The sequence below is a fragment of the Aulonocara sp. 'chitande type north' Nkhata Bay genome, linkage group LG14, assembly GCF_057382095.1.
Source record: "Aulonocara sp. 'chitande type north' Nkhata Bay isolate Kocher_YH1m ecotype deep benthic linkage group LG14, A_spYH_male_GT1.1, whole genome shotgun sequence".
NCBI classification, from domain to species: Eukaryota; Metazoa; Chordata; class Actinopteri; order Cichliformes; family Cichlidae; genus Aulonocara; species Aulonocara sp. 'chitande type north' Nkhata Bay.
In genome coordinates this window covers 35,927,973-35,983,295 of record NC_141357.1, presented here as the reverse complement: position 1 = coordinate 35,983,295, position 55,323 = coordinate 35,927,973, and the positions used below count along the sequence as shown (strand labels likewise).

The following is a 55,323-nucleotide window of genomic DNA, read 5'->3' as shown; positions in this document are numbered from 1 at the left end:
TGACCTGCAAGTCAAAAGAAGAGCAGCTGAGAACATTCCCAGCTTGTGGTAAGAAGCTTTTAGTTTAGAAGTTAAATGCAAACAAGGGCGAAAAGCTAAAACAGCTTGTTACAGAAAACAGCCAGGATAAAATAAAGACTGCTGTGAATCGTGTATCGTGCAAAGTTACTGTGGCAAGATCCAAAAAAAGAAGCAGTCCCATTACTTCCATCAAATTCCTGCTCTGACGAGTAAAATACTTGAGTGAGCTGTAAATTTAATTACAACAAGCATCTTGGCCGCACCATATAAGATGCATCAGGAGTATATCAAATTGTGAGTCATGCAAAACCACTCTGTTCTGTTAAAGGTGTAACAGGAGTGCTTGTAAAGGACTTTACTGTCATTTCTATTCAAAGTCAGCTGTTTAAAGTGATGATTCAGGTTTTTTACTCACAATAAAAGAGCACCTGAACACATCACAGGACCCCTACAGCTTTAGGAGAAACAAGTCAGTGCGAATAAATCAGATGACAAACCGTCCACAGTGAGACAGTATTTTAGAAAATACCTCAGTTCTGCTCTCAGCCTTTTTAAATTATTTTATGAGGTGAACTGTTGAGTGAGTTGGTTCACAGCAAACTAACTCAAACCAAAAAGAGTGAATCTATGAGTACAGTTTAAATAAAGCAGCTAAAGTAGAGCCCACGTGTTTCATATTTACCTGATGTGGTTCCTTCCTAATGTGGTCGTGTTATCCCTTTAAGTCTGATCTCGTGGCTCTGATGCTCGTGCTGCTGCTACAGTTTCCTCCAGCAAAGTGTAAAGTGCAGTTTCTCACATGACTCTGTGGATGTCTTCTGCTGTGATGGTGTTAAAGATTAATAACGTCACACTGACAGTGGCTTTGTTTTCACCTGCCTTCTGTACGACCTGCACTTCTCACACAACTTCAGAATAACAGTAAATGGACTGTGAGGTCAGGGAGTACCCTAACCCCTTTAACGCCATAGTGTTCTCTTTCTCTCGAATTTATGTTCCAAAGTAAGATAGTCCATTATGAGTTGGGCTTAAAGGTATATAGATATAGAATAAAGATGCAGTTTTAAATTGTAAACATTTTACATCTGGTAAGGTGTTGAACAGAGCTGCTTTAAACTGTTTTACTTGCTATAAACAAACACAGAAAACAGGTAATTATCTACCTGTGTTATTTCTCCCTGTGCAGACAGGTATCTGCCTGTGGTTGATTACACTGATACAGTACATGTACGCACCACCTCCTCGGATATACAGAGTCTTGATTCTTTGTACCACTGACCTCTATTTTATAAACACAAATGGACGGCTCCCCAGAAAGTACTAAAAGTAAGCTGGGAGTACACCTAAACTCATAACAGTTCATTCTGGCCTTAGCAAAAGTGTCTTCAATCACAGATTAATTGCTGGTTATTCACATTTGAGTGTGGGATACTGGACCATGCTAAATAAGATGTGCTAATCTGAACGAGCTGGGCTGAGGGTACCTATGAAACATGAAATAGGCCAAGCAAAGCCTAAAACTGTATAGAAGTAAATCTGAAGAAAGTAATGGCAGCACAGAAGAGACTGTGATTTGAAACCTCTTTTAAAATAAAGGGTTTACTGAAGATGAATAGCACAAGCTGTGGAAACAAAGAAAAGCAACACCTGGATATGAGTTTGTAATGAATCCAGTGCCTCAGTGTGTGTGAAGCTGCAAGAACAATGCAACAACTTCAGGCAACACGCATCAACTTTCTCTTTTGTAAAATCACTGAGGTGACAGTACTCACAGGTGTTGTGGAAGAATGTAGCGATACATCTGAAACACAAAAGAGAGGTTTAAAAATGAAGGTGGAGCAGCGAATCCACCAGTTGGAGGAGTTTGTGGCAAAAAGAACGGAGAACCAGCAGCCTTGGAGAGAACACCAGGTGATGCCTGACTACACAGCTCAGGTGATCTGTCACACACACCTACACCAAGTCTATGGAAACTTCTCTTGAATTAAAAGATAAAAAGAATGTGGTAAAGGACTCACTAATGGTTTTTATGAGGAAGAAAGTTATGCATGGTCTTTGTAGGTCATATTACTTGCTAGTTCTTGCTTTATTTTATTTTATCTGTTTCTGTTGTGCTACCTTTTTCTGAAATAATTTGCTTAACCTTGTAGGGGTTTGTCTTTGTGGTCTCTATTCTTTTCATGAAGGCATTTTAATGACACGGGATTTATTGATTAAATAAAACTTCAATTAATATTGCTAAAATGTTCATGTTTATTATCAGCAATAGTAGTAGTAGCAGTAGAAGTAGTAAGTATGATGCATGTGTTTATGGTTCTCTCATGTCAATTACTGGAACAGACACCAGAGGTCAGCGTTGTTTAACAAAAAGCTCAGAAGGAACGCGTCTATGAATAACTTACAACTTAAAACACAGTAAGACGTTTTTCTTGTTTAAAATTTTAATTGTAAATAATTCCGTGATGAAAATCATCTGATCTTAATTAATTTATCACCTGCTGTTACTGAATTTGTTTTAATTTGATTTAATTTCACAGTTTTTAATGGTTATTTCTGTGTTTTGTTTACAGCGTTAAGATTTTTTGTGTAAAGTTAACAGGTTTTTTTTATTTGTTTGGTTAGTTTATTAGAATTAGGGGGGGTATTCCTTATAATTTTTGTGTAAATTTGACAGTTTTTTTTTTTATATATTTGTACTTTTTTCTTAAAAATAAACATTTTTTCCAAAGTAAAGTTGACAAATTCTTTTTTTTTCTCTGTATTTTTTGTAAAATTGCTAGCTTTTTAAAAACAGTCTTTTTTTTTCTTGTAACTTTGCTTGTAAAGTTTAATTTGTAAGTTTTTATCTCATAAATGTGCCACCCCTCCTCAATCTCTACTTCGATTTAGCGCTTTAATCCAAAAATGAAAAAAGGAGAGAGGAGTGGTTTGTCTGAGCGGTACGTGAACGCATCTCCTCCCTCGGTGAAGGCGGGCTGGTCGGTGTGACAGCAGCAGCGCAGAAGCTCCTCCTGCCTGTTTCTGTGTGGTTTTTATTTTTAGGGTCGCAAAGTAACCAAAAGAAACGTCCTCACATCACCGAGCTGACAGCAGGGAGAACACGCCAAAACCACCCGTGAAAAGAGCGAGAGACGCGGAGTGAAGCAGCCAGGGAGCCCGAACCAAAACACAACCATTTCCAGGTGAATATAATTAGTTACAGCTAACTCGGTGCTGAAATGCAGTTACGTCTGCAGTCGTAAATCACTCTGGAACTCTTATTAAATAGTTTTTGGGTTGTTGTTTTTTCATGCAAATATATTTTATTAAATTTGCCGCTTTTTTCCTTAGCAAACGGGACGCAGAACTGTTGGAGTCTGCGTTAAAATAAGAAAACGCTGGAAAAAGATGAATATTGTGCTACAGAGCTGCCCTACAGCAAAGGGCTCTCTGTATTTGTTCACGCTTTCGATTTCCTCGCCTTCACTAAGATCACAAGATTTAGGAATAATAAAAAAAACTTCGAGCAAAACTTCATCTTTTAAGCTAGCTAGCTTTCACATACACATCCGGCGCGCCCTTCAAAATAAAGGCAACGATTAAAAATTGTTGCAAGATTTTGAATGGGTTTAGTAGTGTAGCTCGTGGTATAAAACTCGACTATAAACAAAAGATAAAATAGAATAGAAGTGTTTGCGTTGTGTAGTTTCAAGAATAACGAAAGAAACGTTTAGGGATATTGTAAGTCATTTTGATGGTTAACGTTTGAGTTTCCGGTTTGATTTTAATCTCTCTCCGGGTGTCTTTACAAAGCTGTAAACATCGAAAGTCTTCATTAATGTCATCTCATCTGAGGCAGAGTGAGGCAGGTGGACTGTGGTGCAGATTATTGTGAAAATTCTTCACCCCACACGCATTTTTGTGATGTCACATGATATCACACATCATGCGATGTTTCAACATCTGCTTTGGGCTGTTTGTGTCACACATCCGTTGTGTGTTCGTGCCCGCATAAAACCACACCCATGTCTGGCTGGTATTGGTCTTATTGCTCCATGGTTAAAGCTCTCTGTCTGTAGATACCAGGGGTTAATCCAGTCACGTCACAGCACAGTAGCTTTACAGCTGCTGGAAGGAGGAAGACGAGCAACCTGCAGCTGTTATTAGCAGACTGATGTAAACAGATGTGTTCGAGTCTTTAAGGTGTTTGTCCTGAAACGGCTGCAGACGCTACACCTAATGAAATATGTTGTCTTTCCTTCACCTCTTGCATAAACCTGTCAACAAATTGACTTCTTAAGTCTGAGTTTAATAAATTGCATTGGTTAGCAGATTCCATTGGGTGACAAATTAAAGGAAAAACCCCAAACCTCTAAACCAACTTTTTAATTTTTGGCTCTCCACTATAAAAGTCCTGAAAATGAGGGTTGATTTGTTAATAACTCACCTGTTTGAATTTCAATATATATATAGTTAGGAGCGTGGCTGTTCTGACTGACAGGTGTCCGATCAGTGTCTGTTAGACCTCACCTGAGTGACTCAAAGGCTCCTGTCGACTGTGTGAGTGTGTTTGAGAGGGTGTAATTGGTGACTTAGGGAGCATTTGTAAAGCTTTCCTTGCCTCCTGCAGTTATCTGATAAATATTGGGTTTTGTTATGAGGTACGGCCCACATTTTTATTCTTGGGCTCTTTTACAGTAGCTTTGCACTATTCGTAGTTCAAATGAATGCTTGTATGTGTTGCACTCAGTTTTTTTGCAGCCCTTCACTTCATCCTCTGTGTGAAACAAATAGTTTGACTCTTTCACCTGTTTATTACCACCTTTTTGTAAACAGGGTAGGTGATAAAGCCCAAGCCCTCTTTTAAATAGACGCCCTTATAGCAGTCTGAATAAAACAATAAAGGCACAAAGATGAAAGAGATGTAAAACAATAGAAAATAAATCCATTCAGATAAAAATAAATCCAAACAGGGCAAGTTGTTTTTTTTTTTTTTTTTTTTTTTTTTAAGATTTATTTTTAGCAATTTATCTTGAGGGGGAGTGACACTTGGGAAGTACTCTGGACCGAACTCCAGCTTTTGGTATATGGTGTCAGCTCAACCAGGTGAGCAATAGTGGCACCTCTGGGCTTGAATGTCTGTGTGGGATTGGGGGGCCTGCACAAAGATTAATCTGTGCACAGAGCCACAGTGATCTAATAAAACTCAGCCCGAAGTTGCACCGACTGGCCCAAAGTGGACGACCCCTCAAGCGTTATGAGCTCCATCTGCTGATTCATAAAGTCTTGCTATACTGGTTTTATTGGCGTGATCTAGGGCTGCCACAAACGATTATTTTGATAGTCACTAGTCACCGATTATTTTTGCGATTAGTCGACTAATCAGATCATCATCCATTGGACGTACAGCGTACAGCTTATTGCACCAGCAGCATCTGCTCTTATATAACTATCATTAGCTTACAGCTTTAAGTGTTTAAGGTCTGTGCTAACTAAAAATAAAGACAAGATGATAGTTTATTAAATTTTAATGAAATTTGCAGATTGTTTCGGTGAAGTTTAATAAACTCCTTGCTATCTAAAATATAACAGGACACCGGAGTATATTCTCCAGCATCTCACACTTCTGATAATCAGCTGTCTGCTTGACGTTTATTCAGCTGTGTAAAAACTATAACTTTAATCTCAGCCAAACCGATTTACTCAGGAACAAATAAAATACTAAAAAAAAAGCCAAACAATAACATTTTGAAGTTATCTAAGTGACTTATATACGTTTAACCTGAGTAGTGAAAGATGGCGGTGGGTTTGAAAACGATTTGCCGGGAGTCCGGTGTTCTCACGGCTCTAGTGACCTTGCCCCCGGCTCGCTATCGAGCTAGTGGGTAACAGACGTCTCCGAAAACGTCGGAGCGCTTTTGAAAATATGCGGTGTCCTGATAAACTGAGCAGATATTTGAGGTTTACACAGCTACATTCTCGCCTGAAAATATGTTAAACGTTTAAGAATAATAAGAGTAATATTAACACTAACTAGCTGCCGCCATTGTTGGAAACTGATGTCCTCTTTTGACATCAACGTTATTTTAGAGGATTTATAAGCCAGCTTTCTTCTGATTGGATGCCACTTACAAAGGGTAAGTGTGAACAGCTGGTGGGTGGGGCTTCTGTAGGGGGGGAAAACGGTCTGAAACCGAGACTCTAAACTTTTGTTGCTCCTTTATGGCAGAAATCATAATAGGTTATTTCAATCAGCACTGAGATTAGTTATTTATCTTACACATGAAAAATTGTTCTTTTAATTAAGAGGATTTCCATTAATTCAAATTCTGCTGGGTTGAGATTTTTATGGAGGGACCAGGAAGAGGATGTGATGAAATGAGAGCATTACTACAATACCAACTGCAGCACGATAATTATTTATCTTTATTATCCTGTTTAATATAAATATTCAATGAAAGCCAAGGTTGTAAATCAAATTCACATTTAATTGCACAGCTGTACTGGTGTGTACTCTGCACTTCAGTGTGAATGTCTGCCACCGTAACAGGATATAAACGTACATCACCTCTGCTTTATATCATCACACCTTACATTTTAATGTCCTTAGAAACAACGTGCTGTCTCTTTAACACATTTACATTCATAAAATCTGAATAAACTTGATGAAGTCACGTAGGAAAACCACCTCAAAACAGGAACTTATATATAACTACATTCATTTTGAGGAACAATGACAGACCCCCAGAAACAAAAGTAGTATTGAAACATTTTTTACTTTCATCTTCAAGTCAAATAACTGCAAATCAACTGTTCATGCAAATCAGTGGAGACGCCATCTTATTGGTGATCAATCTGTTATTGGTGCCACTAATTTGCCACGACTTATTAAAAATGGCTGTAAATATGAGACACAGAAAATCGCAGCGTCCCCCTCCTCCCATCAGGCAGTGAGTCATTGCTCAGTAACGCTGCTGAAGAAGGTCACAGTGGTTTCTTCTAAACAGACGCTCGCTCAGATCCACTCAGGGTCTGCGTGCTTCCCTTCAGAAATGTTTACTGGCTGTTCTTTTTCACTCTGTCGTACATTTGATGTTTATTCTTACGTTCGCTCAACCTTCAGATGTCTTACGAGCCGTTTTCTGTAGAAGCGCTTCTGAAATTTAAAAGCTCTGCAGATAAAACCCAAGTAATAAAGGTTCATTTCAGCTGCATTTAAAAAGCAATAAATAAGTTCATGTTAGAGGATCTAAAAATGTAAAGTTATTATTTGCATGATGTAAGTTCAGTATTTTTATATTTCTCAAACTTTATTCTTTTTGTCTTACTGGTCGTTTTACTGTTTTTTGTTTTTTGTCACGCGTCATGCGAACTTGGCTTAACTGTATGTTCATGTTTGTCCACATGAATATAAAGGTCTTCAGTTTAAATCTTGAAATATTTAAAGTGTTTTGAGTTTTATCAAAGTCATTTTACATCCATAAGTGTGTCACGTTTAGTTTGTAGTTAGTAAATGTTGGCAGGAGGACTCTGTGTGCTGATGACGGGAGGAAACGGGGACGTTTAACAAAAGCTCCTGAGACACGGGAATGAACTCCGGTGAAATAATAGTTTGTAACAAACAAAAACGAGGGAGAGTAAGATAAAACGCCGGCCCTGACAGAGGCGCTAAGGCACAACAGAGTTTAGACTACATTTAGAAAAAAAAATTAGATTGCTTTTGTAGAATAAAGTCAAAAATAACGTTGAACATGTATTCTTAGGGGAAAAAATCTAAATGTGAAGATTTCTGTTGTTTTTTTCTCAAAGTAGAATTACGACTTTAATCCCGAGATTTCGACTTTAGTGTCAAAATGGTCGATAATATATTTTTTTCTTAATCTGGCCCTAATACTCCATCGAGTGGGAAAAGCACAAAGGAGGAGCCAAGTTTCAAATAAAACAGGAAGTAAACTAAAACGGAGGCCGTGCACTTGTTCAGTGTTTTCTGCATCATTTGGGAAATCCGTTCTGTGGCTGTGTTTATTGAACCAGACCACCAAGCAGGAATCTAATTTGTTGGGGGAAACACACGCGCTCATTATTCTGCTCTGTTCAGCATCATCTCCGTGTTTATTGGCCTTATTTGACAGTGATATCATTACAAATGGGCCTGATGATTCCAGTGAAGAGTCTGCATGGGAGCTCAGTCTGAGCAGAGGTAGATTCATGTCAGTCCAGTAATTTTCATACATGCATGACATGCGCATGTCAGTTTTCATAACTGTGGTATTGTTTTGAAGGCTGATTGTCCTGCCTGTACGTGTTGTTTAGCGTCTGAGTCTTTTAATGCGACTCAGTTCTAATGACTTTATTTGTTGTTTTCAGTTTTATTGATTTTCTTATTGTATTCTTTTAGCTGTACAGCACAGTTGTTTCTGAGTGTCCTTATAAATAAGGTGACTGTCACAGTTTGATGCTTATCCCATGCCCCGGCTCGATGAGCTCCTGGGTTTCGGCACCACTGTGACACAAAAAGGACCCGAAGCACACAGCTGTGACCCTATGGAAATGGGGAAGGCATGACCAGGTGTTGAAGAGCACCTGTTTTGATCAGCCTGTCCTGACACCACACCCTGAACCCACTGATCCACCCCTCCCCTGCAACTGAGCCACAAACCACGCCCTGCCACAGTGACTTATTTTACCTGGTAGTCACTTTTTAAAAACAAAAAAAATCTGCCTTTAATGTATCCTGAATATCTGAACATCGCAGTACTAAGTGGCATCTGCAGCTCTCCTGCAATGAATACAGTGTTTAATTGAGGAATGCTTTCAGCTGAAGTCCTGTGGTCAGTCCTTCTCTGTAGATCAGTGTGAGAAAACATGCTCTAACCTCAGTGAGTCACTCTGAATCTGGATGCAATCCCGTTCCTGGAAAACAAAATAAAAATATTCCTTTAGTGCTCAGCAGGCCTCTGGTTTCTCCACCTGGGAAACAAATCACAGCCCTTCCTCTTTTTGTCTCACTTTTTATTTATCTGACAGGAAGCTGAAGCTGCTGTTAGGACGTTTTTGGTCAGATCAGGCTTTAATGTCACTACACTTTCACACAGGCATGAAACTTTGATCGTGTATTTACTTTGCTGCCGATCCGTAGTCAAACATGACCGCCCGAGTTTCTGTTTGCTATCCTGTCACATGACTGGTGATGATCTGACTATCTTGTGTGTGTGTGTGTGTGTGTTGTGCATGTTTAAGGAGTTTTAAAGAAGTACTCCCTTGTTATTAATCCTCATCCACAGCTCTGTGTGCAGTGTGAGGCCTTGAACAGGATCAGGAGACACTGAGGCTTCTTAGAAATCTCTGACTGTTTTAATGGGAAATATAGAAGATTAATCAGTCGTTATGGCTTTTTATCATTAATAAGAGGTTTTTTGTTTTATTAAGAATACAGCCCTTCCTGCACACTCACACACCCTCCTAAAACATGACTCGTGATGCTAATCATGCTGCTGTTGGTTTAGGGTTGTATAGTGGCTAAATAGTTGGTTTTGCCTCAGATGGTAAATATATTGTCCATGTAATTAGATTATGGTGAAGTCTCTTCCTTTAGACTGACCTCTAAATTCAGACAGACTCATTTGATGTGTTGTGGTTGAAATGAAATTCAACATAGTCAGATATGTTTTTGATACTATCTGAATTCACTTACTGTAACATCAACAATCTGTCTGTGCAGTAAGTGAAGGCGGTTATTGATTGGATGTGTCAAGCTGCGATTCCCCATTCCACGGTCATATGGTGTGAACAGTCATTTCACATAAAACTGTAATATTAGAACAATATAAAGAGGTTCAGTACGCTACACAGACTGTGTGTGTGTGTGTGTGTGAGGAATAAGGTCAGTAAGACCAAAGCCTGCAAGGGAAGGGAGCAAACCTGTGAGTCAATACGACATGGCATAATTACAAGTGAATGCAATGGTGATACTGTTTTCCAGTCTTTTCATGTTTTGCATATGCTGATAAATTTCCCAACACTTCATAGGAGGCTAACTAATTAAACCCCTTATCCTTCCTCACAGCACAGCCCTCTGATAGTGAGGAGTCAGTAATTATATATCGTGTAAATGCTGTTTGTGCTTCATTGTAAAGCATTTTGTTTCTGTGCAGGAGGATGGCGGTGCCGTACGAGGGTCAGTCTTTCTCTGCTCTGAGGAGGCAGTGCCAGCATAAAGGAACTCTGTTTGAAGACCCTCTGTTCCCCACCTCCGACCAGTCTCTGTTCTACCAGCGAAATCAAATTGGGCGAGTCACCTGGAAAAGGCCAAATGTGAGTGAAAATAATGTTTTACCGAGAGGGGAAGTAGTAGTGCTGCACAATTATTCTGATACGTATTGTATACATGTGGAAAATAATAATAATGATGACAGATGATATTTTGCAAAGTGAAATCAGTCAGGTTATATAGTATTTTAAAAAATATATTTTCTTTGATGGTTTGTATCACGTAACAGGCCAGAAAACAAACACGGTTGTGAGGTCTGTTTCAGTGTCTTTAAATATCAGCTACAGCTGCTCATATAACCCCGAGATGAGGTATAAAAGAGAATAAGCCCTCACAGAGTCGTTATAAAAGGGGAAACTATCCATAGAGGCCAGCCCTGCTTTTAGTCACACACTTTAAACATGTTTATTTCTGCTGAAAAGGTGGTCATTTTAACATGGGAGCTATGGGGACTGAGTTTCTTATAAAGGCAGCCTCAAGTGGCCACTAGAGGAACTGCAGTTCTCAGTGTTTGCTGCTTGTTTCCATCTTTTACAGCTCAGTGGGATCAGCTGCATAATCATCCGCGCTGGCGATCTTTTGTAGAGCTCTTATTTTATGCCTGTGTGAAAGAAGAACACAGTAAACTCAAAGAAGGTGGAGAGTTAGTGATACATCAGAGACGAAGGGTCAGCTGTTTATTCACGGTGGAGACGGACAGAGGCAGTAGGCTGGGAATGGCGGCGGTGATCATGAGACAAGGCTCCATATAAAGAGAGGAGAGGTTAAAGCGGCTGAATGGGAGAGGAATTCATGGAATTTCAAGCCAACAGCAAGGAGTTGTGTGCGTGTGTGTGTGTTCATGTTGTAAGCAGTTTCTGGTAGTTACTGATCAAAAGGAACTTGAATTTACTTTTGTATTGTGACCGGTGTGAAGTGCTTTACAACTGGTCGTCTTCACACTCACCCTGAGCAAAAAGCACCTTCTGTGAAGCTTTTGACTGAACTGTTCCTGTTAAATATAACAGTTAAATACAACTGTGACTAGGGCTGGGCCATATTATACCGTTCACGGTAATACCGGTACAATGATGGATTGGATTTACATGTATATAGCGCTTTTCAAGGCATCCAAAGCGCTTTACAATACCACTATTCATTCACTCTCACATTCATACACTGGTGGAGGCAAGCTACAGTTGTAGCCACAGCTGCCCTGGGGCAGACTGCCAGAAGCGAGGCTGCCATATCGCGCCATCGGCCCCTCTGGCCAACACCAGTAGGCAAGTAGGGTAAAGTGTCTTGCCCAGGGACACAACGACCAGGAGAGAGCCCAGGGATCGAACTGGCGACCTTCCAGTTACAGATGCGATTCCCAACCCCCTGAGCCACGGTCGCCCGACAATGTTAGGCAACGATAAGAAAATGAAATATTGAGATAGAATATGGGTAAAACGTGCATGCGCAGTGCCTTTGTTTTCAAAGGGGAAAAGCAGATTGTTGAGTGAAACGGATGAACCAGAATTGGTTTTTAAAAATGGTGCAACTTCACTGGTTTGGTGTTTGTCCGTCAGATACAAAACAAAACACATTTTTTTTGTAGAACATGCAAGCAGGCCGTCGTTATTACCGTATTTGTCGGACTAAGGTGCTCGTAAATCTGGGAGTAATCTGGGTCCTAAACTCTGTCTGCTTCAGGTCCCAAAGTCAAACGAACACACAGCTTCACTGAGAGTTAAAAACTGTCTACATTCTTTCATCTTTAATAAAACGATCAGCGTTGCTGCTTTACCAGGTGTAACTATGAAGTTTAACATCCAGGCATTCGTGAAAACAGAATTTATTACATTTAACGGAGTTAGAAGTTAACAGGAAGTTAGCTCGCTAGTTTTGCTAGTTACCTAAACATGATGTAGCATGTTCTGACTGAGAGATTTCTGAAAAAATTCATACATGCAGCTCTGCTGTCACTTCCAACATAAATGAAGACAGAAAACTAAACAGCAGTGACGTTTGTAGGGTTACTGAAGTTGGGCTAGCTGGTATATAATGATGTGCTACGTCAGACCTTCCCAAAGTGTGGGGCCTGCCCCCTAGGGGGGGCGCAGAGCCATTGCAGGGGGGGGCGCGGCATGAAAAGGGGAAAAAACAAAACGACGCTTGGACGCTGCTAGCACGGGGCGCCCACACAAACGCAAAGCAGGAGATGAAGCATCGCTGAATATGTTTCCAAACCAACTTCATTTTAAGCCAAAGACTAGAAAATATGGTGAAGCATGTCTTCCCTTTGGCTTCACCTGCACAGGTGCCGAGGTAGGTCTCCCTGCAGGATTGGTTTTCCCTGCATCGAGAGCACGCGCTGGGCTCTCCAAATCACGGACAAACAGCATCCCACATACTTGATTTTTAGTTCACAAACACTTGTTGTAATGACTAACTACTCCTGACATTTTGGAGATGTTAGCTCTTTATACAGTAAAGTTACAGCGGGATACGAATAATATCAGGCTGATCCTGCCACGATTTGTTCCCTCGGTTCAAATCACGGACAAACAGTATCCCAGCTGTTTATGTTTTTAAACCTATTTTGCAGAGGGATTGAAAAATGCATTGATAGCAATGTTGAATATTATTACACAGGAAAAAAACAACTACACGTAAAATAATCACACCGTGACGCCTCTGCCTTTCTAAATAGAGGGACAGTAACTGCGTGTGTGTATGTAAGCGTGTAAAACCGGAAGATAGTCAGATTGGCAGATAGAGACAAAATACTGTTATTCTGTAATTCATCTCCTGTAAACGATAACGTGGCGCACAGCGTGACGTGGAAAAAGGCACATACCTTTAACGTTACGTGACGAACTCTGTATTCCTCATCCACAGGCAGTTATTTGCAAACCTCCAACAACTTCTCTGCGTGACTGAAGTCAGTCCAGGTCACACTGCGACTGTTTGCAGGAAGGTTGAGTCCGATCAGGCAACCTGTGGAATCACCTTACGATCAGAAGTGACCGAGAGTGTTCAAAACGCTCAAGCTCTCCAGAATGTGAAAAAAATCAGTACAGCTTTCCTGTTTTTACTCGTGTGACTGAGACATTAGCTTGCTCTGATTTAGGAGGTAGCTTTATCAAGCTAAGTGTGCCAAGTGTCTGATGATTTTCTCTAGAGCCAATTTAATACAAGTTTACTCGGCTACCGTTATCTCAGGGTGGTTGTCTGTACCTCATCATTGGACCACGGTGGTGATTTGTGCGCAGCCATTTTACTCGTTGCAGGTTTCTGCTAATGAAGAAAAGGCGTAACCGTTAGCTTCATACAGTTTTTACTTGTGAGAATTTATATTTCCTTATTTATGGTCATCTCACACATATGTGACTGAGCACAGAAGCTCCACCCACCCATTGTTAAAACCTTCTGTTTTCAAGAAGCAGCAAATCAGAAGACAGTTGGCTTAAAGGGAAGGAGTTAAAACAGCTTGTTTCAGATTAAATGAACTGAGGGGCTTCACCAAGACAGAGTATGAGATAATGAGGATCATTTAAAAGTGAACAACGTTTTTTTATAGACCTATTATTACTTTTGTAATGTGGTGGATAAATGTCAAATGTTGCCTTAATTCCATGTTGGATTTGTTTAGGATCCTTAAACTGCAAAAGTGCCTCTTGTCAGAGGCTTTGAGTCAGCCCCACTGCACCTTAGGAAAGCTTTATGCAGTGGAACAGCAGCTGTTTAAGTTCAGATGCTGGCTGAACATCGTGCTCGTAATGGAATTGTTGCTTAACAGATTTCCAGCCTCGCTCTGCTGCTGTGTACAGAATCCGTGCTCGGCTTTTCACGTTAATAATGCTGAGTCAAAAGATTCATTTCTTTCTTGTCTTGTGATTTTTTTTTTTTTCCTTGACCTGCATAAAATCTAAATGCACTGCTCTTTAAGTGCTTCTCATTGAGTCTTATTTGATTAAATGTGTAATTTTCTGTCTTCCTCTAGGCTTGTAGTGTATATACACTATGAAAGAGTGATTTCTGTGTATTGCGTATGCTTTTACTGTTAATTATTCATGCTAAATTATTAAACAGAGCACTTAAAGCATTTGATCAATATTATTGATTTGTTCAGGGAGTGGAGAGATAAGGGAAATATTTCTTTGGTTACACCCTAAACTTAACCCTGACTTCTCTGTGGTGTCTCGTGAAACTTTAGCACTCAATATCAATGCTTCAGCTCCAGCACTCAAAAGACAGCTGTATATTTAAACCAGTGATCATATCAAGAGCTTATTATTTCAAGCTCTATAAGGCAGCAACCTCGAGGGTTAAAAAAAGTGAAGTGCCCCAGCCTGCAGTTCCTCTAACGTCCACTTGAGGCTGTGTTCAACAGAACGGGTCAGTCCCATATTAAAATGTCTCACTTCAGAGCAGAAATAAACAAGTTCACGACCTGGTACAAAAACTAGCTTTGGTTTCTGTGGATAGTTTTCAGCTTCAGCTCTGGGAGGGCTGAGCTGTCTGTCAAATCATCTGCTGTGGCTGCTTTGATAAAGGTGCTGATGCTAAGCAGGTATAACAAAGTGGATCTGTCGACTGAGTTTGTGCTGTTGGTGAAATTATTATTTTTGCTTCCTGTGTAAAAAGTTTGTGCATCAGTTTTAAATGATAATGAGTATTTATTTATTTATTTTTTGTTTGTTATTTATCACTAATCAACAGCTTTCTGTGTCTGTGCTTATGGGCTACGGATGCCACTCGTTAACCAAGCTAGCTAGTGCTTACGGCTCAGGTGTGGTCACATGGTGGTGACTAAATGTCGAGTTTGTGCCAAGTCATTTCCTGTTTACTGTTTTTGTCAGTCTGTTTGTTTCGGTCAGTTTGACTTGTTTCTTTTTGTAGTGTTATGTTCTCGCTGTTGTGTCCCCCTCCCTGTTAGCTAACACCTGTTGACACCACCTCATCGTCATGTTTCCAGGCTTTGGTAAATGGATTGGTTCTTGTATAGTACTTTTCTACTTCTACCCAAGAATACTTTGGCATGCAGACTGGAACAGCCAGCGATCGAACCACCAAGCGTCCAAAGCTGTCTTTACATCCTTTAGATACAGTCTGTGGCTTTTACTGACCTTTCTACACTGGAGTTTACAGCACTATAATTTGCCAGCATTTTCTTTTTTCATAAACATTTCTGATGTGGATCTCTCATACTGCTTTTATTCATTGTGAGTATGTTAATGTCTTTAAAATGCCACTGAGAGGCTTATTGACTGATACTTGCTTCACTTTCCAAATTTCTGTTTAACAATTTAGCTTTGAACTAAAGAAATGTTAATAATGAGGTAATAAGTTAAATAAAAGAAATCATTAGTTTAAAATCAGAATAGTTCGCTTGTCCAGCATCCTGCATGTTACATGGTTGTAAGCTTTTTTTTTTTTACCTCTAATTCTCCTGAATGCATGAAGTAAATGCACAAATACACAAGTTAAGATGGAGAAGCAGCGTTTGGTGGCTAGAGGTGAAACACGAATCAAAAATGGCTCCTGCACTGCTAACTTCTATAAACAGATGATACAGACGTAGGCAAGTGACCTGAAGGTTTCTGCTCACATTTCTAGTCCATGTTTGAACTCCACGTGGAGTCGAAAAGAAGTGCTGCAGCACTCAGGATTTAACAAGCAGTTTTAATTGAAAGCGTGTGGAAGTAAATTATTGTTCATGTAGGCGATGAGGTGTGTGGAATGATAAGGATGGCGAGGAGGTGGTTCATGGCGTGTTAATATTATGTTGACATGCAGATAATGATGGTCGCGGTCGTTGGGTAAGGCAGTTACATATCAAAGGTTATTTAGTGATTCAAAGTTCATCTTTGAATCGTAAATTAGAAATGTTTCCATCTGCGTCAGTGATCGAATCGGGAGATACAGACGAGGAACACCGCCCAGATAATTTTGTACACGCCAGTATGTGTTGATGTTTCGGGCAAATCGGTATGATGTCATAGATTTACAGCTTAATGGAAAAATGCTAAAGCACGGCTCGTGCTGCAGTGGAAGAGCAGCAGAGTTCGTATAAAGATGAAGCTGTGGTGCATTAAAGCGTCAAAGTGAGGACTTTGATCCCTGAGACATTTTGTGTCCTGCAGTGATGCAAAAGTGAAGAAGGAACTATTTTTTCACTCTTTGAATTTCTCACAGTGCTCTTACTTTTAGAGTAAAGTTCATATTTGAAATTAACCATTTAACAGTGTTAACTGTGTATTAAAAGCACTTTTAGATTCATCATTAAAGAAAACTTCTCCCATTTTTCTTTTTCTTTTATCTCTTTTTTTTTTTTTTTTTTTTTTTTAATTTCTGTGAGGGTTCTCAGTCATCCAGGTCATCGTAGTCTAAGGAGCTTGCAAAGAAAAGCGTCTGGACTTCTTTAAGTTGCTTGAAGATGTTTCACCTCTCATCTGAGAAGCTTCTTCAGTTCTAAGGTCAAATGGCGGAGAGTCCCAACCTCACATTACAAGAAAAGAAGGCCGTCGCTTCCCTGAGCAAAGACCACAACATCACTATTTTACCAGCTGATAAGGGAAGATGCACCGTGGTCCTAAACACTACAGATTACCACACAAAGATCACTACTCTCCTCAGTGACAACAATACCTATGAAACCTGAAAGTGAGACCCCACAAGCAGCTACAAAAAGAAAGTTATAGCTTGCCTTCAAGACCTTGAGAAGGACAAAATCACTGACCGGCTTACATATCACCGCCTTTACCCAGGGGATGCCATACCCTACATTTACGGACTTCCTAAAATCCACAAAGAAGCTGTCCCACTCAGACCCATGAGCAGCATAAACTCAGCCACTTGCAACATTGCTAAACACCTTGCTACCATCCTTGCACCTCTCGTGGGGAACACCCCACACCACATCAAGAACTCCACCGACTTCACCGACAAGGTCCAGAAACTTACCCTGGATCCAGATGAAACCATGGTGTCCTTTGACGTAGTCTCTCTCTTCACTTGCATACCCACCACGGAGGCCGTGGAGACTGTCAGAAAACGACTACAAGAAGACAGCTCCTTGGAAGACAGGACCAACTTCACACCCGATCAGACCTGCACACTGTTAGACCTCTGCCTCACCACTACATATTCCAAATACAACGAGGGTTTCTACAGACAAAAACATGGCTGTGCCATGGGCTCCCCCGTGTCACCTATTGTAGCCAACCTTTACATGGAGGAAGTGGAAAGGAAGGCTCTTGGCTCTTTCAAAGGAAGAGTACCCAGCCACTGGTACAGATATGTAGACGACACCTGGGTCAAAATCAAGACACAAGAAGTGGAATCCTTCACTGCGCACATTAACGCTGTGGATAAGAACATCAAGTTCACCAGGGAAGACACAAAGGACGACTGTTTGCCTTTCCTGGACTGCGCTGTGCACATTGAAGAGAACGGCAACCTCTACATCGAAGTTTACCGGAAGCCCACACACACGGACCAGTACCTCCTCTTTGACTCCCATCACCCTCTGGAACACAAACTTGGGGTAATTAGGACCCTACACCACCGGGCAGAACATGTTCCCTCTAAGCCTGAAGGAAAAAAGAAGGAACACACACATGTAAAGGAAGCACTCAAAACGTGCGGCTATCCTAAATGGGCGTTCTTAAAGTCAGCAAAGAGGCACAGAAAAGAAGACCAGACACCAGCGAGGGAGGATAAGAAGGACAGACGCAACAACATTGTCATCCCCTATGTAGCCGGTGTATCAGAGAAACTCAGGAGAGTTTTCTCCAAGCATGACATCCTGGTTCCCCATCCCATTTCAGACCCAGCAACACGCTCAGACAAAAACTGGTTCACCCGAAAGACAAAACTCCAAAACACAAACTTAACAATGTGGTGTTTGCTGTACAGTGCAGCGAGGAATGCCCAGACCTCTACATCGGAGAGACCAAACAGCCACTTCACAAGCGCATGGCACAACACAGAAGAGCCACCTCCACAGGACAAGACTCAGCAGTCCATCTGCATCTTAAGGATAAAGGACACTCTTTCGAGGATGCCAATGTTCACATTTTGGACAGAGAGGACAGATGGTTTGAAAGAGGAGTGAAAGAAGCATCTATGTCCACTGTGAGCGACCATCTTTGAACAGAGGCGGTGGTTTACGACACCAACTCTCTGCCATCTATAATCCAGTTTTGAGATCCCTCCCCAGACGCCTTAACGCCCACTCACATCCTGGGCCAGCTGACCTCAGGAATTCGCATGATAAGGTGGGGCCAGGTTTCACAATGAACACACCCGAAACTCTGGCTGATTGGGACCCACACCCAGTTTCACACCTTGGCTCAGGCGATTAGAGGATCATCAGGGGGTCCTTTTGTCCCTCTGTGGGGGGAAACTCCCACTAGGTTTATTAAGAGGTGAAACGTCTTCAAGCAACTTAAAGAAGTCCAGACGCTTTTCTTTGCAAGCTCCTTTGACTCTTTTTTTTATTTTTTATTTTTTTTTATTGATATTATCTCTTTTGAGTTTGTATGGATGCTGCAGGTTAAATCCTCTTACGGGTACAAATAAAGGAACCTGATATCACACCGTGCCCTTTTATGAGAGTGTGGAGCGTTTTCAGCATCGCTATCTTGGTGTTTTGAAACCAGGCGCGACAGGGGAAGGCTAGCTCTGGCAGTGAATCCGAGGGACGTGCTCATTGGCTAACAAGCTATCAATCATAACTCTTGGTTTATAAACTCTGACTCTAATAATAATCATAATTAACTAAATGACCATCATGCTTTATTTAGTATGATCTCAAACTCCTCAGGATCGTGTTTACTGACGTCACAGAGAGAGAGGCAGCTGAGGCTCATTTCAACATCGACTTCAGCGCCACCAAAGTCTGTTGGGGACCAGAAGAGTCTCCCCCTGGTGGCCATTAAAAAGAATGCTGTTTTTTAAGGCACTTCTGCACTGGCTTCACTTTTCAGACCTGGAGGGCGACATTCATCTTTTATACTGTCTGTTTCCGGGAGAGGTTCTTACCTCTCTGTGACTGGATCTCTACCCAGCACCTGCAGAAGGTGGAGAGTTGCATTCAACTATGCTGAGGCTGCAAAGCAGACCAAGGACCACCATCTGTAGTCAAACTGCAGTCAGCCCACAGGATGGAGAGCTGACTGGAAATGGAACTGAATATTAGACCTGTTATCTCTTGTCCCAGAGAGCAAACACATATACATCCTCCATCTTTCTCCTCTTCCATCATCTCAAATACAGTCTTAGGGAAACACTGGATCTTTACTGTCTGTGCATGTATAGTAGCTATATGCACTAAAAGTGGCCTTTAATTTGGAGAATGCACACAGTAAAGCTTTCTTCCTGCCGTGGGCTGGCTCTGCTCAGATCTGCAGTACACAAACATACTGTTTTTAATCCATTCTACACCAGATATAAGACCCTGAGAGGCTAACTTTGTGGAGCCATGTGTACATTTGTCTCTACATACAGTTAGTGGTCTTCCTGGGCGTGTGCTCTGGTTTATCCCACCTCTATCATTTGGCTGCCGTCCCGTTAGTCTGCCTCTGTGGTTTGTTTGGCTTTGAACCCTCAGAAGAGACTTGTAGTTAATCGGGGAGTGATTTTACTCTGTATTTACATTATGATGTTTGACCGAGTGCTCCGGGTAACGCCCCGCTTTACGTTCATCCACACCTGGCAGCTGTCCTGACCACATCCGCCTGCTGTTTTCCAGAGACACGCTGCAATAAAATAGACAGTATAAAAAGATTCAAACCTGGATTAAATTATAATACGGTTAGAAGTGGATTAATTGTGCCTGTAAATAAGAAGATGAGGATAAGTATTAACTTTACAGGGGCCGTGATGGTTCCTGTACAGCTGCCTGTGGGTCCGATTTTATGAGTAATCAGTTACAGAGTTTTGAGTGTATGTAATGCCTCTAAGGAAGAAAATTAGTTTATCAACAATGATTTGTCTCATCTTTGCTGTTCCAGGAGTTGACCAGCGACCCCCATCTGTTTGTGGACGGCATCAGCGCTCATGACCTGCACCAAGGTCAGCTGGGAAACTGCTGGTTCGTAGCCGCCTGCTCCAGTCTGGCCTCCAGAGAAGCTCTATGGCAGAAGGTGAGAGAAGGAAGAACAAAAGCTGCACTCATTCCAGAGATTTTTATAGACGTGGTGGGAAAGGCTTTATAGGAGAGAGAAGGCATTGGTCCCACACTCCTGTGGCATCCAACTCCCAGGATACAATGCAGCCGTGGCTGTTGTGAGGCACTCGGGGGCTTTTCTAGAGGGCTCTTAAATAAAGGCCTAAACTGTTGCAACAACAAATAATAATAATCCAGAAGTCTGACATTTATTAATCCAAAGGGGAAATTTCATTTGTTAAAGGTGCTCAAGTGTGAGTGTGAAATATAGAAAAATATAAACTGCAGTATGTGCGAAACTAAACAGTGAGTGAGGATGATCCAGGTGTTACAGGTAGGAATGATTTGGTGCATCGTCGAGCACTGTGAAGACAGCATGCTCCTGTCTGACGCCATCCTCAGTCATAAAATGATGTTTCAGCTCTTATTTCCAGTCAGGTTGATTTTAATGAAGTTTTTACAGCAAAACTCACAAAAAAGCAGCTGCAGAATATTAATATTTATTTTAAACACGTTAGATACGAGGCCTGACATGGGATAAAAACATGCAGTTTTAAGTGTCCTGTATCATTAATGCACTTCTACAATTTGTAGCATATCAGAGTATTTTAAAATAGATTGAAAATTCAGAATTGTAAAGGAAAAAATGTGCTTGGTGATTTAAGTAAATGCTATATATATAAAAAAAAATAAAGTAAAAGTAAATAATTAAACATTCATTATTGTAATGTCTAATAAAAATAGAGGGAAAAGGGAGAAAATGAAAATAACTGAATTAAATTTATCTCGATAGTTTATAACTTAGATTGTTTTTTTTCATGTTATCTGAGCTGAACTGAGAGAAGGAGGCTCTAGTGTGTGTGTGTGTGTGTGTGTGTGTGTGTGTGTGTGTGTGTGTACATGTGTGGAGAAGCTTGTAAGATTATTGTGAGTGGGTGTGTTGCCTTTAGTTGTGTTTAAGCAGCACTTTGTGTAATCTGAGTGATTTTTCTTATCGATTAGCTGCTAATGGAAGTTCTCTGAAACTGAAACCTCCACACCAGCCATGAACTGAGTCTTGAAGAGGAAAGAGCTTACAAGACTAGGGCTGTTCCTGCTGACTAACATGCTCATCATTTAAACTGGAGAAAATCATCTGGCTTAACGCAGGTCCATAAGTGAGACAACGTGAAACGGTCTAAGATGAGCAATTAAGTGCTGTCCGTATAAATGTTTATGAAATAAGGGACGAGGGAAGCGATGTTTCATGACTTAATCGATTAAAGATTACATCTCCAGATGAAACTGTGCTCGTGAGATATCTTCAGTTCATAGTTTTATATCCTCGACCACACAAATATCCTCTGCTGTTGTGTTATCACCGGTTTACTGAGCACATGAACAGGACTGCACACGTCTCCCTGCTCCGGGATATACCGATAGTTTCTGATATTTTTGAGAACATCAAACTGATTTCTCCCTTTGGGCATTAAACTAATCGGATACTTTTTCAAAGATTTGATCTAATACGCCCAATCTCGAACCATCTCGTGATAAAGATTCCTTCCAAAAATATTCCAGGATGCAGATCTGGATCAAACCCCATCTTTGGTAATGCTCGCATGCAGGTCCATCCATAACTGTTGGAGCTTCCTGCTAATAAATGCCAAACAAATCCAAATGCATGCAGCCTTTGGTGTCGGAGGTCACCGATGGAAGTAACATCTGTTGTCCATAAGATGGCGGTATAAACTGATGAACAGATTTGCTGTGGGTTGCAGACAAAATGACTTAGCCACATGCTTAAAATCCAAAATGTTGTCTTAAATATTGAGATATAAAGTGTGTTTACTTTCTGCTGCTTTGAGGGAAAGATCACCACTGTTCTAGAAGTATTTAATTAGGCTGCTTTTATTCTTTTTACCATTAAATCAACACTTTGTTACACATGAAAAACCTGTGTAACCACACACACACACACACACACACACACACACACACACTTGCTGCCTCCTGCTTCCTCTCTGCTCTCAAAGGGCCTCCTCTCAGCCTCCTAGTTTTCCATCAACTGGAGGGAAAGTGAAGTCTGTTTTAGGTGTAGTTGCCTCTGTGGAGCACCCAGTTGTCTTGACACCCTTCAAAGGTCCGAAAACAAACAAAACCGCTTCTGTGGTGACGACAGCAAAGCACACGGACGCTTATACAACAGTTACTGTTGTGTGAAATGATGTGTTTGTGTCGCACACAGAGCGTGGAAGTGTTTCAGTAACACTTAACATAAATAGCACATTTATAATTAATAAAGTTAAGGTCTTAGTTTGGGAACTGTTAAATATCGCCAAATCTAAGACTGCCGCTAGCTGTTTAAATCTGAAACAATGTTTCCTTCTTTGTGTTTGATTGAAATGATTTATTTTCACTTTCTGATTATTTGCCTGTTGAGACAGATTCTCTAATAACAGCTTTGCTTCCAGGAGCTAACAGCCACACTCCCTTTCAGTTCTTTCTCCTTAATGTTGAAATCCTGTAAGACACGTTAAGGATTTAAAAATAAATAAAGGAGGGGAGGGCCTGAAAATGAAGATTAACTTTAACAGCTTAGCTTAATACTCCTGGAGACTCAAGTGGACAAAAGGCAAATAGACTTTTCCAGAGTTTTGCTGTAGTTTCAGCCACACGACCTGGATGGACTCCTGGCACCATTTACACAACTCTGTTCTCTTGCTATAGAATTTACACAAAATAGTACATAAAGAAAAAGCATCATATTTATCAGCTGTGCTTCTGTTTTTTAAAAAGGAAATTTCTTCAATCTATTTACTGTGGTACAATTTTCCTGTGTTTTGATTATAAATTGCACTTTTTAAAAAGTAAAATAAGAGGAAGAAGCTCTAAAGTTACTTAAAAGTTGTTCAACTTGATTTCTCTTTAATCATAAACAGAAAGTAAGAGCGAAACATTTTGAACCTAAATGCAGAGGTTGAAATCTTGAGGTAAAACTGTCGTTTTTCTTAGCTGCAAATGTTCATCCTGGAAGATTGTGACCATTTTTTAAAAGTAGCTGCCGTTATTTTTCAAATGAGTGAATCCAGAGGGCAAAATGTTCGAGTTATCTGCTACAATGTCCAGTTAAAAGGGTGCTTTTTTTTTTTTATTATCTTGTGATGCAAAGATTACAGTGGTTAGGAGGCATGAAAAGGAAATGTCAGAACTGTCAAAAGGAAAAACAACTCGACTCAACTTGCAAGCTTCTCCCAGCTCTTGTTGTTGGAATTGTTGGAGAGAAAGCCCCCATCATTTTATTGCTAAGCCTGTTTCAGTAATGTGGAAAGTTTGAGTGGAACCACAGTGGGAACTATTGTAAGCCAAGACCAGATACTGTAGAGCAAACCAAGACACGCTGGAGTTTTTCTAATCTGTTTCCATTCATTCGCAACAGAGAAACACAGAGAGGAGGAAGCAGGATCACACAAGTTACAACACAGACCTCTAACCTCTTCAAACAATTAAATATACTGTTATAATGGTGGATTTATAGACACACAGGTGTAGGAAAACTTGTAGGAAAATCAGCAGAACTGTAATAAAGATTATTTCTGATCATTTATAAGTAGGTTTAATTTACTTTTTTAGTAAACGTGGCAGAAGGTGACAGTCTAAAAGTCCAAAAATGTGTAGTGGGCACACATGGGAAGAAGATGGTGTGACAAACAATCTAAATGAGGTTCAGACGAACGAATGCAAGAACACAAATTCCTGTGTTACACCCTAGAAAGCTCGACTAGTCCTGACAAGCAGCACAGCTCAATCTGGCAGCGAGCAAAGAGAAGCTAAACGCAGAAAACACTAATGAGGGCGGAGCAATTATCAGGAAGGGAGGAAGTAGAGCTGACAGGAACAGACAAGTACCCACAATAACAAAATAAAACAGGAAATGACCTGATAGAAATTTAAAAATAAAATAGTTTGTTTATCAAGCGGCTAAACAGGTGTAGAGTGCAACATGTAAACAGTGGGTGTCTTAACTATGACCCATTGTGCTAACGTTAGTAGACTCCCTCAAGGGCCCATTTTGAGCAGGGAAAACACTGCTGACCATGGCCTGAGTTTCCAGTAATGCGGTCAGTGCACAATCCCTGTGAGTCCACACTGATCTAAAAGCTCTGTTTCATTTAGGTTTCTGATGCTGGATAAAGTTGTGGGCGGAGTTTTACTTATCTAAAGCCTTACTTGTAGATATGTCAATGCTAATTAGAAAACTCAAAAACCAGTTTTATTTTTCTCTCTCATCTACCTGACACTTTGAGTTTCTTTCTGATTTCTCAGACTTTTTATCTAATTTGGTGCTCAGCTAAAATAATTATTGTGAGCAATTTAATTTTAACATACACATAGATGCTGAAAATGACAGCCTCAACACAGCATTCAATCTATAATTAGACTCATTTGGCTTCTTTTAAAAAACTAAAGAGCCCACCCACACTTTGATCACACTCTGGAGCTTTATCTGAAGATCCAAAGAGTGTTTAAATTATAAACAACCACAACCCCTCCTTTGTCTGATCATTTGTTAAAAACATTTACATTTACAATAATGAATTGCAAAGCGTGGGGAATAAATTTCATTACAGTAGATGTCTTTCTGAAGTGCTGTAACTACGTTTAAGTTCCTCCACTGTTGCCTCCTTACATCCTCACTGTGTACGACTGTCCCCACCCTCGTTACTTCTTTCCTGCTCAGTAACACCAATAAAAACCAGCACCAATGAGAACACACACGGCTTTCAGTGGTTATTTAATTGGCGTCACACCATTGATCTCTGTTTCTATCAGCAGGCATGCAGTGGAAATATTTGGTTATCTATAGAAACAATGAAAGGAATAAGAAACAACGAAACAACAACTGCAGCAAGTCAACAGTCACAAAACAAAGTAATCGACATGTTGTTAAAACAGTCAGCTGATCATAAGTTGTTTTTGTTTTTTTAGTGTTTTTATTCAAAGGTAAATAATTTCAGAAAATTTTAGAGGTTCTAAAAACTGTCAATATTTATTATATGAAACCTAATTAAATAATCTAGTAGATAGACCTGCGAGCATCAGTAACATTGTATTTAGCATAGTTTCAATAGCAAAACTTCTCAGATGTGATACATTGTAACAGAAACCAGCATTGATACACTGAATGTTTCTGATTGTTTACTGGAGAATGTTTGGAAACTCATATCACCACGTGGGCTTCAAACCAGTTAAAACATATGAAAAGTTTTCTTTGTACCTATACTTTGATACCAGGCTCTTCATCTTGCTTGATATCTTCTATAATTTTCTAATGTAGTTGTTTTTTACACACTGACAAATGGATCTTATGTCTGTGAAATAGAGAAACCGGACTGCATCCATTGGGGTGAACTGTCCCTTTAATTAGCACCAACATATATAAAAGCATATTTAAAAAAAAAAAAAAAAAAAAAAGCATATTAAGTGTTAATTCAGAGCATTTGTTTTCTTTCTCTTGTCATTGTGTTCGTTTCAGGTTTTATTTTCACAAAAAATGTTGCTTTTGTGTTGAAATACTTGCTTTAAAGCATGTTTTTGGTGTTTATGTAACTTTTGTTGTTAAAAAAAAATCAAACCGGCGTCTTACTTACACTCAAAGATAGAAAGAGAGTTACTGTTTAACTAGTTCGAGGGAGAATATTTAAGCTCATCTATCTCTGATTGGTTGAAACAGAGTTGTCAGGTTTTTCTAATCAACAGTAAAACAATGGCTGATAGAATAGAAATTTTTAAAGGCTTCTTCTGGACTCTATCAGGATTCTACTGGCACTAAATAAAAGTCATTTCTCTGTCGTGAACTCGATCGAGCAGTTGAGATTCGCCGCCTCGGCCCCGTCCTTGAAAGCAAGCAGGAAGTACATGACCTTCCTGACTTTGGCGAGCTCTGCAATCCTTTCGCCGAATTCCTGCATATCCGCCTCCAGGCACTTGAGCTGCGAGTCCTCGGGGTCGCTGGCATTACGCCAAAATGTTCCAATGGGCTCCAGCAGCTGCCGGGTCATCAGGTTGGTGAGGTCGGGGGTCCAGTGCTGGCAGATACCGGTGATGGTGACGCGGCCGTAGCCGGAGAGGGAGAAGTACCAGCGGGAGAAGTTCAGCTCCTGGATGGCGAAGTCCAGCCGATACACGGCCTCGTAGGGCAGAAGCAGACGCTCGCCGTCCTGACGCTTCTGCCCTGACCGCTGCAGGGAGGACACGCGAAGGCGCATCATCTGCACAGGAAAGAAGCACACAGGAAGTCAGTTCATGTTTGGTTTGGAGGAAACTTTCAGTCTGGGTGCCGGTATCAGTCTCTGATAAGACTCATAATGACGGGAAGGTGATGGGGCTCAAAGGTTTGTGCATTTGTGTCAGAATAAGCAGTGTTTTTAAAAGAAAAGCAGATGAATGGCACAAACGGATGATGTGCTCTCTGGGCTATTTTATACAAAGTGCCGTTCACACCTATAAAATTAAAATTATGAGTCTGCAGTTTTATCAACTATTATCATTTTTTTAAAAATATTTTGTGCAACTCCACAGAGGAGATGATAGTTGAAGTGTCACAGGCACTGCTGCTCTATTTTTAAAATGTTTTAAAAAATGTTTAAAAAATAAATAAATTGTTGACTGTAAAGTTAGTGCGGCTGCTTTGATTGGCAGGCTTGCCGACACAGACTGTTACAGCTGATTGTTACACATCTGCTAATGAACACACGCACTGAACTGGACCTCTCAGCTGTGCCTTTTGGAGCATATTTAATGGAATTAGCCAACAAAAGATATGTCCTGTTGTGCTGTTTGAGGAGTTCACTGTGACAGCCACACAGCTGAGTGATCACACGTCAGTCTGATGGGACTTTTGTGCATCTTTGTTACCATCACACACTTGACCTTTTACATTTTGCCCCGCCACATTATAATAATTAAAAAGAGCTAAAGTTACACAGAAAATGAAACTTTATATGAAATAAACATTAAAAACCGTACTTGCTCTGATCCAGCTGCACTTTATTCTGAAATTTTCATCCACACATTGTGCCAACAGACTTTTCTGTTTTGCATCTGAAGTTGAGAAGTAAAAGCCTCACCTCTGTCAGCGCGGTGTCTTCTTTGAATTCCAGCACAATCGTGTTGGAGGGAGATTTGGCCTCATCAGCGTCCATCTCTAAGGTTTTATTCCTGGGATAAGCAGAAAGGAAGAGCCTGCCTGTGTGGATGGATGCTGTGAGAGATGAAGCTCTGATGGAGTTTCTAGTCTCAGCCTCTTTTCTTCTCTCACTCTATTCTCATAGGCTCCTCTCCCCCTCCTCCCTTCCCAACAGTTTCCATCACAGTGTACCACTTTCTCATTTTGTCCCATCTCCCCCCTGGAGCCCACTGGGTAGTTTGGTTGGGACGTATTGATTAGCACGAGGGGGCAGGAGAGATGAGATCGATGCAAACATCTGATTATTGTGACAGTAACGGTCACATTTGTTAGTCGTCTGGTTGTGCAGCCAACCCTGCTCGGGTTATTTCGGTCGTCCAGCCTGAGTCAGACGTTCCTGCAGAAACTGAACATTTCTGCAGAATCACACAGGTCAGCTGTTTGTAAAGCAGTTTATATTTGACATGAACGCTGAAGCTAACACAGAACAGCTGAGAGCATTTTCTGTAGATTCGTTTTTCTCTACAGACTGTACAAAATGTTTGAAAATACTTTTTGAGGTCTTTTTTTTTTTTTTTTAAGGTGTTAAGCAGGCAGGTGATGTGTGAAGGTGCTAAGCAACAGGAAACGCTGCTGACGTATGACAGGGAACGGTGGGAGTTTCCTGAGGGCTTCTGGGAGCCCGGCTCGTCTTAGCTCAATGGATCGCTTATTTATTTATATCACTCACTTCACTGGGGAGTGTGTGTGTGTGTATGGATTATGTCAACGTGTTGTCAGCTGGGGTTTCAGCGCAGGATGTGGATGGATGACGTTCGCTCGTTAAAAACTTTAATCATGAGTTGCTCCTGTTAATCAGAGACGCTTAATGTCATTAATGGGAAACGAGTGAAAATCGCTCGTTTCAATCTTTTTCTGTACGTGTTTGTAGTGTGGAGCTGTTGTGTTTATCTACATTGGTTTTTTTTTTAATAGAAAGTAAAGATGAGAAAATATATTTTACATTAGAGAACCCACAATCGCTCCCTGTCTGCACCTGAACACGTTTTTAAACACTGTTATGTCCACATACTGTTTGTTTAATATGTGGCTTACATTTAAAACAGCCTTCAAGGACATCACCTGTAAAATAAATAACGCTGTAAGCAGCGATGGTCAGTCGCACCTTTGAGCTGCGGTCCTGGTGTTTCCTTTGGGCGTGATTGAGGTCTGGCCCTGGATTCTAATTGGCTGTTGAACAAACGAGTTATAAAACTCCCAATGTCACAAGGTGGCGCTGAACCTCATTTAACGTTGACGTGCAGATGTTTCCAGGCGTGTAAAAGGCCTGAAAATGACCAAAACGGCATCTGTGGGCGACTTCCTGTTGGATTCAGGGCGCAGATCCCCGGGAGGCTGCTCCCCAGATATGACACAGCTGAGCACACCGCGGTTACGTCTGAGCTCGAGTGGGGTGATGACCATGGTTTTTATGTTTTTTCTGGGGTTTTTTTTTTTTTTTCAAAGGTGATTCCTGACTGGAAGGATCAGGAGTGGGACAAAGACAAACCGAACTCCTACGCCGGGATCTTCCACTTCCGCTTCTGGCGGTTTGGAGAGTGGGTGGACGTAGTGATCGATGACCGGCTCCCCACGGTGAATGGACAGCTGGTGTACTGCCACTCCAACGACAGCAATGAGTTTTGGAGCGCGCTGGTGGAGAAGGCCTACGCCAAGTAAGCACTTCCTCAGATCAGTAACTGAAAACAGCAGCTAATAAAAACAGAGGATATGAAGAGGCAGGAAGAAATAAAATCACTTAAATATTTTACAGCTGTGGAAAGAAAAGAAACACTCGAGGAAACTCATGTTGAAGAAATGACTCAGGAATACACAAATGCATTAGAAACTGACCCAAGGCTCTCCAGTGACATAAAAACAGGAACTGAAATTAAAGTAATTTAGCTCAGAACCAATAACGCGATACATGGAGGAATTTTAAGAACTCTGATTGGATGGGTTTTTTTTCCTGAAACATACAAACAGGTGAGGTTGTCCCAAAATAAGGACTGACACCTTAAACTCTGAAGGAAAGTGTTCCCACAAACTAACATAGGACAGGAAGTCTCTTTGCACAGCTGTCGCCATCTGGTGGACTTCAGATAGAACGCAGGTTTAAGCCACCTCCACAGTGGCTTCATTTTTCCCACTCGGAAGCTACGTTCATGTCTTACAAGTGCTGAAACCTTCTGATTACAAGGTGCAGCCAATCAGAAAAGGGTTAGTTTAAAGGGGGAGGAGCTAAAACAGCCCTTTTCAGATGAAAATGGGCTGAGGAGCCTCACAAAGGCAGCATAAGATAAAGGAGGATTAATGTGAACTGAGTCCGTGAATGAGTCCAGTATAAAGTTTCCTTCTGTGCTTTTAGAGATGAAATCTGAGGGGTCCGATTTTTAACTCTGACATTTTTCCCTTAAACTCAGGGACCACCACAGCAGATCTGTTTTCTCATCAACAGTGAAATTCAAACAGGTGCTGATGTGATCCTAGTTTAACATTTCACAATGTTAACGTCAAATTGATTAAATATAAATTTTACTCCCTGTAATTATGTTTAATTAGCAATAAAAATGAGGGCATGAATCCCTGACTCTGTGTTGTAAATCTGGACAGTTACTTGAAAAGCAGAATGAGACTCAAACGTTTGTTTATAGTAAAAATAAATGTAAATGTTTGTGTGTTTTCCAGGATGTACGGGTGCTACGAAGCTCTGGATGGGGGCAACACGGCCGATGCTCTCGTGGATTTCACGGGAGGCGTGTCCGAGCCGATGGATTTGATAGAGAACGGGTACAAACAAGACGAAGAGAAGCAGCACGAGCTGTTCGAGAGAGTCCTGAAGGTTCACAACAGAGGAGGCCTCATCAGCTGCTCGATCCGGGTAAGGACACGTCAAACGCAAACCCACGCCAGCCAAACGAATTCATTCATCTTCTCGACGTGTCGTTCCAGGCGACCACTCAAGCGGACATGGAGGCCAGGCTGGACTGCGGCCTGGTCAAGGGCCACGCCTACGCCGTGACGGACGTCCGCAAGGTGAGGCTGGGCCACGGCCTGCTGGCCTACTTCAGGTCAGACAAACTCAACATGATCCGCATGAGGAACCCCTGGGGGAAGAGAGAGTGGAACGGGCCGTGGAGCGACAGGTGAGGAAGAGAGAAATCCTTTGAACAGGTTCTCTTGTTGAGATCTGTGGTGTGATACAGATGATACAGATGAAGCGTTTGTGCCTGTTTGCAGCTCTGAAGAGTGGCAGAAGGTCAGTAAGAGTGAGCGGGAGAAGATGGGCGTCACTGTGGAGGACGACGGAGAGTTCTGGTGAGTTTTAGTGCTGCGCTGCCACCTGGTGGCTCTTTTTCAACTTTATCTCACAGTAAATCATACCAGTCCTTTCTCTCCTCCTCCTGCAGGATGACATTTGATGACTTCATCGCCAACTTCACCGACCTCATCCTGTGCCGTCTCATCAACACATCCTACCTGAGTTTACACAAGACCTGGGAGGAGGCGGTGATGCGGGGCTCCTGGCACCGCCACGATGACCCGCTGCTCAACCGAGCTGGGGGCTGCACCAACAACAAGCACTCCTTTCTCCAGAACCCGCAGGTGTCTCATTTGTTCAGAGTTTCAGGTTAAAATTCATCCTGTGCGTTTATGACTGTGCGCATGTTCGTTTCTGTGTGTCGCAGTACGTGTTTGACGTGAAGAAGCCGGAGGATGAGGTGCTGATCTGTCTGCAGCAGAAGGACCGCAGGGCCACTCTGAGAGGGGGGCGAGGAGAAAACCTGGCGATCGGCTTCGACATACACAAGGTCAGATATTCATGGGCGTTGTTATAAAATGTCCAGGTCGTTTGTATTTAAAGGACGGCTGTGGCTGTATTGGATTCAGTCATTTAAACTGGAGTGAAAACTTCTGCTGCTTCCTGTTCAGGTGGAGTTAAACAGGACGTACCGAATGCACGTGACCCAGCAGAAGGTTGGCGGCAGCATCTACATCAACTCAAGGTCTGTCTTCCTGCGCATCGACCTCAAAGAGGGCCGCTACGTCATCATACCCACGACCTTCGACCCCGGCCTGGAGGGAGACTTCCTGCTCCGCGTCTTCACCGATGTCACCTCAGACTGCAAGTACGCGGCACACGTGGTTTAGCTCGCCATTTTTAGAAATTTTCTTCTGTTTCTATTAATGTAGGCGAACAGTAAAGACGGCGGACGGCCTCCCTGCTGCACTTTCAGGGGAAAATAAACTCTTGTTTTCCATGCTGGGAACTGAGAGTGAGGGGAGATCTTTGGGCTTCCTCTCAGTTCAGACACGCAGCCAATAAAGACTTTATGAAAACAACAACACATGAAAGCATTAATTATCATTCTGTGTGTACTCAGCGTTGCACATTTAAACACTGAACCACAGAAACGGATCTTCCTGTCTGTCCCGCAGGGAGCTGACTCTGGACGAGCCCCAGAAGACCTGCTGGTCGGGGATGTGTGGTTATCCCTCTCTGGTCACTCAGGTCCACATACTGCAGGCCGACGGACTCGCTGCACAGGACTCAGACGGAGGTAAATGCTTCTGTTCTTCACAGGAAACCTGCCTTACACCTTAAAGACTGTATATAAAAGATGGACGTAACCACCGCGATCCACTCAGGCATGTTTGTTTGGCTTTGTGAGAACGATTTGGGGTATTAGACTTTTACCCCAGATCACGGCCTGATGATTAATCAGCTTTTGAATTCAGTGGCTTCCGATCATAAAACCGGAAAACTCAGAATAAAGTGGTTTAAAGTCCTGTTATAAATAAATGTTTAAAGTGTGGTGAGACCTGCATGCGATGCGTTTAGGGGACATCTGTAAATTGTAGCTCAGAAACATCATGAAATGTCCACTGAAGTGTTGATAACTCAACTGTGTCTCTCCAGCGTCGGATCCTTACGTGATCATTCGCTGCGAAGGACAGAAGGTCTGCTCGCCGGTCTATAAAAACACGTGCAGTCCCGTCTTCGACACCAAGGGGCTCTTCTACAGGAAGAAAGCAAACCAGCCAATCGGCATCGAGGTTTGTAACACACAGAAGTGTGTGTGTGTGTGTGTGTGTGTGTGTGTGTACATTTAAAGCGCTGACCTTCTGTCTCTCTGTGTCTCTCAGATCTACAACAACAACGTGCTGAAGGACTCCTTCCTGGGTCAGGTGACGCTGCCCGCCGAACAGGGAGAAATAAAGAAAACGTTCCACCTGAAGGACAAGGGCGATCGCCGTGACAACGACCTCTCTGGTACCATCACTGTTGCGATATTGACGAGCTCGATACTCACCGGTATCTAAGATTTGGAGCCGGGAAACATTTCTGAAGTTCCACAACGCCCGGAAATGTCTCACAGACATATCCATAGACTGTAAGTAAAAGATGGATGCAGCTAACGAAATGATATTTCTCAGCAGCATGATCTCATCTACACAGCCTGAATTTTTGTAGTCCATTTTAAGGATGTTGTAGTCCTTGAAACAGGCAGCAGAGAAAAATCTAATTCCTTTGAATCCTCATGAATTCTCCACATCTTTCCTCCTTTTCCCTCCTTCATGAAAAAAACCACAGGAGGGAATTTTTTGAATCTAACAGAGACCAAAAGTGTTTTTAAAAAGTCCAAATACCCACTTCAAAAAGTTTCAACTGGAGGCTTCAGAAACCAGACACGGCAAACCAATGGATAACATGGCTGTGGCTGCTGCCATCTTTCTTATACGGTCTATGGAATATCCTGAAAACGTCAGAGTTTGATTGTAAAAATTTGTTTACACTTTCACGTTTTCTTTTTCCCCAGATTTAACTTTCTGTCAGCAGCTTCTCTATGTCAGTTTTTATTAGACAGTTTAATGTGTTTTATCTTTAATTTCCACGCGTTCATTCCTGACGGCCGAGGTGAACTCTGGTCGCGTGCTCTCGCTCGTTATGAAGCTAATACTGTTTACGTGTCATCCTCGCACAGGACTCTGTGTTTGTTATTCATGGCAGAAACATGCCAAAGATTTTTAAAATCTGCCACTTCATTATTTGTACCAGCAGTCTGTAAAATATCCGGACAGCAGACATGTTCAGACGTGCATGAGATTATCTACCTGCAGCAGGTTTGTGCCGCCTGCTGTCGTCTCTTTGTAAAACTGTCCCAGAGTCACTTTAATCTTAGTTGAATATAATAATGATTTTTTTTTTTGTGATGTTTCATTATAGATTCAATTTAATCTCAGTGCTTGCTTCGCACTTCATTATAACGCCTCCCTAGTTATCGTGACCCTGAGTTGGAGAGCAAGGTCTCAGCTCAGTATTTTTAGGGTTTGTTATTAAAGTGCTCAGTGAGTGTAGATCACTCGGTAACACTAAAATGACCACTTTGTCCATCTTTGACTTGATGTGTGTAGACCTGTGGATGAGCTGTGTGCTCACAAACCCGCTGAGACCACTGAGTGAGGGGGCAGCTGCATTCTTTCTAATGGCCAGCAGAGGGCAGCCACTCTCCTGTGAGAATGCAGCCCTGCTTGAGTTCATGGTGCCAGTTATTTGTTTATTTTGTGATTTACGGCCAGTATTAGGGGGGAAAAAGCAGAATAAACACGGTGTTCAGGTGTGCAGTAGGCTTTCTGATTACTGCAGAAGTCAGAATCACAATTATTTTAGCCTTTAATCTCAATTTTTGAACATGACTGAAGATCTGGGCTCCTTTTGTAAACTTTGACCCTGGTCTTTCTACACCATTTACTCTGGGTGTAATCCATATAGTCAAACTTTCTATTACTTCTATTTATATTACTCCTTCTGGCCTACAGTCATCGGGTAGTGTCCGATACCAACATTGTCCTACAAGATGATTAGTTATCAACAAACGCGCACTTCTTCAGATCGAGATCGTCTTGTGTACTTTTACAGTTTTTTGCTTTCAACTTTAAATCAAATCCAGATGAACCCAAGTGAAATGAAAAGGAGGTGAAGGGGGCACAGGGTCAATTGGCAGGGAATGAGCTTTTAAGTTAGTGTAAGCTTTTATGGAGCATACCACTTTAAAGGAAAGGGGTGTGTTCAATTTATAACAGGATAAAAGGAGAGCTTTGAGTAGATGAACGGCTCGATTATTCTGGTTTCAAGACAGACAATGAAATTCAGTTGCATGTCTGATATCCTGTTTCTCACCTCCACAAACGGGGTTCTGTCCATCTTTGATTACAGTCGATCTGTTTCAGTGCTGTTCAGTCTGATGTAATCAGGCCTGTAAGAAGCTTTGTTTCTGTCTTATGTTCAACTCCTGCAGTGTCTGATGGTCATTTAAATAAAGTTTACTTTTAAAAACTTTCCCTTTGTGTGGTTTGATGGAGGCACTGCACTAAAGTTGTGCTTCATAAAAATCCCACAGCCTCACTTCAAACTCACTGATCATCACAAAAGCCAGTTTGCCGAGTACTGCATGTGTCCTCAAACTACATTTAAACTCTATAAATGTATCTCTACGAAAAAAAATAGAAATGATCGTGTAAAAAGTTTAAAATAACTGATCAGCAGTGTTTATGTAGGATTTACTGTGAAATCTTCACGTGATGTTTTCAGTTTCAGCTGTTCAAAACCTGCAGCTCCAGAAGTTTAGAAATAAAACCCTGTTTTTGTGTCATGTGATATCACAGCCACACCTGCTTTCATTTAATGACCCATAATAACAGAAACAAGCATCAGTACTCGTGATGTGTGATCCCTTTCTAATATCTCACTGTAAAAATGTTAAAAGTACATTTTCAATACCATGTGGTTTGATCTGCTGATCAATAATGAACCTCTTTTTCCCTTTAAATCCATTTGCTACCAGGCTCACCATGACCGTCTTGCATTCAGTTGCCTTAAAGTGTTTTCCAGCCCCGGATCTCAAAATGCTGGAAAAATAAAGTGAAATAAAAAGCAAAAAATTTGGACTTTTACTCTGAATATTTCATGAGTTTCAAAGTTTTCCTGGCTTGATTAAAATACACCAAACCAGCTGACTGTGAGGAGTTCATCTGGGAAGTGTGGCTATTTTCACTGGAATGAACAAACACGGAAAGCAGAACAGATCCAGGTGAAGGAATGATAATGAGACACGGAGACTGTTTTCGAGGAGATGCCGGGATGTCGGTTTTAATAACTTAGAAAACATTTATGTTACACCAGTACTACGGTAACAGTACAACAGAGAAATGGAAGGAGCCGCAGTCACATCCAGTTTGAACAGTTTAAACAGCTTCGGCGGCCGACACTCAGCACATCGCGTTCAGTGGAATGATTTCAGACTAGAGGCGTAAAAAGCACATTTTAACCTGCCCTTAATGCTAAACAGGTGAGTGGAGGGTCAGCAGAAGCTTTTACTGACACACGGGACTGAAAATTAATATAAACTCAGATCACTGCAGTTCAGCATGGAGGGGATTTTCCAAAACCCACTTTAAATCCAACACAACATGATAATGAGACAAACCGTCCCGCAACACCTGAACAAGCACGGAAAGTACCTGAAAGAATATTTACCAAGAGAGCTGGCGGTGAGCTTCGGCCATGAGTGAAGTATTAACCTCTGTTTTAGGGAACAGAGGTTCTCCAGCAGGAAGCTAAGCCTTTTCTGAAGCTCAGGAACAACAATAACAGTAATATCAGCTTTAAAAAGGATTTTAAAAAAAGACTAAACCATCTGCTCGCATGTGAGAACCTCCCACTGTTTGCATCTTTATTATCTTCAGCTCAGATATTTTGGATTCTTTGACGGTTCATTTAAAAATAAAAATGTCTCAGGCATTTCCCGTCTGACGTATCGGCGTCTGTGCTGTTCAAGAGCATCACTGGACACCGATTATTCTGTGATGTGTTTAAAGCAGAAAAATCAAATCTTTCGTGAACGTCGAAAGCTTCAGACTTTGACCAAGTAAACTCTGTTCATAAAAAGAAGAACCAACAGGAAACTTTATTTTAAAAACATGAAATCTTTTTGTCTTTCCTTCCGTTTCTGCTGCCAGGTCTCTGTAAAGGAACTTTTTGTAAATTCCTGTATTTAAAAATAGTTTCAAACTTTTTTGATTTAACCAAAGCTGAAAGAAAAGAGATGCTGTGACTTTGTCCATTAAAGAGTTTCAGTTCAAGGTGAACTGGGGCTGCCCTTTCCTGTAATGCCACTTTTATGCCACAAGTGAGTAAGCGTAACCTTTATTTAACCAGGCAAGTCATTAAGAACAACTTATTTACAACGAAGGCCTGCGGGAGTCAAGTGGACACGGTGGTTTAAAAAAAACCCCAAAAACAACAAACAGAAGCACACGTCTGAAAACATCTCAACACAACTGCCAGTAAAACACTGCCCCCTGCTGGTGAAGTTTAGTTACATGTAGCAGAGGGTCATTACAAAAAGCACCTTTAAAGGGTGCCGTTTGTAAAACTGTCAGTTTAGAAATACTAATAAAAGTTAACAGCACAACGTAAAGATGTAACAGCTGCGACGTTAGCCTTGTTCTGAGCATGACCGCTCCTGCCTCTGACTGTAACGTCCAACCTGACAAGAAGTAGCTTTGCTCAGACAGGCGCCTTGTTTTCTGTGAGTCAGTATTAACGCTCAGGTTTGCGTCTGTCATGATGGAAGCGGACTCAGTGGCCTGTGTAGTTTTTACACATCACACCTTAAAAAATATTCAAAGCTGAAATCATGAAATCATCCAATCAGAACCGAATCATCAGGGCTGAATTTATCAAACCACTTAAAGAGAAATGGATAATCTGTATAATGTTACAGAGAGAGGATATCCCTCATATGGTCATCTGTGGCAGAGATGCCCCACCCACATGCCATTCACGATGGGCAGCCAATCAGAAGAAACTTAAAGTGGGCGGGGCAAAGACAGCTCATTTCAGATACTGGAGCTGAACTGAGGCCCAGTGCCAGATGAATACAGATTATTATGAACTTTGAATCATGCAGAACAGGCCCGCTGTGAGCCATCAGCCATTTATAAGGTCTCAAAGCAAATTCATCGTGATGGCTGTGAGGAAACAATAATATACTAATGCATAAAAAAACAAACATGTTGACTGGGTTTGTACTTTTCCATGTATTTCCTCCTGTTGATATAATTATGCATTATAACTATATTACACTGAATTATATTTAGTATTTGAGTAAAATTAAATGATTTTAAAGTATCCAAAAACAGCTGCTCTAAACGTTTTTACACCTCTAAGAGCATTTTGAGGTGAACTCTGAGTAGTTTGATAAACGCAGGCCTGAAGTTTAATCATCATCTGAACTCTAAAGAAAAACTTTTCAGTGCCAAAAAAAAGTCTCGGTAAGGTCAGCGGAAATGTTTGAGTCCAACTTTTAAAGGTGAGCTTGGTGGAAATTTAAAGATAAATGGAGCCTCTTTTCATTAACAGCAGGTTAAAGCCCTGACAGTGATTCGACTGTGTGCGACGGTTAAACAGAAGCTGACGGAACAAAACTCTGATTAGTGATCGGTGTTCGTTTTCCTCCCCTGAGCCTCGGTCAGAAATGAAGATTTGTTCTTCCTTAAAACGAGGCGTTCAAACTGTTAAAACGCTCCGGAGACGCGGGGCGGGACTGAGCCGTGAGACGGGGTTTTACTGGTGAACGGGCTCCACGCTGCTCTGATGGAACTCCGCTGCGGAAACAAAAACCGCTGGTCGCCGGTCGATCTGCAGGTCGCTCGCAGCAGCATCTCTCCTCCTCTCCTTCGTATAGAAAATATAACACTATATTTTACAAGAGGACTAAGAGAACAGAACGTCTATTATCTTACAAGGAACAGGCAGAGTATGTACAGCGAACGCGCCGGCACGAGGACGAGAGGAAGCCAGACACTTTGGATCCGAAGCGGTGACGTGGAGACGGAGCTCGCTACAGATTCAGAGTCTATATTTACAACAACTTCTAAAAACTTTTCAGCGCCGGGACCTCCGGACGATTAAAAAAGTTCCAGGATCGGTTAAACCCGGTAACAGAAATCTGATTTATTTGGTTCCTCAAAGCCTGGATTAGCACAGTCAGTGTTCACAGACAGCACGAACAGTTTAAGGTAACACAAAATGAAACGGCAGACGTTCCCTCTTCAGTCATAAACTCTCACATTAGGGCAAAAGTCAACTTTTTCTGTTGAGCTTTTAATAAACAGATCACAGAGCAGATGATGCTTTGTGACCTTTAACCCCTGGAGCTCTCCGTCACCCTAACCTCAGGACTTTTTAAAAAAATCCTCCCAAATCCCAGCGGAGGACAAAATCATCACTGCAAAAACTCAGTTTGTACTGAGAGATGTCTTGTTTTGCTGGGTTAGAATGAGGCTCGTGACTGAGGCCTGGCAGGTAAAAGCAAAGAAGAGGAAGGAGGTGAAAATATGAGCTGATTATAGAGGGCGATGAAGGCCGGCGGCCGGCTCACGTCATTCATAGCTGTTTAAGGACCTTTTTCTTTCCTACAAATCTGTGCAAATTAATAACAATGTGAACTGACTGGAGTGAATGATTCAATCGGGAACGCTGAAGGATCGAGACAATCGACCAATCACAGCCGGACATCATGTATCGTCGGTTACACTGAACGTGTAGCCGTGTAGATCTGACCTTAGAGCTGCTTTGAAGAACCAAATTATCTTTGTGGAGCACAAACTGTTTAATCCGACTTTCAGTTTTATCTGAAAGTGTCGGTTTCATGGACCAGCTGCAGGCTCTGATTATTTTTATCTCAAATAATTACATTTTCTGGGGGCATAACAGGCAGCTTTTTTTCAGTAGTGGTGTTTCATTTTTAAATGTCAATATTTAATTTCTAACTTCATTAGAAATTTGAAAAGTTACATTTATTTAGTGTAATTAACTTGGTCGTCCACCTGCAGTTCCTTCGTAGCTCACTGCGGCTCTGCATCCCACACTGAGAATCACTGTTTTATAAAATATCATTAAATAATGATTAACCAGTTTTCTAAATCCTAATATTTATATATAAAAGTTTTGTCCAAGCGACACTTCAAACCCACAAATATTCAGCCTCGAGAGAGTTTTCTCCGACCGTCACCTGATCCAAAGTGCTCGCTTTGATGCCGACGCCCTCCTCGGTGCCGGCTCATTAAGTGCTATGAGAATGATGAAGTGCTTTAAGATGAAATACACGACAGACGAACCGCCGCCCCCAGCTGTGATGGTGTCACACGGACCTGTCGGGTGGACGGTGAGGTGGAGCCATCCTGCTGCCGGGAGGCGTCAGCTCTGCCCGCCTGCCCGCTATAAAAATGGGTAACCATGAGTTTCTGTTCCAGCGTGTAACTGTGGACAATTGCGCTCTAACACAACACGACGGCGAAGAAGAAGAGTGAGGAACGTGAGTCAGAGTGAGATCCGGGCAGTGGGCGGGAGGCTTGAAAAGAAAAAGCAGAACAAAGAAGCGAGCGTTGTGCACGCACACAGCCATCATGACTGCAGACTGTTCTGGACAGAGTCTCGGGAGTCCCTCTGTTCCTCCTCCTCTCCCTCCCCCTCCTCCGGATGTGAGGGACCGTTGTGCCTGCCCTGCCTGCCCGACCCTGCAGCGTCTCTGGGCTCTGGGCCTCTGGAGGTCCGATGTCCGTTTGGCGGAGACAGGCTGCGGCCCCTCGCCTTTTCCTGAGCGTCGCTGTCAGCTCTCCTCTCCCCCGTTGAAGATCTTTTGGTCACCGTCTTCTGTCTCCCATCCTCGTCGTCCTCGTCGTCCTCGTCCTCCTCTTCATCGTCATCTGAGTCGATGCGGTTCAGTCTTTTGCGGACCGGACGATCCTCCTCCGATGATGACTCAGAATACGAGTCGTCGTCCTCCTCGCCCTCCTCCTCCTCCTCGTCCGTCGAAGGCCGCCGTTTCTTCAGCATCTGGGCGAGCCGTTTGCGCCGCTGCTGCGACAGGATCTCTCTCCTCTTCCCCCTCCCCATCTTCTCCAGGTCCTCCTCTTCCTCTCTGTGTGTTCTCTTTAACCTCCTCCGCTTGTCTCTCTCCTCCTCGGCCTCCTCTTCCTCCTGCAGTCTCCTCTTCAGCCGCCTCCTTCTCTCTCCCTCGTCCTCTTCGTACCTCCTCCTCCTCTTGTCTCTCGTCCTCCTTGTCCGGAAGTCTTCCTCATGTCTCCTCCTCCTGTTCACTCTCCTCCTCTGGTCATCCTCCTCCTCGTCTTCATAATCGTCCTCCTCTGAATCTCTGGAAGAAGCCGACACTGAAGGAAAAAAAGACAGAAAAAGTCATTATGAACAAAAATCAATGACTCCTAAAATCAACAAAAGGTAAACATTTGCTTATTGATAGTTATGATACTACCACCTGCTGACTTACTGATGGATAAAGTAAGATATATGACATTTTTTCCCCATTATGGAGATAAATCTGGAAAACATCGAGCAGATTTCTCCTTAAGGGCGACTGAGCTGATTAAAACTCGTCCTTTACGCTCTGATGGTGACTGACCGTCGCTGTAGTCGCTGGAGAGACGCTCCTTGCGAGGCCTGCCGTGGCGCTTCACCTTGTCCTTGTTGGCGGAGGCTCGCGAGTCGTCCGACGACTCCGACGTTTCACGGTAGTTGACTTGTTGGCGCTGGCCCCGCCTCAGGCCCCGCCTTTTTTTGTCACTGTTGCTGTCCGTCATGTCGCTGAACTGATCCGAGTCTGAGAGACCAACAACCAACAAGTGAACTAGTTATCAGTCAGCACTGAGACACCTTTCCATCTGTCTCCCTCTCACTCACACACATGTAATCTGTTCCTATCTGAACCTCCCCGGCTCTCCCCGCAGATCACAGTCCACAGAAACTCCGCTGACAGATGAGGTCAGGCAGAACTACTCAGAGCCGACCCCCGATGTAATCCCACCTCCACCTTTAAACCATCCGTCGCTCCCACTGCACACCTGACCACTGCCTCTCTGTACTTGTGCATGTTCTGCATCACCCTCACTTTGCTCTTGGCTTCCTCATGCAGCAGCACAGCTTCTCGCCATCATCTGTTTTCTCCAGATCAACAAAGACACAGCGCAGCTGCTTCTGAGCTTCTCTAAACTTCTCCATCAACACCCTGAAAGCAAACATTACATCTGCAGAGCTCTTTCTCAGCATGAAGCCAAACTGCTGCTCACTGCCTGCCTGTCTCACATCTCCCCTGTTCTGGAAAGTCCAGGACTCCAGGATTGTGTTAAATGTGTCGTTATAATTAACTATATTTATAGTTTTCTGATAATTGTCTTAATATTTATTTAATCTACTGTTAAACTTCTTTATTCCACTAAATACACACAACTCAGTCTGTAATAAAATCAATCAATCTTGCCGTCTCACCCATCTCTTCCTCGCTTTCCTCCTCTTCCTCGTCGGAGGAGCGTCTCCGCCGCCGTCTCAGCCGCTTCCTGCCCCGCCCACGGCTCCTGCCGGGTCTGTGTTTAACCACTCCTCTCAGCGCCTGTCTGGGGCGAGTTTTGCTATCCCAGCTGCCGGCATCACTGCCCGCGTCTTCGTCTTCCTCCTCTTCATCGTCGTCTGCTCCGGATGCGCCGAAATCTTCGTCCTCTGAGCTGTTGAGAGGAAGAGGGGGATAAATAAGCCGGCAAACAAGATGAGTGAGAAATCTGGAGAGAACCCGCTGTGTCACCTGTTGCTGAGCATGAACTCGTCTTCGCTCTCCGCCGCCGTGCTGTCGCTCTCCAGGTCGTTCAGTCTCCGCTTCTTCCTGTTCCGTGCAGCGTGAGTCTGGCTTCTAATTGGCCGCTGACTCTCCTTCCCGTCCTCTGACAGGCTGGTGGGGAGGTCTTTGCCCCGCCCCGCTCCTGAAGCGAGAATAATGCACGTGAGTGCTGAAAAATCGACTTTGGGTGAAAGTAAATGAAAGCAGACCGGATGTTCTCATTTATTTCATCTGTTCATCCTCAGTGCACCCCCTCAGCTCTTCCTGTCTCAAACAAGCTCCTCCCTCTTTAAAACTGCTTTTTTATGATTGGCTGCCCCTCATAAACTGCCAGACATGCAGTCTGAAGTATTTGTACATACAGTGATTAAAATAATCCAAAATTTGAAAGTCAAAAGAATAAAACTGTGCTAAGAATGTAAAAGAGAATAACATTCATATGAAGACACTTTGATATATAAACCATGTGAATGAGTATTTAACTGGGATCTAAAAGAAGGCCTTACTGGGCCTGCAGTTCCTCCACTCACCTCCACAGAGGTCCCTGAAGTCCTCCTCTATGGCCTCATCAATGGCATCATCAAAGTCATCAAACCTGGAACAAAACAGCTGATTGAAGCCTCTTTCTGTCATTTCACTTTTTCCCCCCACGTGTGCAGGTCATTAAATCATCCTGCAGGCAGCGTTATAAGAGCCTGGTGGCTTGCAGAGGTCAGCAGCCAGAAGCATAACCCTTCCACCCATCACCAGAACTCACAGACACACACGAAGGTGTCGTCTTCGTGGCTTCTGCTCATTGGAACGATGCATAAATACAGCCACCATATTGCCTCCCAATTAATGTAAATCAATGACGGCAGAATTTTCAGCCGGTTTATGTTGATAAACTGAACTAAAAGTAGTTCTAAGATTTTCTACGTTTTTTTTTAATATTATACTTCAACAACTGAGAGTCAACTGTAAAAACCTCCTCCAGCACCTTGAACACCCCCAGGCGACACCCACCTGTAGCTGATGTGCTTCCTGGTCCTGGTTGATCGCCTTCCGAGGTTTTTGCTCTTTTTGGAATCCTTCTTCTTCGCAGACTTCTCCTCTTCCTCCTCATCTCCCTCCTAGGATACCAAACAACATTCTTTTAAATGCTCCACAGTAAAATCTAAACTCGTACAGATTTAAGATGCAGAAGATGAAACACAGTGTTTATGTGAAAGCAGGAGAAAACAGCGACACTGGAGCTAGAAGCCGTGTTTGTTGCATGTTGATTGTGCCTCACATACCTTAGTAACAGCTTTGATTGTTACATTTGTTTTTTGGCACTTTTGATTTTTTTTTTCAAACATTTCAGTGAAGAGAAAAATTCTAACAAATGCAGATATTTAATTTCCATAGTCTGAGGCAAAAGGAAGTGGGCGGAGCATCATTCCAATGAAGTGACGAAGAGGCCGTGCTCTTCATGTACTCACAGGGATGATGTTCTCCACACTGATTCCTACGTACACCAGCCGTTCCCTCCTGACAGATAAGAACAGAGAAGCTGTGTCAAACTTTTAATGCTGATCGCAGCATTTTCATCCAAACGTGTGTGTGTGTGTGTGTGTGTGTGTGTGTGTGTGTGTGTGTGTGTGTGTGTGTGTGTGTGTGTGTGTGTGTGTGTGTGTGTGTGTGTGTGTGTGTGTGTGTGTGTGTGTGTGTGTGTGTGTGTGCCTTCTCTCTGCTCTCTCCTTTTTCTTCAGAGCGCTGTCCAGATTCTGCAGTTGTTCCTCCAGTTTCTCACACAGCAATTTCTGAACAGAGGAAAAACAAACCACCGCAGCTCTGTCACTCTGATCTATAAATTATACACTGATGTCGACTCATCTTCCTCACCTCCCTTTTAAACTGTTTACACAGTAAGCCAAGCAGATGGGCTGGTCTAAGTGAAACTACTATGCTTTTACATATTTTCTGGCAAGCATACACCATTATGACAGATACTCATAACAAACGTGGACCCAGTGTCAAATAAAAAGCTTCAGCCTGCTTTAAATGCTTTGTTCCAGACAGTTTTTTCTACACTTGGATCTGTATGATGTCAGCAAACACGGATCCTCCTTATATGGTCATCTCAAGTTCACAGCTCAGGATGTGACCATGGAGGCTCTGTTTACGAGGGCCAGCCAATAGAAACAAAGTCTCAAAGTGGGTGGAGTTAAAAGGGCTTGTTTCATGGGGCCGTTACGATCGCCACATCTGCTGATGCAAACTGACTGATGCCATTTTAGCCTCTTTATTTCTGTGATCTGCTGCGTTGTGCCGACGCCGGGTTGAAGACACGAGTGTTAATGACACAGAAGCTCAGCGAGTCTCAGGTTACAATGAGGGAGGTTTCTTTTCTTCCAGTTTTAATTCTTCTCCTCTTTTACAAAAGCTGATCTGGAGCTTTTGTCTGAGTGGTGAGCAACACAGTGAGTACTCGCACCCCAGCACTGGTAAACTGGTATGTAGCTGCCACAGTCAGCATACAGAGTGACCAGTGTGGCAGGCATACTGAGGCCCTCAGTGTGAGGATGAATTAAGGAGAATTATTTCAAACTGTGACTCATGCAAAGCTACACTGGAAGGATCCAGGCTTTTGTTAACTGGGAACTTGTTAATGTGGCGTTTATACTCACTCTTCGTGAGCAAGCATCAAGTATCAGTACAAAACTGCTTCCTCCTGTCAGTTATCTGAACCATAAACAGGACTTTGGGAGTTATATTCTCATCAGCAGACATGACGGAATCAGTCCATCCCCTCAGTGTCACACTTACATGTTGGCAGGGGGGACAGAACCACTCTCCATCAGGGATCAACATGAGAGGCGGCCGCAGACAGGCAGTGTGGTATCCACTGTCACAGGAGTCACACAGCAGGATCTAAGGACAGACACACACACACATTAAACTCCACACAAACCAGCAGAGATGACAGCTTCTATCATTTATGGTTTTATTCAGAGAAAGTTATCAAACATCTGCTTTGCAGCCTCTGAGTTTCTGTTCGTGTCTCTGTGATTTAGACATTATTACAGAATTCTTTCAGAGTGCAGCTGGAACTGGTGACAGTTTACAAACAACACAATAAAAAATGAAAAGGTTTCAGCAGCATTTTAGGTTCTGCACAAAACTATATACTCAAAGTAAAGAGACACAGACCCTCGAATTATTTTTAGAAATGACTTTAAGGAAACACGATGCATGATGGTGAAAATGCTCAAGTTGGAGTTTGATAACGGGGCGTCACAAACTAATGAGTGACGTCATTCTGGCTACAACCATCTGGTCTGCTGACCACACCCCCATTGACCTGCTTCTAAAACTGCCTCCATCCTCCAAAAAAAAACAAAAAAAAAAGACTTGCAGAAGATTTTGGGATGTTGGATTTCCTCCCACTCAGACTCCTGAGCATTAAGTCAGGATTATACTCCCACACACGTGTGCACACAGACCGCAGACACCTTAAACAAGTGTCTTCTAGTGTCAGCACAGCCTGGAGGATGAGCTCTCACGTTTATGTTCTCATGATGAGTTCAAGTCATGAGGACTAAAGCAGAACCGGGCGCAGCGTCCAGACATCTCTGTATCTGTAAGCACTCACGCGAGCGCACACTCACCAGTTCGGGGTGGTTGGGCAGGCAGCAGTGAGTGCAGGCGTCCTCGCTGGGAATCTCCTCGGATTTATACGATTCCTCCTCTGAGTCGCTCCCTCCTTCGCTCTCCTCCTCTCCCCGTTTCCTCCCCCTGTCCTCCACCTCCCCTCCCTCATTAAGTTTGCGCCTCTTTGTGCGTATGTTTGACCACCGGGGGCGCCGGTGCCTTCGTTTACCCTGGAAGTACAGAAAGCCAGAGGGAGAACGAGATGGTCACAGAGACGAAGAAAAAGAGCAACAAGGTAAAAATGACCTGACAGGAACTGTTACCCTTCGCTTCCTTATCTGCTCGACGGGTTCAGTTTTTTTGTCTTTCTTCGTAGCTGAGCTCTGCTCCTCTTCATCCTCTTCATCCTCATCCTCCTCCTCTTCTTCCCTCGTTCTGGTGGGTAGTGCATGTTTTTTCTGTGGGTTCTTCTTCTGGCTCTCAGCCACCTTCGAGCTTGGCCTGCAGGTTGGCAAAGCAGATGATCTTCAAGAAAAGAGGTTTAGATGGGATGAATTTATCGTCACAATCAATGAAGCGCCTTGAGGCGACTTTTGTTGTGATTTGGCGCTATATAAATAAAATTGAATTGAATTGAATTGAATCAAACCGACTGCAGCTGAGAATAATGGACAAAAATAAACAAACATTACTGTGTAATCCCCCAGCTTCGTGGATTTTACTGAACACATACCTGCAGATCCTCGCAGACCTCCTCAGCGGCCTCCCTTCCTCTTGCGTCTCCAGCTCCCTCCCTTTCTCCTCCTCCTTCATCGCCTTCCCCTTCAGCTTGTTTCTCCGGTGGGGAGGAATCTTGATCTTTAGCCTGATTCCTTCCTTCTGGAGCTCAGAGGAGGCTTCCTCCAGCAGTCCCTGCCGCTCCTCCGAGGCCTTTGCCTTTTTCTGCTCTGCTAACCCACCGTTGACGCCCTCCTCCTGGTCGTCCTTTTTATCCTGTTGGTCCAGTTTCGGAGGTGAAACAGAGCTTCCCGATTCTGCCTCCGCTTGTACTAAAGTTCTTTCATTCTTCACTCGGTCGTCTTTTTTTAATCCCTCTGCCACACTGAGCACAGACACCTCCCTGCTCCTCTCCTCCCTCTCATCATCCTGCCCAGTTTTCTTCTCCTTGTCCAGCTCGTCTGTGGTGTTTTTACCCTCATTTTCTGCTGTCTGCCTCTTGGGTTCCTCTGCATTCTCAGACAGCGAGGAAACGCCAACAGAGTCCATTTTTGTGGGTGCCGGAGCCTCCGTTAGTGCATGAGGAGGAAGAGGAGGAGGGGGAGGAGAAGAAGTGGCAGCTCCCGCTGGTGTCTCCCCTTCTGTAAGGCCCTTCCTCACCAACACTGACTGCCGGCTCCCTTCACGTTGTTCCTCCGCTGCTCTCAAGTCCCGGAGGTCTGAATTTGGCCCGTTTTGTTCCTGCTGCTTGGCACCGGGCGCTCTGTGACGCTCAGATGGGCTGCGGATGACTCCTACGTGACCCACCACCTGACCTACTACCCCATTTTGCCCATCTTTGTGCGGCAGGAGCAAAGCTCTCCCATTGGTGAGTTCCAGCCTTGATGCGCTGACGACCAGATGCGGCTGCGAGGCAGATGAACCACCAGGGGGCACTAAAGAGTTAGACAGCTTGGCCTCCCTTCCGTGACCGTCCTTGGCGTGGATCACTGACGGGTTACAGACAATAATACTGCTGCTGTTGGTCTTGTTCAGGTGATTGCTGTGGAAGCTTTCTGCCAGCTTGAGCTCCCTCTTCTTCAGTGGTATCTTGGCCTGCTGGCTGCTCCTGACGACCGCTCGCTCCGCTTCCTCTTCCTGTTTAGCCACGGGCGCCATGACAACAGACACTGTGTTCCTGGGGGCATCGGCGTCCCTCGATTCTGATTTGATGACTGTGGTGATGGTGCTCACGCGGTTATCAAAGACAGACGGTTTGAGGAGCGTCTTCTCCTCCTTCACCTCAGCATCAGCGTTTTCCTGCTTGATGGGCGGCGGTGTGAGCTCCTCCTTCACCTCTGCAGAAAGAAAAAAGGTTTTAAAGATGCACGCAGTTAGGTTGGTTAGGTAAATTGGCGACTGGCGACCTGTCCAGGGTGCACCCTGTCTCTCGCCCTATGGTAGCTGGGATAAACTCCAGCCTCCCCGCAACCCTGACAAGGATAAGCGGAAGACGATGGATGGATGGATGCAACTCATTTTGATTCTTCAGTCTCTTTCGGGTTGCTCGTATTTTGTTTTGGTCATTTTGTATGTCCTTGTTGGGCATTTAGTGTGTCCTTTTAATGGTTTTGCTAGTTTTGGATAGTGGATGGAAACCTGAGGCAGTTTCTTTCACCTACATACCTGGCCTGGTTTGTTTTTCTCTGTTTTGAGGGTCAACCTTCTTGCTGTCAGCGTAGTCCTCTGAAGTCTTTGAGGCCTCAGGGTTGGTGCTTCTGATCGTCTCATCCCCTGCATCAATATGAAAAAAATACAATAGTTTGAATCAAACGTTTGTTTATTATAAAGGACAGAAAAAATCTCAACAATTTTTGCCGTTAAAATTGCTTCTGTAGGGTCAAATAATATTTTTTTTTTTTTTTTGTGGTGAGATGCGGGATTTTATACATTTTTAGACAAAGATCAGCTGCTGTGGACTCAGATTATTTGTTTTGACCTGTATTAGTTGGATTTGAGATTACTCAGTATAATTTTTGCCTCAATGGAAGTTATCGTTTCGCTGTTGTTAAATCAGGAATCTCTCAGGTTTTGGTTGCATGTTTTTTTAGACATGAAGTGTAACCTTCAAATGATTTTGAAGGTTTACTCCATTTAAACTATACGGTTATTACTACCATGCATTTACAAATCCTCTGTTATCCGATTGTGGCTCAAGAGTTGGGAGTTCGCCTTGTAATCGGAAGGTTGCCGGTTCGAGCCCCGGCTTGGACAGTCTCGGTCGTTGTGTCCTTGGGCAAGACACTTCACCCGTTGCCTACTGGTGATGTCAGAGGGCCCGGTGGTGCCAGTGTCCAGCAGCCTCGCCTCTGTCAGTGCGCCCCAGGGTGGCTGTGGCTACAATGTAGCTTGCCATCACCAGTGTGTGAATGTGTGTGTGAATGGGTGGATGACTGGATATGTAAAGTGCTTTATGTAAAGCGACTAGTAAAGCGCTATATAAATACAAGCCATTTACCATTTACTCTGTGCACTGATTAAAACTCAACTATATAAACTCAATAATCCAGCGTACCAGCTTCTTTCTGTCCAGGGCTGGCACTCCTGGATCCAGCCTGGTTCTGGTCTCGTTCCTGATTGTGGTTTGGATCAACCTGAGCCTTCAGCAGCTCCAGAGCCTCTGCCAGGTCGTTGCGAGTCCTGAGAGGATGGGCGCACATAAGAGTGTAAGCAGAAAGACAAACATGAGACAACCTACATAACTTTAGCTTGACACAAAAGTACAACCTAACGATGCACTTCCAGGTGGATCCGTCCAGATCGTCCTGCTCCTCCGTGTACAGCCGGATGTTCTGCTCCTGGTCCAGCTGAAGCCAGTACATCAGGCCCTGCCGGTCCCGACCTACAGGCTGCAGACGCATCTTCTCCGGGTCCTCGTCGTTGACCGCCGTTTTGAACTTCAGGTTTTCGTCAAACTGACACTCGCAGAGGTACTGAAGAGTGGAGAACATCAGTGTAGTTAGCGCCTTGTCTGGAGAAGTTTCAGCCTTTTATACAAACTAAAGTAGGGTGTCATACTTTCAGGATGCTGGACTTGCACTCCATGGACATCTCCTGGTAGCCCTTCTGTTCCAGCTCCCATGCCCAGGTGCTATTCAACTCCTGGCAGACCTACAAGAAACAGTGATTCTGTTAGGATCAAGCTTTCAGTTTTAACTGCGTCCCTTTACCCACTGACTGACACGTTACCCTTCCTTCCTGACTCCTGAGCTCATGTCAAACTCTCACCTTAGCCAGGTATTTTTCCCAGCGGTCAGCAGACACAGACCTCCCCAGTTTCCTGAGCAGCTTCACATGGAGCTCCACGAGTGGTTTAGGAACTGGAAAACACAGACAGGGCGATCAGAAACACGACACAGTTCATCGTAATGTTCCAGAACCAGTGTCAACAAACATTCACCCCACTGAAGTGGCCTCGCTGTGTTATTCTGGTATCTGAACCTGATCTCTCACTTCTCTGTGTGCCATTTCTGAGCTCAGTCACTCACAAACTGTCGGATAGTGCTTACATTCTTATGGCATGTTGACAAATTGTTAAATTATTTTATTTCTCAGCAGCCAAAGAAAGTGTTTAACACAAATGTTCCCATTTTTTTATTAAGAGGGTGAAATATGCACTAACCATATCTGCAGAAAAATCCTTTAGACAAATCAAAAGCAAGAAGATTTGTAGTTTATGCTAACAACCAACCACAGCTGAATATCAATCTAAACAGGACCACCTGTAAACTGTGAAAAGACAAAAACAGCTCCTTTGACTGGCATGTACCACTTCAGATGTAGGGGGGGCTTTTTAATTCATTTTTATCAAAAGCTGCGATAAAACCAGGCTCACCCGAACAAATACACTGCTCACTGGGCCAGTTATCATATATGGCAGCTTCATTTTTCTTATCACCTCTGCACAGAAACTCAGTCCAACTAATAAATATTTACTGTGTCACGGGTACAAAATAAATGAGCAAGGCAGCTACTTAGTCGACTAAATGCTTGATTTTCAGGGAATATTTCAGCCAACTGTCAGCCCATCACATCAGTGGGTTAAAAGCCATAAACTGAGATTCTAAATGAAACATTATTACAGTTTTATTTCATTAGTCTGAAGAGTGGCTTGGCTCATTTCACTTCACGTCTTTGTCGTTTGAAACTGTTTAGTTTTTATTAATTTCATTCTTTTTTATTATTGCTGTCAGAGCCATGCTGTATGTTTGTGTCACAGATCCTGCCACCAGTAGGGGGCGCAAGAAAGTTGCAAATAAGGCAGAAGTATTTAATCAGCGAGTTTACCTGAGACAGGTGCTGCAGGAGAGAAAGCACACTTTTTAATGTTTAATTCTTTGAGGTATGCTGAATCACACATTTAAATAAAAAATAAAAGAATGAAGATCTGAGATTGATTGAAGAAGGTAAGCATTAAACTATATTTAAATTATATCTGGATTTAAACTGTGGAAATGCTTCATTCATTTTGGCCATTTCATTTTCATTGCATGCTTGAAAAGATGTCCTGCTGTCACAGTAGGGACCATTTACTTGGTCATTAAAATATGGTAGAGTACTCTTCAGGGACTACATTTAACTGGTTTAATCATCATTACATTACAAATAAAAACACACTCTAAAGGCAGACAACTCACAGACATCCCAGACTCAATAAAACTACCAAGACTCAATCTAAGGATGTTTATTTTTCTTTTTTTTTAGCAATTAAATTTTAGTCAACAGTGATGTTGTTGCTTTATGTCAGCGGTACTAAGTTTAATTAGCACGATTTCTGTAGGGAAAATAAAGAGTTTGCTATTACTATCCCGTTGACCTTTATCTTACTCAAATTCAACTTGGATCCTTTTTTAGTGTTAATGATTAATTTTTTTTAAAATGTGGAATGTGAGTACAGTTACCAGGTTTTCCTCTTTCTGTGGAATTCCACACCATTTTTAATCCCCGGGCCCACTTATTACACTTTATTTAACTATACTAATACTTGTACTTATTCACTGACTTGGTTTTAATTTTCTTAGCTGCTGAAACTGAAGAGTTTTCCAGATCTCAAATAAGTAAAATAATCTTTGTATTATTATATTGAGACAATGACAGGCTCTAGTTTACAAAAGTTAGGTGAGTCTCAGGAGAGATGTTTGGCGTAAAAAGAGAAGCGCAGATCTGTGTGCATCTCAGCTGAAAAACAGAGATGATCAGCAAAAATAACAGCACACTCACATCACACCATAACGACAAACTTTTGCTTCCATTCATGTCTACTGTGTTTGCTTAGCAAACACGATAAGCATGAATGTTCTTCACATTTCAACACTAAACCTGTAAAATCCATAGTTTGCTTATTTTCTATGTTATAAATACTTTATAGTTAAATATATATTTAAATATAGTTAACTGTGTGTGGCTCTAAACATGTTGCTATTAACAGTTTAATATGAATAAATGGTAGGGTAGGTGTAATAACTTCACCTTGTCTGTGAATAATTTGTATTTTTTTCCATTTAACTGAATATGTGAACTTTTAAGAGCACAGTGTCTTTTTGACCTTCTAAGACTGCATTACAAAAATACAAATAACCATATTTTAGCTGCAGTTAAATACAGAATAACATACTATATTAAATTCTAAAACTACCTCTCAGCACTATTACCGTGTCCCACTTTGCCCCACAAAAAATATGCTTTGTCTCACATTTAGTTTGTTGGGTTCTGCTTCTGTTAACCGTTTGTGTAGACTAAATCTATTTATAACTTTATTATGATTATATTATTATCATTATTGTTATTATTATTTGGGAACTCAGAAAAGAATGGGGATTAGGTCAAATCCAGCATTAAGACATATTAAACTGGGCTTTATGGAAGTCCTTAAACGCCTGTGACTCGTTGTGTGGTCTAGTGTGAGGCTTTTACGCAACTCCAAAATTTGGGGGAAATTCCAGTTTTCTCTGTTGGCACGGTAAACTGACAAAAAAAATCCCAGAATCACATTTAGAATTCAGATTAGTAATGGTTATTACTTATTTCAACAAAAATATCAGGGATACATTACTGATGACTACCATGGACATTTTAGTTCTTATGTTTATCTGAACGCTATGGGCTAATTATACGCTAGTAAGCACTAGATCTAACGGTCATTTAAAGTCACCAGCGAAGAAGAAGCGATTTACAAAGCTACTCATTCGACAGATATAATCCTGAAATGGATGTTTATTAAACCCTAACGTGGTGTGTTAAGTGTAGCGGTAAGTCTTCTACTTTTATTAAAAGTTGACGAAATAATTGAAGCTAACTGGTTAGCAATGGCTGGAATCTGCGCCTTCTGCGCATGCGCACATTTAACAGCCTTTCACTAACGGCCAAAAAAATAACATCCAGTGTTTTCAGCTAACGTCGCCGCTGTGCGGTGACAGCGGTCTGAAATAGCCACTAAAGCTGTAATACATACACACAAACAGCACCAATAACCTACTGGACACTGCTGTCAATTCAGCCCGCCTGCCAGTGAGGCAGCCGGTGAAAAATTACACCTGACAGCGCTCCGGAGCGAGCTGGTTGGCTGTGTGTGTGGTCACTGCTGCATCATGGCTCCCACATCAAGTTTAACGTGAGCGGATCAATAGCAACCTCGACACAATCATCGATAACCTGTCACCTGATATCAACTAAAACCCCGGGGGACCCCGGGCCAAATGTCGTGCCCCCGGTCTCTTTCACCTAACTTCAGCACAGAGTCCAAACTGTTAAATTCAGAGCGTCTGCTAGCTCTATGTTAGCACGCCAGTGTTTTCCAGCTGCCCGAACGTTTCCTCGGAAACTGGGGAGTCGGACTCGATTTCTGCGAGGAGAAAAGTGGTTCTAACCGGGACCCGAAAAAACGCCACAGCCGATCTGAGCTGCCTAAACTCTCGGTGTGATGCTGTCCTCCTGGGCCATAGACACACACACAGGCGCACACACTCCAGTTTTCGTCATCTTCATCGCGACCGTGACGAGGATGGTGATGGTGGTTGTTGTGGTGGTGTTGGCCCCCTTCTTTGGCTTCAAGTGTCGCAGCTTTCCAGCACTTCTTCGCCCCACCACCACCACCACCACCACCAACACTACCATCAACCGGGCTCTCACCTGTAGTCGTGTCCCGTAGATATCTCTCCATTTGCGGGAAAGTCATCTCGGGCAGATCCAGCGCCGCTCCGTACCGCTCCAGGAACGAGCAGACCTCCGCGAAGCTCGGGCAGAGCGGCGGGCCGGAGCTCCTCAACACCGCCGGAGCAGCCATCTTTCCAGGCGGAGAGAAACAGGAGGGGAGGGCTCGGCTCGCTGCTGGGATGCGACTGTGTGCGAATGAAATGAATGGAGGGAGCGAAGCGTCGACCGGCGTCAGGCTGCGCGGAGGGAGAGCGCGGAGCTTCCGGTCCAGACTTTCACAATAAAACATCCAGGTTATGAAACAGACAAAATACATACTTGTCTGAAAGGTTTGAACTTATTCTGTCCCAGGGCCAAAATATCAAACACAATTTACAATAAAACCACGTTGAGAATCTAAATAAAACGAAACATGGTACAGAGTTGCACTGTTACATTAAAAGACACAAAACGAGGAGTTCTGTTAAAAAGAAAATAGCAAAGAGGTCAAATAAAGAGATGGATGAATAAAATGTTAATATGATACAACAGGGCGTTTAATAATTAGAAATCTTAACAAATAGAAGCAGGTGTGGTATGAGGTGATAGAGATTTCTGCCCCCTGGCAGCAGAGCCGAAGTTTCTCCAGGAAGAGGATTATTCATTTATCATTTATAGCGGTTCATGATCTCAGTGTCTACAGTTTACTAAAACTAAAAAGCAGGAATGAAAAACATTTTTTTAACTTGCTGAATTTAAAAAGAAAAAATGACTGCAGTGAAAGTGAAGTGAACCGTAACACCAACAAAAGAATATAAAAGAAAAGAAAACACACAGGAAATGTATTTTGTTTTAGTCTGTGTCAAATTTATCAAACAAAATTAAGCCCGAGAAGGGGGATACATGTGTGTTTGAGACAGATGTGGGTCTCTATTTACATCATCTGTTCCATTCACATCTGGCATCTGACTCATGTTATGACTGAAGAAATAATAAAACGGAAGAGTGATGACGTCGCTCCAGAAAGCGATACTAAGCTGAGAAACAGAACAAAACAAATCTCCAAAAAAGTTGATTGTGTTCATCTGGACGTAGCGTTTTGTGGGAGAAACGTTTCGTCACTCATCCAGGTAACTTCAGTCTCAGCTGACTGCAGGTTTCCCCAAACTTATATAAACAGTACATTTGCATAATGACTGAAACCAGCCCACTGAAGGAACAATGGGCTGGGAGGTCAGTTCCTTAATCTTAATTATGCAAATTCTCATGACCTTTGATCAACAACCACTGACCAAAACCCACCGATCAAAGACCACTGATTTTCACTATCCTACCCTGGAACACCACCAAGCCATTGGTTCCGATATGTGGATGACACCTGGGTGAAAATCAAATCTCAGGACGTACCACAATTCACGGATCACATAAACTCGGTGGACCGACACACCAGGGAGGATATGAAAAGTGGCAGGTTAGCCTTCTTAGACTGTGAGATTTCCATCAGTAATGG

At 42.7% G+C, this 55,323-nt stretch overlaps 3 protein-coding genes across 6 annotated transcripts; 1 reads left to right on the top strand and 2 right to left on the bottom strand.

The window, feature by feature from the left end:
* Nucleotides 1-2,775: 2,775 nt before the first annotated feature.
* Nucleotides 2,776-34,960, top strand: LOC147315124 (calpain-5-like). The gene is made up of 13 exons (XM_086262374.1): nt 2,776-3,203; nt 10,155-10,314; nt 20,257-20,388; nt 29,086-29,294; nt 30,307-30,499; nt 30,571-30,764; nt 30,859-30,936; nt 31,029-31,224; nt 31,308-31,430; nt 31,552-31,748; nt 32,059-32,180; nt 32,540-32,676; nt 32,767-34,960. Exons 2-13 carry the CDS (start codon nt 10,159-10,161, stop codon nt 32,941-32,943), a joined length of 1,914 nt encoding a protein of 637 aa, XP_086118500.1. The 5' UTR covers nt 2,776-3,203; nt 10,155-10,158; the 3' UTR covers nt 32,944-34,960.
* On the bottom strand, nt 24,914-27,702 carry ompa (olfactory marker protein a). The gene is made up of 2 exons (XM_086262375.1): nt 27,521-27,702; nt 24,914-26,662 (listed from the first exon to the last, which is right to left on the bottom strand). The coding sequence occupies exons 1-2, from the start codon at nt 27,593-27,595 to the stop codon at nt 26,231-26,233; spliced, it is 507 nt and encodes a 168-aa protein (XP_086118501.1). The 5' UTR covers nt 27,596-27,702; the 3' UTR covers nt 24,914-26,230.
* Nucleotides 34,961-35,742: 782 nt separating the features above from the next.
* Nucleotides 35,743-54,076, bottom strand: rsf1a (remodeling and spacing factor 1a). 4 transcript variants are annotated; one of them, XR_015124752.1, is made up of 19 exons: nt 53,811-54,076; nt 49,911-50,002; nt 49,701-49,793; nt 49,410-49,615; nt 49,198-49,322; nt 48,309-48,416; nt 46,660-47,980; nt 46,250-46,451; nt 45,944-46,156; nt 45,102-45,206; nt 44,016-44,095; nt 43,775-43,823; nt 43,317-43,423; nt 42,842-42,906; nt 42,279-42,453; nt 41,969-42,201; nt 41,106-41,303; nt 39,838-40,857; nt 35,743-38,359 (listed from the first exon to the last, which is right to left on the bottom strand). XR_015124752.1 is itself a non-coding variant. In XM_086262371.1 (18 exons), exons 1-18 carry the CDS (start codon nt 53,962-53,964, stop codon nt 40,091-40,093), a joined length of 4,293 nt encoding a protein of 1,430 aa, XP_086118497.1. In that variant the 5' UTR covers nt 53,965-54,076; the 3' UTR covers nt 35,743-40,090. The 4 variants fall into 4 exon arrangements, 3 of the variants coding, with proteins under 3 accessions (XP_086118497.1, XP_086118498.1, XP_086118499.1); XM_086262371.1 differs by having other exon boundaries at nt 35,743-40,857; XM_086262372.1 differs by having other exon boundaries at nt 35,743-40,857; nt 46,250-46,433; nt 46,666-47,980.
* Between the last annotated feature and the right edge of the window lie 1,247 nt (nt 54,077-55,323).

Bases quoted from the DNA above. Each gene is read 5' to 3' on its own strand.
- LOC147315124 (XM_086262374.1), top strand. From the start codon at position 10,159: ATGGCGGTGCCGTACGAGGGTCAGTCTTTCTCTGCTCTGAGGAGGCAG. The intron at 30,500-30,570 runs GTAAGGACACGT...GTGTCGTTCCAG, and splicing joins TCATCAGCTGCTCGATCCGG to GCGACCACTCAAGCGGACAT. The intron at 32,677-32,766 runs GTTTGTAACACA...TGTGTCTCTCAG, and splicing joins ACCAGCCAATCGGCATCGAG to ATCTACAACAACAACGTGCT.
- ompa (XM_086262375.1), bottom strand. From the start codon at position 27,595: ATGGACGCTGATGAGGCCAAATCTCCCTCCAACACGATTGTGCTGGAA. The intron at 26,663-27,520 runs GTGAGGCTTTTA...TTTCCTGTGCAG, and splicing joins AAGACACCGCGCTGACAGAG to ATGATGCGCCTTCGCGTGTC.
- rsf1a (XM_086262371.1), bottom strand. From the start codon at position 53,964: ATGGCTGCTCCGGCGGTGTTGAGGAGCTCCGGCCCGCCGCTCTGCCCG. The intron at 45,207-45,943 runs GTGAGTGTGCGC...GTCTGTCCTTAG, and splicing joins TGCCCAACCACCCCGAACTG to ATCCTGCTGTGTGACTCCTG. The intron at 41,304-41,968 runs GTGAGACGGCAA...TTGGTCTCTCAG, and splicing joins GGAAAGCGAGGAAGAGATGG to ACTCGGATCAGTTCAGCGAC.